Consider the following 72,089-nt stretch of genomic DNA (forward strand, 5'->3'; position numbering starts at 1 on the left):
AAAAAAGAACAAGATCATGTCTTTGGTGAGAACATGGATGCAGCTGGAGGCTATTATCCTGAGCAAACTAACACAGGAACAGAAAAACAAATGCTGCATGTTCTCACTTATAAGTGGGAGCTAAATGATGAGAACTTATGTAGAGAAAGAAGGAAAAAACATCCACTGGGGTCTACTTGAGGGTGGAAGGTGGGAGGAGGGAGAGGATCAGAAAAGACAACTATTGGGTACTGGGATTAATACCTGGGTGATGAAATAATCTGTACAACAAACTCCAATGACTTGTGTTTACCTATGTAACAAACCTTCACATGAACCCCCGAACCTAAAATAAAAGTTTAAAAAAAGGGAAGGAAACTCTGACACATGCTACAACATGGATGAGCCTTGATGACATTATGCTGAGTGAAATAAGCCAATCACAAAAAGACAAGTATTGTATGATTCCATTTTTATGGGGGACCTAGAGTAGTCAAATTCATAAAGACAAAAAGTAAAATGGTAGTTGCCAGGGGCTGGGGGGATGAGTCAACAGTGGAGTTGTTGTTTAATGGGTAGAGGGTTTCAGTTTTGCAAGATAAAAAAGTTCTGGATATGGGTGGTTGTGATGGTTGAACAATAATGTGAATGTACTTAATGACACTGAAATGTACAATTAAAAATGGTTAAGACAGTATGTTAAGTATATTTTACTACCATTAAAAATTTTTTAAATTAAAAATTACCTAAAAAAGTTACTTGGCTGAGAATAGAAAGAGGTGAGAAAATTGAAACTGCCTTTATAAATGAGAGCTCTAGCATTTTTGCCTGTGATCTGTCTATCTTATGATATGCATCTACAGCCAGATCAATGACAACAACATGTTTGTTTGTTTGTTTTACATTCAAAATAATGGTACAATTAAAGAGAAGACTTCTCCAGGTCTGTGGTGCCAGACCTACACATAGGGAAAATAGTTGACTGCTTCCATACACGATTGGAAGTACTCTAAAAACCTTTACCTCAACCCCAAAATATAACAGTTTGAAAAGCAACTCATTAACCAATGTAGAGAACAAATCTGGGATCAAATTCAAGACACTGGTTCATACTGGAAAAAGCAGGACAATTGCGAAAGCCAAGTAAGGAAGCCAGGGTGTGAGTCCATGGTACTAGACTGGGCAAGAGCATCTAGGCAGAAACTCAGTCTCAGAATACAGGTAAGATTTACATTAATACCAAGAACACAGGCATTCCTGTTCTGGAATACATTCCAGGGTGAGAAATCAGACTATCATCTTAAAAATCTGAGTGAGGTCTTAACAGCACAAGCAGGTCTAAATGGCGAATCAGAGGCAAAGATATTCAATCAGGAAATGCCTGCCTTTTGGAATTTTTCCCCTCTTTCATCACTCTTGGTAGGGCAGATAACATTGTGTAGATATGTGCTACTTCCTGTTGTGACACAATTCTCCATAGGTATCTGGTGTTTCTGCACATCTAGTGAGCAGAGGTACTGAATGGCTTTGTTCCAGACTAGCGTTCCAAGGATGTTTGCATAGTTAACAGCCTTAAAAGATTGAGACAGTGGCTCCCTCTGGAACAAAGAGAAGATATTACTGCTGATTATAAATTATTTGGGTTCCCTAAGCTCAAGATTCATCTCCTGTAACTGACCCACTGCGTGTGCAAATATCACTTGGCCCTCTTTATATTGCCCTGTGGGAATTGGGGTTGAGGAAACTGGTGCAAGGAAATGCTGTACTGTGACTACTGCTATTTGATGTGAGTAATAAAATCCTTTGTCTCTTATTCAGAAATCTGTGTTTTTTAACAGCATTTATGAAATTGTAACAGCTTGAAAATAGGGCGAGATCTCAGACATATCAGTTCTTGACAACTCCTGAGGGAAGTTTCTACAGGTGCCTATAGTAGGGACGCATTTCATCTTTCGAGGCAATAATAATAAGATTAACAGCAATATTAATAATAAAATACACTACTTGCACATGAACTTAAAAGTTTAAAGAAAAGAAAAATGATTTTTAAAAGATACTACCATATTTTACCATTTATTATATCACTGATTGGTGGTTGTGTTTTTGGCAGTGCTATTTGGATTTTCTTAGTTGGTAAGGTAATTTTTTTGACTGATTCCACAAGTGATTACACAAGTGAAAAACCATTTAATAAAAATTTGTTTACTGACTAGACAAATGTACAAACAGCCTTGACACATTGGTTGTATTGGCCAACTCAATTAATTGCTGCCAGATGAATGAATGAATGGACATTTGCTGAGTGTCTAGCATTCATGTAGGTACTCTTCTACTTTGTCCTATCAAGTTGTCCACTTACCCAAGCAACCCACTTTACAGGTAGATTATTTAAAATAAGGGGACCCAGGTCATTGCAAAGAGGGCTTGTGGTGCTGTGAAACCGGGGGCTTTTAACATACTGACCAAAGACAGATGTTCTCCATGAGAAGCTATAGTCACAATCATGACACAATTGATGATTGGTGGTATGGGAAGGTAAATAAGTGTTTCAAAGTTTAAAAAAAAAAAAGGAGACCTGATCCAGACTAACATCATGAATGATAACTCAAGTTGTTATCATTTATATCCTGGTATGATGTGAATAAGAAAGGGCATATTACCTCTGTGGCATTCTTCCCAAACATCCGTAACTCCAGTCTGATCATGAGAAATCATCAGCCAAACCCAGATTGACTGAAATTTTCCAAAATATTGTGTTCAGTGTTCTTCAAAGTGTCAAAGTCATGAAAAACAAGGAAAGACTGGTAAAAAAAAAAAAAAAAAAAAAAAAAAAAAAAAAAAAAAAAGCCACAGGTTGGAGGAAACTAAGCAGACGTGATGACAAAATAAAACATGAAATCCTGAATCATATCCTGAACAGAAAAAGGACATTTGTGGGGAGACTGGTGAAATCTGAATACAGTCTGCAGTTTGGTTAATAATAATGTATCAATGTTAATTTCTTAGTTTTGATAAATCTACCATGGTTATGTAAGATGTTAATGAGAGGAAAAGCTGGGTGAAGGTTACACAAGAACTTTCTCTACTATTTTTCCCACTCTTCTGTAAGCTTAAAAGTATTTCAAAATATAAAGTTAAAATATGGAAGGAAAAAGGTTAAAAGGGAAGAGAGAACAGCAGTTAGCAGGGCTATCATGTTTCTAGTCGACAAAGTTCTTCCAAAACAACCTTATATCGGCTTCTAGGCCTCCTAAAGTTTCTTTTCCCAGGTCTGTAACTGTCTTCATCATGCTTCCTTCTGCAGTTTTGGTCAGAAACAAAATCAATTGAAAAGCAGACAACAAAGTGCAATCCCAACAACCTCTCATCCCCTGAACCCACTCCTGATGATTATCAAGTTGCTGCACATTCTCCAGCCTTTGAGTACATACTGGCTTTCTGAGTTCTGAGAAGCATTAGATCTTCCTAAGAATTCTAAGGGCAGTTTTAAGAAAAAAAAAAAAAAAAAGGGCATATCATAGACTCTCCCCCAGTGAAGTGTATTTTGCTGTATTTAAGACACTTTGGAAAGTAAGGTTGTTGTAAGAGGTAATGTTCTAAAGAAAAATAAAAGGTTGGCCTGTAGCTGATATTTCACAGTAGCTGCATGGCCATCTGGTTTGGTTTTGAATCATCCAAACTGATTTGCAGGAAAATGAAATACTAAAATCACCATGTAGTTTTAAATTCCAAATCCATCTCAGCTTTACCAAGTGGTTCCCCATCTGCAGAAGGGAACAGCATGCAGGCAGCCTGGCTCCAGCCTGACTCAAGCTATAACATATTTGCTTGTACCTGTTACTGACAGGTCCCTTACCAAACTTGTTTTGTAATGTCGGCTTGCAACCTTTAATGTTGTCACCTATGTCTTTCATGGCACAAGTCCTTTGAACAAGAAATTCTTACACAAGTAACACCAAGACAGCACCAATTATTCTCATCTTGGGAACTGATTAACTCGTGACCAAAACTTCTAAAAAGCATTCCCAAAACCTCAGCTTGCATGTGGCTTTATGGATGAGTGGGATGCTTTCACACTGGCTTCCTTTGTACCTCAGATCTTCTTAGCATGAATTCTCACACTGGCTTCCTTTGTACCTCAGATCTTCTTAGCATGAATTCCAAGTATCAGTTTTTACTTTCCAAAGTGGTGAGACTTCAGCGTCCTCCATTTTTAAAAACTGGAGAGAGCAATCTAACTTTTAGGGGCTTTATGTTTTGCAATGAGAGGCACTGCTGTGCCTTCTTGATGAAAAGCACTTTGAATTGCCACATGAAATAGAAACCTTTAAGCTTTATTTATGCAAGACAGCAAGAAGCTTTGTGGCTTTTCATGAAGGCCTTTTCTCTATGGCAGTAATTTTAATAAACTTATGACAAATTCCTCTTGCTGCTCTGTCCACTTTAGACCCCCTTATTAATTTTTTCCACTTTTCACACCAAAATTTATTGAAAGAAAATCACCGTGACCCCACCTTCCCATCTCAATTCTACTCCCAGAAGTGACATTCTAGAGTGCAACCAGAAAACAGACCTGAAATGACCCAGATGTGTAAGCATTGAACTTAACACTGAGGATACTACTTTAAAGTAAGAGTGAAGCATACTTAAGGGTTAACAAAGAAAAGGGACTACCCACTAGACTCACAGTGCTTCTTTTTGGATTCCAACACAGGACCACTTTATAGGCTGAGGTGTCATTTCTCATTCCAGCAGTGCACAGGTTAAAGGCCATCACAGAAGACGATGCTGCATAAAGATACTTAAAGCCCAGATTTTTACCTATGATGAATGTAACTCAAAAATATTTCAGAAGAACATGAAGAGGTAACAGCAAAGAACTTGAGCTCTGTAAGCAGACAGACCTGAATTTCTGTCTTGACTTGGATACTCATCAGCTATTTCATGCTAAAAAGGTCAGGTAACCAGCCGGGCACGGTGGCTCATGCCTGTAATCCCAGCACTTTGGGAGGCCGAGGTGGGTGCATCACGAGGTCAGGAGATTGGGACCATCCTGGCTAACATGGTGAAACTCCGTCTCTACTAAAAATACAGAAAAATTAGCCGGGTGTGGTGGCGGGCACCTGTAGTCTCAGCTACTCAGGAGGCTGAGGTAGGAGAATGGCGTGAATCCGGGAGGTAGAGCTTGCAGGGAGCCGAGATCCCGCCACTGCACTCCAGCCTGGGCAATAGAGCGAGACTGTCTTAAAAAAAAAAAAGGTGGGGGGGGCAGGTAACCTTTCTGAGCTTGTTTATTCAGATAAGAATCATCACTGTCCCTAGATTACAATGTTTGTTGTAAAGAACCAAATGAAAGTATCCATGGAAAGTATGTGTTATGCTATCTGGCTTTAGTACAGATCACTAAATGACTTGTGTTACTATTAACATTATTATTATTACTGTTGTTAGAATCATCATTATAATTATTTTACTAGCCTCAAAAATAGACTGTAGCAACTGTGGCATAAAATGGATAAAATAAGTGACTTTCAAATGAGCTGTACTTTTAAGTTGACACTAGACCAATAGAGAAAAAGAACAAACAATGAAAAAATATGAAGGACCATTGTAGCATTATACTTCACAATCAACAGATCTGAATTCACAACTTGATTTGATCATTTACCAGCAGTGTGACCTTGAACAAATTTTTTAACCTCCCTAAGCCTCAGTTTTCTCACCTGTAAAATGAAGACAATACTATTCCTTCACAGTTATTTTAAGACCATATTGTATATGTAACTCATTTGTCATAGGCCCATTATAGAGTAGGCATACAATAGATGTTAGTCCCTATCCCTTCTCTAAATTATATCACCAGCCCAATCAAGTCTTTTCCACTCTCCTCTTCCCTTCTTACCTCCAGACATTACAGTGGCATAAGAATTTTACAGTTCAAGGATTCAGTTTATAATTTCAGTTGAGAAGCTTACATAAATAAGAGTTATATACACTTATATATTATGTGTTTGTATGTATTATATATATGAGTTTTATATATATGTGTATATTCTTCATTTCAAAAGGGTTGACTGTTTTTGGAAGGTTCAAATTGGTAAATTACATTTCAGGAAGATCATGCAAATCTAGTTCAAGCATCAAGAATGTTGGAGGTGAAAAGTAAGTTTCTATATATATGATTCTCCCAGGCAAACTTAGGTTGTGATTTTTACCTGGTCTCATTAACTAAAAAGGATTAGGATTAGTCAATGGTTGTATTGAGGATCATAGTAAACAATCAAGATTTATTGAGCTGGAAGGCAGCAACTTTCTTTTTGAGTCAGGGCTAAGCTAATATTCTAGCATAGTTCTGTGGGTTTTACTAAATTCTAAAGCTCACCCACAAGTCATAACCAACTTGACTCAATGAAGATTATGTAGATGACACTGAAAAGCTGCAGAATAAAAAATTCTAATTACAGTATTGTACTATGAGGTGGCTATTTCTCCCACTTATGCTTCTCTGCCTATTTCCTTCCTTGGTTCCTCATAGCTGAGTATAATGGTGCCCTAAATTGCAAACCTAAATTGTTCCCAGATCCTGATCCAATTCAAATTGAAGGAAATATCAGCAGATCCAGATGCACCATCCATTTTAGTTTGGATTTAGATCAGCCTCGCTAAGATCTGATGGCTCAGTTAACATCTCCAAGGCTTTTGCCTTTTCTCCCACATCCCCTTTGCTACCTACGGACCAACAATAAAAGTCAGTGGTGAACAGTAATTATTTGCATGTATTCTGAAGCTAGACTGCCTGAGTTAAAATTCTAGCCCTGTCAACTATTTGCTGTGTGGCTTTGGGCAAATCATTTTACATTGATATTCCTCAGTTTCATCATCTATAAAATGGGGCAATGATAGTATCTAGCTCATAAACTTCTTGAGAGGATTAAAGATGAGAAGGCTTGTAAAGTGCTTAATGCCTGGGACATAATAAGCACTTCATGTTCATGGTAATGAATTTTAAAGGTCTCAGATCCATTTTCTCAGGGAAATGTTTCTCCTCTCCCTTTCTAATTTGTAGCTCTTCTTTCCACCCTCTCCTTCAACACTCACTCCCATGTTGACATTGTTCACTAAGCTTCTGACTTGGTCACTATTCTGAATCCCTACTAGATTTCACAACCTAATACCTCAAGCCTCTTCTAGGTTTGGGCAGACTTGAAGAGAAATATGAGATGACGAGCTGAGTACCAACTGACTGACTTAACATCTGACGTTCCATATCTATGTTCCACCAGTCTAACCAGGTTTCCCAATACCTACAAGTTTTCCAAACTGTGACTAAGATAGAATATCTTAGTCTCTGGAATATCATGTCCAACCCACCTAACTGAAGCTCTGTGGTCCTCTACCTTTTCCTCTTCTAGTTGCTGGTCCTCTACCTTTTCCTCCTCTCATCGACCCAGGATGCCAGGAACAGACAAGGTGTAAAATCTAGCGATGCAAAGCAATGTCTAAATAAGATGTCCTGTCCTCCCTAGGGCAGTATTTCTAAAACAAACAGGCAAAAATTCTGTTTCACAAATGAGTAATCCCATCTTATTTGGGTAGAGTTCCTGGATGATTGAACAACAACAAAAGGCAAATGCTGATCTTATTCCAGACAGACTACAAGAATAGAGAACACCACTCAAAAACTAGAAAAGATATTACAAATACGAAAAAATACATTAAATGTTCTTATTTGATGAAGGGAAATTAAGAACAGGAAACAAAGGGCTTTCCCTGCTGAGTCTTAAGTCTGAATAAACCTATTACAATAAATTAAAATATATTATGTAAATCTTCCATTTGTATTTGTAGAATATTTTCCTTCCCAGGATCTCAAAGCACTTTGCAAACATTAATTACCTATCAGTATCTGCCTGTGGTATGACTATTATCATTGCCTACTAGATGATGAAACAAGAACAGAGAAAGGTTAAGAAACTTGCCCAAAGCCACGTGGGGCAAACTCTGAACAAGAACCATTTGTTGTTTCTGTGTTTGCAATAATGAGCAAATTAAAAGTGCAATAATTTTCTTTGTAATTCAGAAAACAACGCTTTTTTAACAGTCATCCCTAACCATAAAAAAGGAAGTCTTTTTAACTTCCCTTAATGTGGATACTTTTTTTCAGATAGTACCTAATTATGGTAAATTGCTTCATTCCCTAATTGTTACTGCAAGGCAACTAAACATTGTTATGTTGACTACTCAAGAGTGGATTGTTAATGGCCTTAATCATCAGATAATCTGGCAATATAATCAATGTAACTGGGAGATACCTTGTGGAAACAACAAGTAAATCAAGTATAAAACATAAATTTACAAGGGAGTGTTCAATTCTATTGTTTTATGTTTTGTATGATAAGTTGAAAAATCTAATTTCACAAAGAAGCAGAAGGAGATGTTAATACTATTTTATACCCCTCTGCCAGAACCCCACATGCCTTGATGTATAATGCTGGATTCTCATCACACCAACTTAGAACATCTTCTCACCTTTTTGGCAGATATGAAAACAGTTTGATAATATCCCGTTTGTATGGCTGTGGGGTTTATTAGGCTGTTCTTGCATTAGATAATACATGTTTTTCAAATAATGAAAAGCAAAAACATCTTCCTAACCCTAGCTCTTCCATCTCTAGTTCACATGCCCCTAAATGGTAACCACTATTAATAATTTTTATTGTCTTTCAAGAGTTTGTTATTTTTATTTTTTTTTGTTATTTTTGTTATTGCATTTATAGACCAATAGAAATATATTTTCTTCTCTGTCTCCTACCCCAATCATAGATTACCACTTTGAATTTTAAATATTTTACTTAGTAATATGTCTTAGAAATATTTTCTTATCAGTACCTAAAGAGTACCCTCATCCTCTAAAAAAAAATGTTACAGTTCCATGGTATTCTATTGCCTCAATGTACCACACTTTATTAGCCACTTCCCTACCAATATAAATTTAGAATTTGTCCAATCATATCCTACTACAAACACTGCCACAATCAGTAATATGGAACATATGTCATTTTATACATGAGAATATATTTGTAGAATATGTTCATAGAAAATATATTGCTAGGTTAAAAGGCAAATACACTATGATTTTGGTGGATTGTCTTCCATAGGGATTGTATCAATTACATTCCACCAATAATGAATAAATAAGAATGTCTATTTCTCCATGATATAGCTTGGATATTTGTCCTTGCCCAAATCTCATGTTGAATCATAATCCCCAATGCTGGAGGTGGGGGCTGGTGGGAGGTGTTTGGTCATGGGAGTAGATCCCTCATGGCTTGGTACTGTCTTCACAACAGTGAGCTCTCAAAAGATCTGGTCATTTAAAAGTGCATGGCACCTCCCACCCTCACTCTCTTGCTCCTGCTTTTGCCATGTGATGTGCCTGCTCTCCGTTTGCTTTCTGCCACGATTGGAAGCTTCCTGAGGCCTCCCCAGAAGTAGATGCTGCTGTTTCCTATACAGGCTGCAGAACTGTGAGCCAATTAAAAACTCTTCTTTTTTTTTTTTTTTTTTTTTTTTTGTGAATTGCCCAGTCTTGGGTATGTCTTTGTAGCAATGCAAAAACAGCTTCATATACCTCACAGCCATACCAACAGAATATTATCAAATTGTTTTCATGTCTGCCAAAAAGGTGAAAATGGTATCTCATTGCCATTCTCTAATTATGAGTGAGGTGAGCATCTTTTCATATGACTAAGAGCCTTTTCTTCGTATTATTTGCTCAGTTTTCAATTGATTTTTAGTATTTTCTTATTGATTTATAGGAAACATTTACATATTAGAGATAATAGCCCATCATGGATATAAACTGCAAATAAATTTTTGCCAGTTTGTCAATTATCTTTAAATTTTGGCTTGGTGGTTTGCCATAAAAGATTTTTTATTTTTAAGAAATAATATGATTAATATTTGATTATTTTCATTTTATGTCATAGTTAGAAATGCTTTTGCCACACCTAGATCAAAAAGCATCCCCTTTCTACAGTATAAAGATTTGGGGGGGCTTTATGTTGGTGTGTGGAGGGGAGCAAAATAGGAATTATAAAGATGACTTCAAAATAAAGATCTGGTCTTAAGAAACAAATATAAAATAAAAACAAAAGGACCACCCCTATTAAATAAAAGTGCAAATGAAATGTTTTAAAGCTGAACTCTCACTAGGATAACCAGAAGATACTTTATGTTTTTAGCATATATTATGAGCCAGGGAATGATCCTTTGAACCTAGAAGAGCTAACAGATGAATTGCACAGATCAAGAAGCAACAATTTTGGTTGCCTGTTGAATAACCAGGGCCTCCAGATAGTGTAGAAGTGCGGTATAGAGAGAAAAACATGACTCTAGAGAGCAACAATTCAGCAAATTCACTACGGGATCAGCTCAATGAACAACTAACACAATATGTGAAGCTGTTAATAATGATCAATTTAGACCTTAAAGAAATGAGGAGGCACATGAAAGCTAGCATGAGTTTGTCAAAAACAAACCACGTGAAACCACAATTTCATCCTTCCTTCAACAGGATAAGTTTAGTATATATATATAAAAAAATCTTGGTGGAAACTTGGGCTAGCAAATAATTTTTTAAAGAGGCAAATTAGGTGAAAGTTCCATAGATGGATATGTCAGATGTAAAACTAGTTCAAACAAATTGAGTAAAAGGAGTTGTTACTAACAGTCAATATTGGATTGGGTGGAGGTGTCAAGTAGGTCCCTTAGGGGTCCTCTCTGAGTTCAATACAATTCAATATTTTCATTTACTACTTTGAGAATAGAAGATAGAGGATACTAATAAAATTTGTAGGTGTTCCTGCGCAATGCAGGATAGGCATAAAATAGAATGTGAGCAAGATAAACTTTTTAAATGGACAGAAATCAATAAAATAAGATTCAATAAAGCATTCATAAATGTAATGTGATTCACAAAGAATAATCAAATGCACCAATGTAAAATGGAATTACAAGAGAGTCTAAGGGTTATAGTAGAAAGTAAAATGAACATGTATCAGCAACAAGACTGTCAAATCCCAAAGGCAAGTGCTGATCAAATTACAAAAATGAATTCGTTTCCTAATAGAAGAAAAAGGGGAAAGGTTATGCTAGTCTATAAACACTTCAGCATGTCTGTCCAGGGTGTCAACCTAAAAGATAATAGATAAGTGGGGTACAGAGAAGTGCAAAATCAGAAGAATTCACATAGGAAAAAATAAAACAAGTATGAAACAAATACAAATGTAGAAGCATAAGTGAAGGAAGTAAAAGTACATAGAGTTGATGAGAACAGAAGCCAGAGAAAGGCACAGGGAGAGGGTAAAGGAGTGGAAGGGAGGAAAGTGGAAAGCAGAGAAAGGCAATGGAGAAGGGAAGGGAAGGGAGAGAAGGAGGAAAGGAAAGGAAGCAAGACTTTTTTGTAGGGTTTTTTTTTTTTAATTATACTTTAAGTTCTGGGGTACATGTGCAGAACATGCAGGTTTGTTACATAGGTATACACATGCCATGATGTTTTGCTGCACCCATCAAGCCATCATCTACATTAGTTATTGCTCCTAATGCTATCCCTTCCCTAGCCCCCCACCCCTCTACAGGCCCCAGTGTGTGATGTTCCCCTCCCTGTGTCCATGTGTTCTCATTGTTCAACTCCCATTTATGAGTGAGAACATGCAGTGTTTGGTTTTCTGTTCTTGTGTTAGTTTGCTGAGAATGATGGTTTCCAGCTTCATCCATGTCCCTGCAAAGGGCATGAACTCGTCCCTTTTATGGCTGCATCGTATTCCACAGTGTATACATGCCACATTTTCTTTAACCAGTCTATCACTGATGGGCATTTGGGCTAGTTCCAAGTCTTTGCTATTGTGAACAGTGCCGCAATAAGCACATGCGTGCATGTGTCTTTAAAGTAGAATCATTTATAATCTTTGGGGTATATACCCAGTAATGGGACTGGTCAAATGGTATTTCTGGTTCCAGATCCTTGAGGAATCACCACACTGTCTTCCACAACGGTTGAACTAATTTACACTCCCAACAACAGTGAAAAAGTGTCCCTATTTCTCCACATCCTCTGCAGCAGCTATTGTTGTTTCCTGACTTTTTAATGGTCGCCATTCTAAGTGGTGTGAGATGACATCTCATTGTGGTTTTGATTTGCATTTCTCTAATGAACAGTAATGATGAGCTTTTATTCATATGTTTGTTGGCTACATAAATGTCTTCTTTTGTGAAGTGTCTGTTCATATCCTATGCCCACTTTTTGATGGGGTTGTTTTTTTCTTGTAAATTTAAGTTCTTTGTAGATTCTGGATATTAGTCCTTTGTCAGACCAATGGATTGCAAAAATTTTCTCCCATTCTGTAGGTTTCCTATTTACTCTGATGATAGTTTCTTTTGCTGTGCAGAAGCTCTTAAGTTTAATTAGATCCCATTTGTCAATTTTGGCTTTTTTTGCCATTGCTTTTGGTGTTTTACTCATCAAGTCTTTGCCCATGCCTATGTCCTGAATGGTGTTGCCTAGGTTTTCTTCTAGGGTTTTTATGGTTTTAGGTCTTATGTTTAAGTCTTTAATCAATCTTGAGTTAATTTTTGTATAAGGTATAAGGAAGGGGTCCAGTTTCTGTTTTCTACATATGGCTAGCCAGTTTTCCCAACACCATTTATTAAATAGGGAATCCTTTCCCCATTGCTTGTTTTTGTCAGATTTGTTGAAGATCAGATGGTTGTAGATGTGTGGCATTATTTTTGAGGCCTCTGTTCTGTTCTGTTGGTCTATATATCTGTTTTGGTACCAGTATCGTGCTATTTTGGTTACTGTAGCCTTGTAGTATAGTTTGAAGGCAGGTAGCATGATTTCTCCAGCTTTGTTCTTTTTGCTTAGGATTGTCTTGGCTATGTGGGGTCTTTTTTGGTTCCACATAAAATTTAATGTAGTTTTTTTCTAATTATGTGAAGAAAGTCAATGACAGCTTGATGGGGATAGCATTGAATCTATAAATTACTTTGGGCAGTATGGCCATTTTCACGATATTGATTCTTCCTATACATGAGCATGGAATGTTTTCCATTTGTTTGTGTCCTCTCTTATTTCCTTGAGCCATGGTTTGTAGTTCTCCTTGAAGGGGTCCTTCACATCCCTTGAAAGTTGTATTCCTAGGTATTTTATTCTCTTTGTAGTAATTTTTTTTTTTTTTTTGAGACGGAGTCTCACTCTGTTGCCCAGGCCCAGGCTGGAGTGGAGTGGCGTGATCTTGGCTCACTGCAAGCTCCACTCCCAGGTTCATGCCATTCTCCTGCCACAGCCTCCCAAGTAGCTGGGACTACAGGTGCCCGCCACCTCGTCTGGCTAATTTTTTTGTATTTTTAGTAGAGACAGGGTTTCACTATGTTAGCCAGGATGGTCTCGATCTCTTGACCTTGTGATCCACCTGCCTCGGCCTCCCAAAGTGCTGGGATTACAGGCATGAGCCACCGCACCCAGCCCTCTTTGTAGTAATTGTGAATGGGAGTTCACTCATGATTTGGCTGTTTTTCTATTATTGGTGTATAGGAATGCTTGTGATTTTTGCACAATAATTTTCTATCCTGAGACTGCTGAAGTTGCTTATCAGCTTAAGGAGATTTGGGGCTGAGACGATGGGGTTTTCTAAATATACAATCATTCATCTGCAAACAGAGATAATTTGACTTCCTCTCTTCCTATTTGAATACTCTTTATTTCTTTCTCTTGCCTGATTGCCTTGGCCAGAACTTCCAATAATATGTTGAATAGGAGTGGTGAGAGAGGGCACCCTTGTCTTGTGCTGGTTTTCAAAGGGAATGCTTCCAGTTTTTGCCCATTCAGTATAATATTGGCTGTGGGTTTGTCATAAATAGCTCTTACTATTTTGAGATACATTCCATCAATACCTAGTGTATTGAGAGTTTTTAGCATGAAGGGGTGTTGAATTTTATTGAAGGCCTTTTCTGCATCCATTGAGATAATTATGTGTTTTTTTGTCATTGGTTCTGTTTATGTGATGGATCACGTTTATTGATTTGCACATGTTGAACCAGCCTTGCATCCCAGGGATGAAACCAACTTAATCGTGGTGGATAAGCTTTTTGATGTGCTGCTGGATTTGGTTTGCCAGTATTTTATTGAGGATTTTCACATCGATGTTCATCAGGGATATTGGCCTGAAATTTTCTTTTTTTGTTGTGCCTCTGCCAGGTTTTGGTATCAGGATGATGCTGGTTTCATAAAATGAGTTAGGGAGGAGTCCCTCTTTTTCTATTGTTTGGAATAGTTCCAGAAGGAATGTTAGCAGCTTCTCTTTGTACCTCTGGTAGAATTCGGCTGTGAATCTGTCTGGTCCTAGACTTTATTTGGTTGGTAGGCTATTAATTATTGCCTCAATTTCAGAATTTGTTATTGGTCTATTCAGGGATTTGACTTCTTCCTGGTTTAGACTTGGGAGGGTGTATGTGTCCAGGAATTTATCCATTGGAAGCTGGACTTTTTAAAGGGGTGAAGAAGGACAAGGGGAGAATCCCTTCAAAAGAAGTTTTATTTATGTGAAAGCACAAACGTGTTGCCCCAAGAATTGGTGGTGGGCTTCCCAATTAATATTTTAATTGGAATGTTTCCAAAGAATACACTTGCAGTAATTTAGATCCTTCATTGAATATGATCTTCAGATCAGCAATTATAAAAAATGGCCAGAGGCTTATAAGAAAATTGGGGGCAAAATCACACTTAAAGGAGTAGAAGAAAGTACTTTTAATTTTTTTTTTAATTTAAAAGCTTCATGAGTTTCAAAGCCATGCAAATTAACCATAAGCATGTCAACAAAAAGAAAGTAAACAGAGCCATACATTTCCCTTATAAAGTAACATTTGTTATTTATTTAATTTCAGAAGTAAAATGTGGCCATAAGAAATTTTGAAAATTATTGGTAAATATTTTTGTAGTTAAAATTATCTATGGTCTCAACATCATTAACACTAATGTATTTACTTGACTCACTCAATATATATTTTTAATTTGTATCATTTTGTATATGCGATTGTATATCTGCATTTTTATTGTTTATAATTATATTATTAATATCGTCCCAAGAAGTGAATATTTTTTGAAAACATGACTATTAATAGCTGCATTGTATTCCATTTATAAATGTTAAAATCATCTTTCTATGGTTGGATATTTAATTGTTAACTTTACATCGTTATAAATAATGCTACATAGTTTAATATTTTCTTAGCATGCATTCTAAGAACGCAAACATAAAATGTGAAAATTTTATAGTTTCATATCTATTGTGTGTTATATGTGCATATGTGTATATAAACATACATTTGGAAAGAGAGAGAGAGAAAAAAAATTGTTTTCCAGAAAGGTTGCTTGCACTCTTCCCAGCAATATACGAAAATATTCATTTCACTTTATGCATTCCAGTATTACATGAGCAATAGTTTTGTTTAAGTTGTATTTTTTAAGTCACTATATTTGATTTTTAAAATTTCTGTGAACTCTCTTATTTATGTATTTTGTCTAGTCAACGTCATTTTAGTTAAAGTCTTGTTAGTTATTTACATATTAAGAGCATTAGTCTTTGACCATATCCATCAGAAACATTTTCCTAACTTGCTCTCTGATTATAATATATTTTTATGCTTTTTAGTGCATAGAGAATGTAATAGTTACATACATAAACACATTGAATTTTTGCTTCATGATTTCCTCTTTGCTTTTATGCTTTGAAAGTTCTTTTCCAACCTATTATCAGTTATTCACTTATACTTTATTCTAGTATTTATGGTTTCGTTTTTTATATTTAGCTCATGAATTAATTTGGAATTTATTTTAGTGCATGATGTGAGGCTTTCTTTTTCAAATAGTTAACCAGTTTTCTCAACATTGCAAAATAATCTAATTCTTACCTCACTGATTTGCTATGATCCTTTATCTTATACCAAGTGTGTTAATTAATTGGGTGTGTTTTAAGGGTTTCATGAAAGATAAACTGACACAGAATATCCAGACAATGCAGGATAAAGAAGAGTACTTCTGCAAAAAGTAGAGAGGAGTAAAGACAACAGAGGAAGCAAGGGAAAGAAGACACAGTAATCAGAGATGAGCAAGCAGGACAGTTGAGGGAATGTGATGAGTTTCCATTGCTTATAAGAGACTGTATAAAGTTACACAGACGAGAAAACAGACAAAAGTACTTGAGTAAATGTATGTGTGGTGAGGGTGGGGAGGGGCACAAAGAAAGACCAAAGTGAAAGAGAATAATAGACCTTACTCCATACGGAAGCTGACTATCTGTAAAAAAAATAGGCGGGAGGAGGAAGAGCTCTCAGAAGGAGGGAAGTAACACAGAATTTGAAGCATGTCAAAAGACACAGAAAGAAAAGCATAAAGACAAAAAAGATGTGGTAAAGAAAATGACAGAAGCTAAAGGTCAAGATCCAAAAAAAAAAGAAAGAAAGAAAGTAGTATCAGGAAAGTTTTACACAAAGAATCATCAAAGAGGAACCAGGCTCATAAAGTAAAAATTTATGGACTCCTGAAGACATTAAAAAATGTCTAAGAAGCAGAAAGAAATAGAACATGACCAGGGTGAGGATGAGTCTTGTAGAACATTCTAATAACAAACAGGAAGTTAAAATGTGAGGGCAGCAGGAAAGATCTCTACCCAAAAGAATAGCATGTGGAGGAGGAAACAAAGCAATACCTGATCTTTAAATATGCTAAATTGTCATGATGTAACATTTGTAGTCTATTGGCTAAGGCTTATATGTAAGTAGTTACTTTTTATATATAAGCCTTAGCCAATAGACTCTAAAAATGTTACATCATGACAATTTAGCATATTTAGAGAACACTTGGACACAGGGCAGGGAACATCACACACTGGGGCCTGTGGGGTGGGGGGATGGGGGAGGGATAGCATTAGGAGAAATACCTAATGTAAATGACGAATTAATGGGTGCAGCAAACCAACATGGCGCATATATAAATATGTAACAAACCTGCAGGTGGTGCACATGTACCCTAGAACTTAAAGTATAATAAATAAATAAATAAAAAGAAAGAAAGTCTAATTTAATACACTTTGAATAATTATAAGGTAGTATTAAATCAAAGTTATATGAGGTCATTTCTTTTTAAATGAAGCCTTACTCTGTCACCCAGGCTGGAGTGCAGTGGCATGATCTTGGTTCACTGCAAATTCTGCCACCCGGGTTCAAGTGATTCTCCTGCTTCAGTCTCCCGAGTAGCTGGGATTATAGGGATGCACCACCACACCTGGCTAATTTTTGTATTTTTAGTAGAGACGGGGTTTCATTATGTTGGTCAAGCTGGTCTCGAACTCCTGATCTCAAGTGATCCACCTGCCTCGACCTCCCAAAGTACTGGGATTACAGGAATTAGCCATCACACCCGGCAGGAAGTAATTGTTTTTGACTAAGCTCTGCACTAGGCCCCAACAGGACAGACTAAAAATCAATCAAAATGAAGTCACCAAACCAAAAAAATAAAAATTGAGTCACCAAACCCAAACTCATTGTTATCTGACCTTCGCAAACAGACCAGCTAAATCTTCAATCGGCATGATAATGAAATTCCCTTTGCTTCAATCTTTATGCAAAAGAAGCAGCCTGAAGTAACCTGATGTTAACTAATCAGCTGTTTTCTCTGATCTGTCTCCCTGTCCCTGTCTCATAGGAAAAGTAGCTTTGAAACAACGAATACACTATTTGTTCTTTGCTTCTGCTTTCTGCAGCTCTTCTCTGCCTACAAAGCCAACCTCTTCTGCTCAACTCATCAGAACATTTATTCTATTTTATGGAATGAAGTGTTTCCTGATTCTAGAATTGCAATAAACCCAATACAATTAAATTAATTAATTAATTAATTAAATTAAAAAGTAGTCAAACTATAGCTTTAAAATGTTTCATAGAGTCTTTTTTTAAAGCAAAGGGAATGAAAAAGGTAAAATAATTATGATCTTGGATATTAAGACCCTCTGGAGAGAAAAAAACAAAGGAAATTCCAATGCCTATGAACTAGAGAGCCAGAAGAAAAAGCAGCTGAAAGGATAAAGCATATAACTTGTTCATTCCTCATCAATTAAACAAATATGTATGGGGGCCACCACATTAAGCAGTGTGGGGGTATGAAAGATGAATGCTAGCCTCTGCTCTCAAAGATGTCCTATCTAGTGTAGAAAACAAAATAATAAATACAACATTCCAATGCTGTGGGATACATGCTATAATCAATTATGTACACTCTGTTATAGAAATAAGAGGAATGATAGACTACCTAACTTTGTGGGGGATGAGGTAAGGAAAGAAAGTGAACGTTGAGCTGAATCTTAAAGGTTTCTTAGAAGTTGGCCAACTAGTCCAGGAAAGAAACAAGGTATGAAGGTATGAGGATGTATGGTATACTTGGAGTACAGAAAGCAATTAAATGTGACTGGATCATAGAATATGTAGGAGACTTTAGTAGAAAATGATGCCAGAAAGAGACAGAAAATAGGTCTTTCAACTATGCCAAAGACAATGGGAAGCCTTCAAAGATCTTTAAGCAAGAGAGTGAAACGATTAGATTTGCCCATTAGAAAAGCCAAGCTAGTTTTAATTGGAAGAAGGAAGGACTGGAGGTAAGGAATTAGAAGCTTTCACAATAGTACAAATACACCATGGAATACTATACACCCATAAAAAAGAATGAGATCATGTCCTTTGCAGGAATATGGATGGAGCTGGAGGCCACTATCATTAGCAAACCAACGCAGGAACAGAAAACCAAACACCACATGTTCTCACTTATAAGTGGGAACTAAATGATGAGAACACATGGACACATAGAGGGGAAGGTGGAGGGTGAGAGGAGGGAGAAGATCAGGGCAAAAAACTAATGGGTGCTAGGCTTAATAATTGGGTGATGAAATAATCTGTACAACGAACCCCCACGACACACGTTTACCTATGTAACAAACCTGCACTTATACCCCTGAACTTAAAAAAAAAAGTTTAAAAGAAAAACAGAAAAAAAGATTATGAAGGCGTAGATTAGAAAAATGACAGCAGGAATAGATAGAAATGATTAGATTTGAGACATATCAAAAAGGAAAATTAGCAAAGCTCGGTAATAGACTGGCTATAGAATGTGAGAGATCATTCGGAAGATGCAGAGATGCTGCTAAGGTGTCTAGATTGCACTAGATGGATGATATTAGAAACACTGGAAAAGGTTCATGCTTGTAGAAGATTGTGAGCTTGGTTTGGGATTGAGTTTAAAGAGCCTCTGAAACATTCAGCGGACATGAAGAAAGTGTTGGATATATATGCTCGGAGCTCAGTAGAAGGGCCTGAGCTAGAGAAAGAAATTTAGGTCTACAAGTACAAAAAAAGAAATTGAGTGGATTCAAGCATTTTAAGTGATAAAGGAAACAAAATCTGTGATTTATGGGAAAGAGGACAGTAAAAGAAATGTGTCAAGAAAACAATAAAAATTTAGTATATAGAATTTATGGAACATGAATAGACTATGTTGTTAGAAATTCTAGTGTTCTGTAAGATGTGAAAAGAAGAGTAAATATGTATACTATATGAGTAATTATTATTTTTAGAAAGCTTTGACAATAAAATTAATAAAAAATGCAGAGAATTTTTGCAATGTTAAATACCAAGTACTAAGATTTTTCTAATGAACTGCTCTTAAATCTACTTATCCCCTGTCCAGACACAGTTATTTTCACCATCTGGCAGCAGCAGTCCCTCTCTTTAAAAAAAAAAAAAAAACTCTTTGTTAGTTTATTTTTCTTATGCTCAAAAATTGCAGAACAAATGAGAGAAGGCAGAGCATAGCTGCTAAGAGCTATCAGAATGAGTGACAGCCCAAAAATGGAAATGAATTTTGACAAACTCCCTCAGCAACTACGTACTCCTAAAGATGGCAAGGGCCTATCCAGTATGTTTCAGCTAGGATTTTTTCTTTTCTTCCCTCTCTCTCGCTTTTTTTTTTTTTTTTTTTTTGGAAATTGTCCAAGTTCTGATACAAACATGAAAGCACTGGAAATGCAATTAAAAAAAATTGCAAAGACAGGGTCTCTTTTCAAGATTTGCCCGAAAGAGAAATAGACTTGAGAATCGTCTTGCATGATGATTCCCTTTACACAATAAGTCAGATTCAAGGTCACAGGCTTAGGGCATTAAAGATTGGCTATAGGGCAACTGTAGTTTTTCACATGATGTGGAAGATGCCATGGTTTTAACACCCCTTCTTCCTGCAATTCAGCTTTATTGTTCACCAAATCAAGGCCCCACGAAATTAACATTATTATGGCACTAAAAGGACTGATTAAAATTAAAAAGATTTTAAATTTAATAAAATCATCCATGTTGCCCCAGATTTGAATTATATTTTCTCTCTGATTTCCAAACTAGAATCTTGTGTTCTTTTCCTTTCAGGATATTCTTTTTGGTGTTGAATGCAGCAGTCTATACACTAAAATACAAAAGCTACAATGAAGAGTCACCCTGAACAAAGCGAATATAAAATCATGTGTGTTTCATGTTTTATTCTTTTCTGTTTAAGAAAGTACCTCAAAAACAAGAATACAACCTGTGAACGTATGACAGGGAAATAGTTCCTACATTATATAATTACTCAACATTTTAATTAGAAAAATTACAAGCCCCTGGCCACAAATGGTGGCTCACTCCTATAATCCCAGTACTTTGGGAAGCCAAAGTGGGCAGATCGCTGGAGCCCATGAGTTCCAGACCAGCCTGGGCAATATGGTAAAATACTATCTCCACAAAAAAATGCAAAAATTAGCCGGGTGTAGTGGTGCAAGCCTGTGGTCCCAGCTATTTGGAAAGCTGAGTTGGGAGGATCTCTTGAGCTCAGTAGGTCAAGGCTGCAGTGAGCCATGATTGAGCCACTGCACTCCAGCCTGGGTGACAAAGTGATACTTTGTCTCCAAAACAAACAAACAAAAAATAAAGAAAAATTACAAGCCCCCAGTAGATAAATGGCCAATAAAAAAACTGATAAGGCAGTTCTCACAAGAGAAAATACAACTAACAAACAAAGACATAAGAATATGTTCAATCTTGGAAGCAGTCAGAAGAGTTTAACTTAAAACTGTAATGAGGTAATATTTTTAGTGACTTAATTTAATTTTTTTTCTAGTTTTCTGACAAGGTTGAGGTGAAATTAGTCAATTATTCCAGTGTTTTTGGAAATCAATTTGGCAGTATTTTTCAAGAAAAATCCAAATATTTATACCCTTTCACCCAGCGATTAAACTGCTAAAAGTTTATGCTGAGGAAATAATTCAAGGGGTTACAAAAGTTTTATGCAGCAAGATGTTCATCACATTGTTTATAATAGCAAAAAATAAGAAACAACCAGAATGACCCACGACAGACTAGCTAAATCATGCTGAATTGCCCTAAGGGAATATTGTCCAGCCACTAGAAATTATTATGAGGAATATGTACTACATGAGAAACCCTTTATGGTATAATACCACATAAAAAAGAATACACAAAAGCATCTCCATTATGTTTACAACTTCATACAATTGTGTATATGTAAAGGGCACATGGAAAAAAAAACAGTTAATATGTAGCGATATTGTGCTTTTTATTCCTGTATTCTTATTGTTTTTATAATATTGTGCATTGATAAAATCAGTAAAAATAAACAAGAACCTACCTCCTGACTCTTCCACTTCCCCTTCCTTTCCTCAGTTTGACAGGCACCTGGTTTCTGATGACCCCTGGGACTTCCATATAAACCCCAGACAATTCTCTGGACTACAAAGGTCACCCCTGGAAAATCTGGCTGCCTAGAAAGGTCAGGCCTTGCTTCTGGCTTGAAGAACTTTCATTTTCTTCCCCAGTTTCCCTGCCAATGGCCTAACCTCCTGTTTGTTTGCCTTTAAAGCTGCTATAGTCATTTGGGAAAACACACTTGAAATGGATTTACTTTCTGGGGTTGAAAATTTAATATGCTTGGTGTGATAAATATGTCTTCTCTATTACCATTAAAGCAAGAGAGGAACAAGAGAATAATACAAGTGGAAATGAGATTCTGAAATATCTGGGGTGAAACATTTTTAAGCAAACCATGGTAGATCCTGAGCCTTTCAAAAGTTGATTCCTCAGACAATTTATTTCAGAAGATTTAGCTTGCTAGATAATTGGTCTTTTTTATCCTTATTGTGCGGCACTGCTGTAGTTCTCCTGAGACTGCCAACTTCCGCCATCTGGAGTCACAGCATGGACAGTTGTTTTCTGTCTGGACCAAATTACTTTAAGTGTTACATTCATGACCTAAATGGTTCAACATCTATTTAAATTCAACAGATTTTTGTTCCTTGACCTTTAGTAGATCTAATTCCAATTCTGATAGAGATTGGAATAACACAGTGGAGAAAGTGCTTGGCCTCTTTTGAATGATATGTATATGAGGGGGCACTATTCTAATAAATTAGATACTTTTATACAAGTTGTTGACAACCTGTACTTATTTGTTTAATCCTCCTCTTGGGCCTTTTTCATGTGCCAAGCGACTCAAAACATAAAAATGGCTTTGGCCTCTCTCAATACTGCTTCTAATGACCCCTGTTTGATTGTCTTCCCACTACCTCCATCCCTGAAGACAACATAAATGTTCATTTCAATCTAATTTTGTCTACATACAAATGATGAAGGGGGAAGACGCACATTGTGATTTTACTCCAAGCCCCATATCCATCTAAGGGTGACCCTGGGCTCAAAAGCCCCAAAATATAGATACACAAAACTTGCCATCTACTCTTAGCTCCATTATCTTGTGCTTTCTTTACCTAACTGCCTCAGCACAGCCAATCACCGGCAACATGGTGTTCACTGGCATTCATAATGCTGATTTCGTGGCTCTGTGCCAGTTTGAAAATGCCTTCTAAATCTTCACAGAAAGGAATTTTCTTCAGCCTAATTTTCTTGTTGTATTTTATCATATTCTAATACACTGAAGAATGAAGTATGGAATTTCATAAGCTCACTGATAACCTTCTATTTCCTCAGCCATGCTGGATCCAGGAGAATTTACTTCTATCTCTAAATACATGAATATGTGGCTGCCTGGCAAGTCAGCCCACTGGCTAAAGACCCTGCTGCCAGCCTTTCCCTAGAGCTGCAGAGTTAAGTCAGAAATACACAGGCAGGCTTCAGTAGGGAAAAACATACATTTGTAGAATCAGCCTGCCTGAATTCCACTCCCAGCTGCAGCATGTCTTTGCTGTGACTTTCTCTTCCCAATGACAGTGTGATCCCTCAATATAGCATTTAGAGAGCATCAGATAAAAGGGGGTTATTTAAGGAGAAATTGTTATTTCTATTAGAACTGTTATTATGTCTTTCCCAGCATGAATGTCTGGGGAGAGAGATACTTTAGCCACCAAAAGGAGAGAAAAGATTGTATGCAGCCCCTTTGAAGTTGCTTGAAGAGAGTGAGATAGAGACAGATAGACAAAGACAAGACTGTTGCTCATATTTGTAACTGTTACAGCCCTGACTATCAAGTGAAAAGAAAGTATGTATGCATCTAATGGCAGCCCAGGGACTGAGGTGTGTGTGTGTGTGTGTGTGTGTGTGTGTGTGTGTGTATGTTTTGAGATGGAGTCTCCCTCTGTCGCCCAGGCTGGAGTGCAGTGGCATGATCTCGGCTCACTGCAACCTCCACCTCCAGGGTTCAAGTGATTCTCCTGCCTCAGCCTCCAGAGTAGCTGGGATTACAGGTGCATGCCACCACGCCAGGCTAATTTTTGTATTTTTAGTAGATATGGGGCTTCACCATGTTGGCCAGGGTGGTCTTGAACTCCTGAATTCAGGTGATCTGCCCACCTCGGCCTCCCAAAGTGCTGGGATTACAGGCATGAGCCACCTCACCCAGCCAGGACTGAGTTATTTTAAGCAGGAGTATACCTAGATGGAAAAGAAAAACCATTGAGAAGGATAAGCTGGTAAAACGGAGGCAGTCCTTTATGTATCCTCCCAAATACATGGCTATTTGTTCATGTCTACTCTGATTCAAGTCCAGACTTTGACTTTTAAAATCACTTGACCACACTCAAAGTAGATTATCATCCACAGTTCAAGAAAAATGAGCCCTGTGATGGGCATGCCCTAGGGTAAACTACAATGTGCAATCCCTTGTGTAATCTCCTCCCCTGGAGGGGAGGTAAAACCGGTAAACTTCTAACCAATAAAATATGGCAAATGTGATGGGATGTAGCTCCCCTGTTTCTGTTATTTAATAAAGCAAAAGTGAAAGGGTTTTTCAGATGCAATTAAGGTACCTAGTTTACTTTTAATTAATCAAAGAGAGATTACTTTAGTTGGACCTGACCTAATCAGGTAAGCCCTTTAAAAGAGGGATGAGGGCTGCCTTCAAAGGAGAGAGTCCAAGCATCAGAGGCTCTCCATTGCAGCCTTTCAAGAAGCAAGCAGCTATGGATTGTAAATTCACAAGGTACTAGATTGTGCCAATAGCTTGATTGAGCTTGGAAGCAGATCCTTCCCTAGTCGAGCCTCCAAATGAGAAGGCAGCCTGGCTGAAAACTTGACTGTAGCCTTATGAGACCATGAGCAAGCATCCAGCTAAGCTGTGCCCAGACTTTTGATGCATGGAAACTGTAAGATTATAAATGTGCAATGTTTTAAGCCACTAAATTGAGAAATTTTAATGCAGCAGTAGAAAACAAATACAAACAAGCACATTTATTTTCCTGAGTTTTCTAAGGACATCCTAAGAAATGTGGACGCAATGACAAGTGTGAGTAAGTGGGAAGAATGTTAGCTGAGGCATGAAGGCATGGTTCAAGTCCTGATTTTGCATGACCTGGAGCAAGATACTTTACCCCTTTAAGCCTATAACCTTATCTCTTAATGGGGTTAATTTAATCTGCCTAGACTTTCTCACAGGGTTCTGAGGGAAGACTTTGAAAACTGTAAAATGCTGAACTCATGACACTTACCATGCTCCAGGTAGTATTCTAGTTTTCCTATATGTATTAACTCATTTAATTTTCAAACAACACTTTAAAGTAGATACTTTTTCACAATCATTATCTTCATTTTACAGATGAGAGAAATGAAAATCAGGGAGGTAAAAAATCTTGTCTGAGATGGCACAATTATTAATAAGTAAGAACATTTAAACCCAGGCAGTCTCATTCTACATTCTGTACTCTTAAACATTACACTGTGTTGCCTCTTAAATCTTTAATAAGTCTAGGAAATCCACTCCCTCTGGAGCAAGCTGAACTGGGATACCAAGGTGTTCTGAAAAAGATTCACGATCTTCTGATGAGCGTGATCCTTATAAGCCCTTACTTTGATGTATTCTTCCAGATTTATCTCAGTTTTTCTGATATACACAACCACACACTATTCAAAAGAAATTTGCCAGGAGGCAATAATCCTCTTTTTTTTTCTATAAAGTGTATTGGCATCATCCACAGGGCTCAGTCCCACTGCCTCATACCCAGCACCACCTCCTTCTACTGTTACCCATTATTACTTAGCTGAGAGCACATGAACATCTGCTTACAACAAACACACTTAATTTCTCCTCAAATACAGATTCACATAAAAACCAAGCATAAAGAGAATAGGAGCATTTTCATTGAATTGCTTTTAGGTACACTGCATGATTTCCATTATGTCTACTGTTTGATTTTGCAAATCACTGGGCATGCAGAATCAGCTCTCAATTTATCAGGAAAAAAAAAAAAAAAAAACACCAGAGCTAGAAGAAGATGCCTCGCTTAAAGGATTATATGGCACATTCCCCCCTGGCTTTGGAAAGTTTATCTTTTACCTTTAAATCTTCCTGAGGTTAAAAAAATTCTTACCTTTTTTAATGGGCCATTATAATGCTTAAGCTAGTATTTAAAAGTTCCTCCTGAAGTCCAACTGAAACCTCCCCTGCTTCAATTTAAGCAGGCAAGATTCTATTCAACCTTCAGAATCAGCTTTTAAAAAACCACTTTCTCTGACACCCCTAGATTAAGTTAACTCCTTAACCCTTCAGCATTCTAGGCACACATACTTTTATTACCCTATTTATATAATAATTTTTTAAATATATTTGCCATCACACCAACAGAGGTAGGACACAATTTATCTTTGTGTCCATTACACCTGGCAGAGTGACTGACACATACTAGAAAATTGAAGGAAACATTTTTTTTCTTTTTCTTTTTTTTTTTTTTTTTGAGATGGAGTTTCGCTCTGTCACCAGGCTGGAGTGTAATGGAATGATCTCGGCTCACTGCAACCTCCGCCTCCCGGGTTCAAGCGATTCTCCTGCCTCAGCCTCCTGAGTAGCTAGCATTACAGGCACCCACCACCGTGCCTGGCTAATTTTTGGATTTTTAGTAGAGATGGGGTTTTGCCATGATGGCCAGGCTGGTCTCAAACTCCTGACCTCAGGTGATCCACCCGCCTCAGCCTCCCAAAGCGCTGGGATTACAGGTGTGAGCCACCACGCCCAGCCTAGTTGAAGGAAATATTTTAATGAATTAGTGAATGAAGCAAATTGTATACTGTTTCATATATAAGCAGAGCAGCTTTCTACTCATAAAACCTTTCTTGCAAATACCAACTTTAGTTCTCTCATTTTGTCCCTTACTAATTAAACAGCTCCCAATTTTTTTTTCCTGTCCATAAGACCTATTTTTCTAATCTGTAGGCCACAGTTTCCTTGACTAGTGATATCTTCCTATCTATTTCAGTGAGACAATCAAGATCCGAGTCATTGTGCCATATATATTGATAACTATGTTTAAATGTACTTACACAATTAGCTTCCTTACAAAAAGTTGGTTGTGAAATGAAATAATACAAATCCATTTCTATATTAAATTCTCCAGGACAGTTTATTATTTGGAGAATAGCCAAATAATTTCAAAATTTTAAAAAGTGTTTTTAACATGAGTAATATTTCTCTAATTTTTTATTAAGAGGCAATATGATGTAGTAGGAACCACATCAGATTTGAAGGCAGAAGACTTGAATTTAAACCCAAAATTTCCTGTAGGCCCTCAGGCATTTCACTTGGCTTTTCTGAGTTTTTCTCTTCTGTTAAACGGGGATATACTAATGAATAACTCACAGGATTGTTGTCAGGACCAAATAAACTAATAATGCATGTAAGAAGACTTTGCTCAATGTAAAACAAATACTAGTGATTATTCTAAGTAATAATAATAATGTAACAGGATGTTTTCTTAAAATTGGATTCCTCAACCTACCAGGAGAATCACTTCATGCATTTAGCACAAGTTGTTTTTTTCTCCATGGTACTGCATTGCCTGTTCATATTTAGCTTGAGATCAGCTGTGACTCTCAGATCTTTGTCTGTGATGCTTGGGATGAACCAGTCTTTTTCAACTCTGTTGTTGTGAATTTGGGTTTTCATCTCCTGTGATAGCCCATCCTTTCATCTTTTTTCCAGTAAGATACTTTTTTCCTAATTTATCAAGGTCACTTTGAGTTTTTCTCTCTAACATCTGTCAAAATACTTAGTGACAGACACCCTAGAAATGTATAGATCAGCCAACAGTCTGCATGTTCTTCCTGCATACAGGATGAATGTGACTATGGGGTTGTCTCTATAGTGGGACCAAAGATACAAGAAGCAAGTGTATTTGAAACAGTATTTGAGAATATCTATTGCAGATGGAAGAGGAAAACATCTCTCTCTGCTAGCAAACATAGCACAACCTTCCCACATACATACAGAGAGGCCAAAACAGCACTCAGACATCTTTCTATAAGTGAGCCTTTTGATAAATGAGATTTTATTTGGCTTCATAGGCAGATATTGAAAGGGCTTACAAGTGGAGGGCACACCAAAGCCTGGAATATTTTAAGACAGAAGCAAAATAAACTACTTATTGGATGGTAATGATCCGAACTGCTGCCATTTGCATATTTTATAGAATGAGCAGTACTTTGCAAGAAGGCTAAAAACAATAGTTTTGAGGATTATGGTCAGGCGCAATATAATAATAGTCCAGGATTTTAGCAGTGGGATTAAAGTGAAATGACTGGGTAGGCCTAGTTTTAAATAAATGTCTAGATTTAGTAAGCACTACTACTTGGATTAGAGAGGAAGGAAAAAAGGACGCATTTTAAAGAGTCCAAATATCTTGAGATAAAGCTACAGATCATGGCGAGGAAAAAGGAAAAAAAAAAAAGTCAAGTCCCACTTAATACATAATGGGTTCAGTTTTGTCAGGATGTTGCCTCTGCTTCTCCCTGGAAGAGTCTGCATAGAATTAAAACTTGTTAAATGTATGACATGACATTGGAAGACAAAAGTACTCTGGAAAAATCGTAGCTGCCAGAGTCCAAAAGGGCACTCAGACTTAAAAATAAGAATTAGCCAAAGAACACTTACAGGAGCTTGAATTCCAAAGATCCTAAGGTGCAGAGGGAGATTTGAATATTTATAACATGAATACACAAACATAAATTTGGTAATCATTAAAGACAATCTAAAAATTGAACCAAAATTAATTGTGCAAGACACTAAATTGGCCAAAATAGTGGTGGGTGGGAGTAATAAATAGATTAATAAAGCACAGCCTTTGTCCTTAAATAGCTAACCATCTCTTTGGGATATGTATATAAAAACATTTGATTTTGGGGGGAGAAAAGAATAATGATGTATACTAAAACACAAATAATGATGGAAGATTAACTCTACTGTATACTAAAACACTCCAAAGCTACACTAATTAAATAATTAAAAAGCTACATTAATTAAAATAATTCAGAACTGGTGCAAAAGCAAACAGATATATCAATGGAAGAAAAGTGCAAACAGACTCTAGAGTTAAGACACCATATGAATCAAATAAATAAATAAAGTGCCATCATAAATGAGTAAAAGCAAGGTCTATTCTATAAAGACAGAATGTAAGTTATGTCAGGAAATAACCCATTTGAAGCTTTGCATCCTACATCAACATAATGGACTAAAGAGTTAAGTGTTTTAACAATTTTTAAAGAAGAAAATATGTCAATATTAACCTGCTCTTGGAGTGAGAAAGAACTTACTGAGCTTAATAGCAATAGAAGAAAATACAATGGAAAAGATTGATAGATACAACATTTAAAATGTTTAAACTTCTCCAGTGAGAAGGATTACATAAAAAAATATTTAAACAAATTGAAAATTTTTGAAATATGTTCAAGAATTTAGAATAATATATAAAGAGCTCATTTGAATAAATAACAACAATCACAAAACCCCTAATAGATTCATGAATCTATTATTCATGAATAGATTATTCATGAAGTATCCAAATTCATAAAAATATACAAAGAAGGAGTATGAAAAAAGGTAATATGGCCAGAGAAAAGTTCCCAAAATATCTAGGATTTAGCCAATTCTGATAAGCTTAAATAATGGTTAAAAGCATCCTAGGAAGGAAAAACAGAGGTGAGAATTCAAATGGCATATCAGCCTAGCTAGAGTTTACACAGGGAAGAAGGCATAAACCGGCAACCCTCAACCATGTGTTCTTTTAACCATACAGCTTTTTAAAGGGGTTAGTACCATCTAAAAATGATAAGATTTTATATAAAAATATGGATTTCTAATTTCTCTTTTAAAAATGAAAAACTCTGGCAACACTGGGCTTGCAATCCCCACATGGCAACAATCAGCTTAAGTTTAGCCACAAGCTATATACTTCAAATGGAAAATTTGCTTCCCAGGTTGCCACAGTCCTCACCAAACCAGACTCACCAATTTGCGTTACCTGCCTGATGTTTATGGGCACTTGAGTTTCCAAACTCTCACAAAAGAAATCAGTGAGAGGACAGGGAGTTCAAGAGAGTGCTTGGGGGTCAGACTATAGGTGGCTCTAAATGTGAGAATATGAAATTTGGACCTTATTTAACAGGTAGCTTACTGCTATTAAAGGTATTTGAGTGGATGAGGAACAACAATATTGAGAGCTGGACATAAGAAACCTTAAGCAGTGTACATCTTACAGAATGAATTTGAGGTAGAAAAAAAATTTGTAACAGCCCCAGTATGAAGAGATAAGACCCTGAAGAGTGGTATTAAAAGGTAAAAAAGAGAAAGGGTTATATACAAGAGTAAAGAATTTGCACAGTGTGGTGACTGAACTCTTATGTGGAGCAAGAAGGAAAAGAACAAAGGAAGAAGACAGCTCAGGGAAAAGAAATGCCCAGATAACCAGATGAACCTTGGTGAGGAAGAAAATGATGGTGTTATTAACGATGTAGGAAACTTTGGAGTCAGAGATAGTCTAAGCGAATACAATAAGTTCATGTCAACTGTTATGCAGGTTTTTATATCTGTTTGTCCTATTAAAATGCAGAACCATGTCTTACTCTTCTCTGAATCTTAAGTACCTAGCATAGGGTTTGGAATAAAAAACATACCCACTAAATGCTACTTGACTCCAGTATAATTTAAGGTGCTATAGCAAAATATTCAAGTAAAAACATTGAAGGTGGTAAACTGGAGCTCAGGAAAGAGGATAGAGACAGAAATACAGATCTAGGAGTCATCCACGTGAATAAGGAAATAAAAAATATAACAAAGGCATAAGACCACTGAGTGGAAATTGAGATGAACAAAAAGCAGAGGACTAAAGCTCAGAGAACAAGCACACTGAAGATATGGGAAGAAATCAGGAAGGAAAACAAAAGAAGAAGGATAAGCAAGGTAAAAAGAGATCCAGGATGATAGAAAACCAACAGAGAAAATAATTCTAAAATGGAGGACTTGTGTGAAAATGTTTTTTTAAAAAGCAAGAGGATTATTAATACAAATTTCAAATTAGTTATTACTTGGAGTATGGGCAGGGAGGAGGATGTAGGGGAAAGAAATAGAAGGTAGGCAAATATTCTATTTCATAATCTGATGGAGATTACATGGGTATTTGCTATATTATTAAACTGTCTATGTTTAAAAAGAGAGAGAGAACTTAATAGCATTTCCAAATCTAGAAACTTATACTATGGATATATTCACACAAGCAATCAAATCCAAATGCATTTGCTTGTATAAGCATGTTTACTGCAACACTGTGATAGCAATAATTTGGATACAACCTGAATATCCATTGATGGGAAATCAGTTCAATGAGCTATGATTCATCCTTAGAAGAGATCACCCCTCAGTCATTTTTTAAAGAGATAAATCTGTATATCAATATGGAATACTCTACAGGACTTATTTTTAAGTGGAAAAAGAAATCTATGGAACATATTATACATAATGTGACCCTGTTTGTATAAACAGATGTTTGATTATGCACAGAACATTTCAGGAAGGATATACAATAAATTGTTTCAGTTATTGCTTCTTGGGATAGAAATGAGGGATCCAGCACAAGGTTGGGTAACTTTCACTTTTTATTTTACACCTCTATAAATCATTCCCCAAGGAAGGTTGATTTGCCCACGGCAAAGTTGGAGAAGGAGTGAGGAAGAAGAGAAAGACTTGGACAGGCCACTATATGTGATGATTTTAAAGTCACTAGGAGCCTTGAATAGAATACTTTATTTAGAGTGGTGGGGACAAAAGATAGACTGTGGGTAAAGGAAATCATAGTAACAAGAATAACTTATTCTTTTGAAAAATCTGGTGGTAAAAGAAGGAAAAAACTAGACAGTTGCTAGTAAGAAAAACATAAGATAAATTAAGGGTTCTTTTAGGTCAGAGTTTTTATGATTACAGTTTTAAAGGGCTTGTAGAACTGAGCTTGTTTATAGGAAAAAGGGAAGAACTCAGTGAAAGAGAGAGAGATGTTAATGATATTAAAGGAGAGAGCCTTAAAACGTTCAGAATAAAGCCAAGGCGAGGGAGGGATGACCTGAAGCATTTCAAGGGAGCAGCTGAAAGAAGAAGACACTGATAGACAGGCTCTCCCTTGAGAGAGCATGAACTCAGAGAACCCAGAGGAGGGACAGTTGATGTCTGGGGCAGCAGACTATCAAATAGGATTAGCACAGAAAAGCACTCTCTTAACATGGACAAAAGAAAGACTTTTTTTTAAGCCTATGGAAGAAGTTTCATGAGGAAGGAAAGTCAAAAGTGAACTCGAAGGGATCAAGGAGAGAACCAGAGAAAAGGACATCCAGGTCCAGAAACTCAAAAGTATGTCACTGATATTGCAGGTAAAGGAGAAGGGAGAGAAATGCATGTGTATATATAAATTATATTGCATTCAGAGGACACAAGACAGGGAGAAGAGAAACAGTGGCACATCAAGTTGAATTCCAAAATATATTTATTATTATTATTGTTTATACATGTCAGGGGGAAACATGCACATAAGAAATAACTTTCCACAAAGGTTTCTTCAGGCCTTTGGACATTATCACACTGTGCTGCTTTTACTTTCCTCAGGGCACTTTGAAGTCAGCTCCTATGCAGGACCCTGAAATCTGGCCCACTAAGGGGCTTTGGCTTCAGGTGCCAGGAACTCTTACACTCAGAAGGGAGCAAGCTCTGTTTAAATGAAGCAGTCCAAGTTTTCCCTTCCATGTGCGAAAGGATAAAAGAAGATCAGCTCAAATGTATCTTTTTTATAGAAATAATCTCCCCCTTGGCCTCTCTGGACGAGTCTGCTCAAAACCAGCTGAAAACAATATCAAGGCTGCCCTCCCTGGCCTTTGCTTCTTGGATTCAGAATTTATCTTCCAATAATGGTTTTTACTTTTTTGACCTGCTTTTTTTTAAAAAAACAAGGTGCACCTTTTATTCCCCCATTTCCACATGCAAGGGCTTTATTTTCATGATGGACTGAGTCTCTTCACAGTGTCATGCATGACATAATCCTTGAAAAAATCTAATGTGACATGACAGACAGATAACACAGCCACAAAAAGCCAAAAAGAAAATGTTAAAGTGATATTCTTAAAACACAGACTGTAAACACACAACTATTTTCCTAAACCTAAAGCACTCACGAGATGAGGGTCTAGCAGCCTTTGTAGGGTAAAATTAACTAGTTAATTGAAAAAAATAGTAGCCTGATGAGTGCATACACTTCCTAATAGAACATACAAACAAAATCACTTTATTTATACACTAAAAATGGTTGATTACAGACAATAAAATGTATAATTGGGTCAAAAGGATGTGAAGTATATTTAGGTACCATGTGGGATATTTCTTCAGTCAAAAACAAACAGACTTGGGGAGGGTGGGTCCACCAAGTCAATACCAAAAGCAGCTGCCTGTGTTACAAAATGGATAGGGTACCATGAAATTCTAAAGTAAGAGCCCCCAAGCCCTATTTCATTAGGATGGACTCTGATCATTTCAGTTTTCTATGGTGAATATAGTTCTTGAGTTTAGTTAGGCCTTGTAAAGAAGGCCCTGGGGTTGGGAGTGTGCCAACCTTCAGAAAGCATGGTCCTTAAGTTTTACTAAGTGAGAATAGATAAGTGGAAAGAAACAAGTCACACATCAGTACCATTGACAGTCATTATTCATGGATTCCATATTTGTGAATTTGCCTACTTGCTAACATTTATTTGTAACCCCAAAATCAATATTCATGGAGATTTTGCAGTTATTCAGACACATGCATGCACAAAACACTGAAAAATTTGCATCACACACAGGCATGTTCCCTATGGTGTTTAAACAAAATGGCACCTGCCTTCTTGTTTTGGTGCTCATACTATAAACAAGTATCCAGTTCATGGTATATTTAATGTCACAATTTTCTTTTTTTTTTCTTTTTGCTTTTTCTTGGTGATTTTACTGTTTTAAATGACCCCCAAGTGTAGTACTAAAGTGCTGCCTAGTGTTTCTAACCTCAAGAAGGCTGTGATGTGCCTTATGGAGGAAATACATATATCAGATAAGCTTTATTCAGGCATGCATTATAGTACTATTGGCCATGAGTTCAATGTTGGTGAATCAACAATATATATTAAATAAAGTGTCTCTAAACACAAATACATATAACCAGGTTACATTTTGATCCACTGACAAAAATTTTGTGGTCAAAGGCTATAAGGAACTAACCCTGTATTCCTCCTAGAGTCAATGACTCAGTATTCACTAACTCTGTATTTGCAGTAACATTAGAAAACATAGCTATCATAAATGAAAATTGACTGTATTTTCCCATGTTCTGATCCTATCCAAGAAATGCCATAGGGAGGGGAGTGGCTGTAAAAGTCAGGAATTCACCGTCACTCATCATCATTCATTTTTATTGGTCAACCAAGTGAGAATGCTACTTATAGGGACACATTGTGAGAATACTAATGATAAGGAAAATATGTAATAGCTAATTGATGAATGCTATCTAGCACATAACATTTGAATAGGAATACAAGAAGCTACATCCCAATTCGCTACCAAGAACCACTGGAAATCAACAGACTAAAAAATTGTTGGAGTTCATACAGAAAAGATAATAATTCACATTTCTACCAGTAAGAATAGAGAGATCTTGTAATATATAGATTACAGGTTAAAGTCTTTAGAAAGCTATTGCCTTAGTATTGTAAATTAGCCCATTAAGCACACTACTAAAGCTTAAAAGCAAATCTCAGAAGTAACATGAATGTATGGCAGAACAAATTCCAAAACACTTTTTAAAAAAAAAAAAAACTAAGTGTAGCACTCAGCAATATAAAGTTCACAAGGTCTGGCATACAATAAAAAATTGCCAAGCTTACAAAAAAGCAGGGAAATATGAGCCATGACCAAGAGAAAAATATCAATTGATAGAATAATATCCAGAATTGACAGACATTGTGAAATTAGCACACAAGATTTTTTAAATGATAATATAAATATTTTTCATATTTTCAAAAAGGTCAAGGAAATTGTGAATATAAGAAGGAGAAAAATAGAAAGTATTAAAAAGCCAAATGGAAATTAAAAAGACAATAGACTTGATTGTACAGAAAATAAGATATAGCAGAAGAAATCATCAGTAAACTTGAAGACATGGCAATAGAAACTATAGAAAATAAAGAACAAAGAGAAAAAAGTCTAAAAAGATACACAGATCATCAGAGTCTTCTGTGACAATATCAAGCAGTCTAACATAAGTGTAACTGGAGTCCCAGGAAAATGAGAGAAGGGACAAAAAAAAAATTGAGAAAGTAGTGGCAAAAATATTTTCAAATTTGATGAAAATTATAAGTGTAATAAACCAAGAAACTCAAAAAATCCCAAGCAGAATAAACATAAAGAAAACCCCAAGGCACAACATAATCAAAAAGCTGAAAACCACTGATAATTTTAAAAATCCAAAATGAAGGCAGAGGAAAGGAACACAGTACATATAGCATAGCAGAGATAACAATTACATCACACTTCTATTCAGAAACAATGGAAGCCATAAAATAATAGAGACACAGTCCCAAAACACTGAAAGAAAACAACAAAAAAAAGTGTCAACCTAGAATTCTAACCTCAGAAATGATAGGTTTCAAAAAAAAAGCCAAATGATTTTTTTTTCAAAATAGCAAAAGTTGAAAAAAAACTTGCAGTAAAAGACATATTAAAGGAAATTCTTTAGCCAGAGGAAAATTATATTAAATAGTAATATGTATCCACTCAAACACTGAAGAGTGCCAGAAATGGTAATATGGATAAACATAAAATATATTTTTATCATTTAAATCTCTTTATTAATTAACTGTAAAAGCAAAAAAGTAATGATAATAATATTGTGAAGGTTGTAACATATATAAAAGTAAAATGTATAAAACAAGAGCATAAAATATTGGAGGAAAATAGAAGTATACCCTTGTAGGTTATTATGCTATACATATAATAATATAAGATTATTTGAAAAGGTATACTGTGAGATCATAAAATGCATACTTTAAAGACTCTGGAAATTACTGAAAAATATATCAAAGACATTAGCTAATAACAGAAGAAGAGTGCATGGAATAAAATGTTTTAAAAATGCACAATCCAAAAAAAAGTCAAGAGAAGGTAAAAGGAAATAAAGAAGAAAAGGACAAATAGAAGAGTCAATTAAGCCAAAATATACAAACTAAAGAAATAATAAAGAGAGGAAATTAATGAAAGAGGACACAGAAAAAAGTAGAGAAAAATCAATTATGCCAAAATCTGTTTCTTTGAAAGAAGCAATAAAATTTATATACTTCTGCTAGCTTCAGCAAGAAAAAAGAGTGGGAAGGCACAAATTACCAATATCAGGAATCGAGAAGGGAACATCACAACATATTCCACAGATATTTAAAGGGATAATAAGTAACTCATTCCAAGTAACATTAAATAAATACATGCCACTCTTTCTGTCCAACTGATTACAAATATAAACCCAGACAGAATTCATGGACCAGCCATTTGAAGAGAGAAAATTAAATTACAACAGATTGGAGGATACCAGAATTCTAAGTAAAACAAAATCAGTGGTGATTTTACCAATTGTTTTGTTCTAGTATTTCAATCCTCAACTCAATGAAGTCTGAAACACAATAGTGAGTACTATGGTGCAAACAGAGAGACATCCAGGAGAAACCAGACTCAAGGAATAGGAAAGAGAACTGGTAAACCTCAAAGAAAGTGGAGAAAACCACTAGGATTTTTTCTCTCTTCATTTTCTCTGTTCTCTCTATCTCTATCTCTCTCTCTCTCTCTCTCCTGTCCTCCCACACCTTATTGCCAGAAGCAGCACAATATTGGTGGTTTCTGATTGGAAGAATTTATAAAGAAGCACCAGGGAACCAGCAATTACCGAAAAATAGAGCATGAGGAGCTTAGGAAAGAGAACCCATAAAGTTGTTAAGAACACCTGGGCACAGCCCTGACCTGCACACGGATGGGTATTATCCTAGTTAGCATAAGAAGACTTTGAGAACTCAGCTAATAAATAGACTTCTGCCCATGTTTCAGACTGACCATTGGGTGTCACACATGGAAAAGTTTCAAATAGCATCAAAAATTGAACTGACATTGGAATCTCAGCCCTTAGAAAGCAAGTTGGACCTTGCAATCTGAACCTAAGGAAGTCAGCTGTCTGCTAAAACAAAAAATATCAATATCCTCTATAATACTGAAACAACACATAGAGTCTCAAACTAATATCTAAAATGTCCAGAATATAATCCAAAATATTATAAAGCAACACAAATTTATTATCTCACTGCTGTGTAGGTCAGAAGTCACGTACACTGTGGTTCAGCTGTTTTATCTGCTGAGTCTCACAGGCCAAAATGAATGTGTCAGCCATCCCGGTCTCTTATCTAGAGGCTGTGGGTTAGTATCCACTTCCTAGCTCTAGTAAAATAAAGTTTCATGTAGAACTACTGAGGTCACCACTTTCTTGCTGGTTGCCAGCCATGGCTTGTCCTCAGTTGGCTGCATTCCCTGGGTCATGGCTCTTGTCAAAGCCAGCAATGCAAATCTAGTTTCTCTCACGCTTCAAATCTCTCTGACTCCTGTCCTTCTGCCTCATCTCAATAACACATCTTCTGCCATATCTCTATGACTTTTCTCTCTTCCACTTCTACTTTTAAGGATTCAGGTAACTGTACTGAACTTATCTGGCCTATCTTAAATAAGCTGATTGGTAATCTTAGTTACATATGCCAGATAACTATGTATATATATATATGTATATATGTATTTTTCACAGGTTCTGGAGATAAGAGTATAGGCATCTTTGGAGAAAAATTATTCTGCCTTCCACATAAACCTGCATATTTAAGAAGCTGAGCACATCACGAACATAAGAAACCACCAAAAATCTACACTCCTCAGGTACATCATAATCAAACTGCTAAAAACTAAATACAAAAAATATTGAAAGTAGACAGAGAAATGATACCTCGTATAAACAAGAATAACAATTCATATAGATAATGATTGCTCATTAAAAACCAAGGGACAAGAGACAAAAGGTAAGTTTCACCATAATATTCAAATGCTAAAAGCAAAGAATTATCAACCCAGAATTTTGTGTCCATCAAAATTACTCTTCAGGAATAAAGGGGAAGTCAAGATATTTTTAGATGAAAGAAAAATATGATAATTCATTACTAGCAGGTATGCTCTAAAGACTTATTAAAGTAAGTTATTAAAGCAAAGGGAAATAATACCAGAAAGAAAATTGGAACATAAGGAATGAAGGAGAGCAATAGAAATGGTAAATAACTATTTTCACCATTAAGATACGATTTTTTTACCAGCGAGATACAAGATACAAGTTTTACGAGTAAAATACTACTTTTCTCCTTTTCACCCCTTTAAAACATGTTTGATATTTCAAACAAAAATATATAGCATTCTCTGAAGAGATCTGAAGATGTATATAGATGTTATGTAGAAAAGATGCCTACAGTGTAGAGGAGGAAGGGAAAATGTACTTATATGGTGGTTTCTACATTCCAATAAAAGTAGTAAAATATTGATATTAAATAGACTTAAAAGTTAAGTGTGTATTTTGTAATCCCTAGATAAACCACTAAAATTATTATACAAAGACATAGTCAGAATTTTAATAGATAAATTAAAATGGAATACTAAAAATTATATAAATAATTCAAAAGAGGGATGAAAATGAGAAACAGGGGACTACAAGACAGAAGGAACAGAGAAAACAAATAATAAAATGGTAGACATATCAAAAATTATATCAAGTGTAAATGATCTAAACACACCAAATAAAAGGTAGAAATTGCCTGAAAGGATGAAAAAGACATGATTCAATTATATGCTGTCTGAAGAAATTTACTTCAAATGTAATATAAATATATTAAAAGGAAAATAACAAGATGCCATACAAGCACAAAGCACAAAGCTGAAGTGATGCGTTAATATAAAAGTAGACTTCAGAGAAAACAAAATCAGAGGATTAAAAACAGACATTACATATTGACAAATGAGTCAATTAACCAAGAAGACATAAAAATTCTAAGTACACATTCACCTAATTACAAACATTCAAAGAACATGAAGCAAAAACAGACAGAACCAAAAAGAGAAATAGACAAATACAAAATTATAGCTGAAGTAGTCGCTCCTTTTTTCAGTGACAGAAGTGGTAGACATAAAATCAGCAATAACAGAAAAGAACTGAATAACACAATCAAACAACTGAATCTAATTAACATTTATACAACAGTCAACCTACAACAACAGAATACACATTTATTCAAAAGGCACATGGGACATTAACCAAATGATATGGTTTGGCTCCACCCAAATCTCATCTTTAATTGTAATTCCCATAATCCCCACATGCCATGAGAGGGACCCAGTGGGAGGTAATTGAATCATGGGGGCAATTACCTCCATGCTGTTCTCATGATAGCCAGTGAGTTCTCATGAGATCTGATGGTTTTATAAGTGGCTTTCCCACTTCGCTTGACACTTCTCCTTGCTACCACCACGTAAAGAAAGACGTGTTTGCTTCCTCTTCTGCCATGATGGTAAGTTTCCTGAGGCCTCCCCAGCCCTGCAGAACTGTGAGTCAATTAAATCTCTTTCCTTTATAAATTACCCAGTCTTGAGTATGTCTTTATTAGCAGCATGAGAACAGAATAATATAGTAAATTGGTACTGCAGAGAGTGGGGCACTGCTGTAAAGATACCCGAAAATGTGGAAGCAACGTTGGAAATGTGTAACAGGCAGAGGTTGGAACCATTTGGAGGACTCAGAATTAAAAAAGGAAAATGTGGGAAAGTTTGGAACTTCCTAGAGACTTGTTGAATGACTTTGACCAAAATGCTTCATAGTGATATGGACAATGAAGTCCAGGCTGAGGTGGTCTCAGATGGAGATGGGGAACTTGCCTGGAACTAGAGTAAAGGTCACTCTTGCTATTCAAAGAGACTGGTGGCATTTTGCACATGCCCTAGAGATCTGTGGAACTTTAAAATTGAGAGAGATTGTTTAGGGAATCTGGCAGAAGAAGTATCTGAGCAGCAAAGCATTCAAGAGAAAGCAGAGCATAAAAGTTTGGAAAATTTGCAGACTGATGATGTGATAGAAAAGAAAACTCCTTTTTCAGGGGGGAAATTCAAGCCAGCAGCAGAAATTTGCATAAGTCACAACAAGCCAAATGTTAATCACCAAGACAATGAAAAAAATTGTCCCCAAGGCATGTCAGAAACCCTCAAAGCAGCCCCTCCAATCACAGGCCCAGGGGCCTAGGAGGAAAAAATTATTCCTGGGCTGGGTCCAGGGTCCCCTTGCTGTGTGCAGCCTTGGGACTTGGTGCCCTGAGTCCCAGCTACTCCAGCTGTAGCTAAAAAAGGGCCAACTATAGCTCAGGATATTGCTTCAGAGGATGCAATCCCCAAGCCTTGGCAGCTTCCATGTGGTGTTGGGCCTGTGGGTGCACAGAAGTAAAGAATTGAGGTTTGGGGACATATGCCTAGATTTCAGAAGATGTATGCAAAGCAGCCCCCTACAGCGTCTTCACTGGGGCACTGCCTAGTGGAGCAGTAGGAAGAGGGCCACCATCCTCCAGACCCCAGAATGATAGACCCACCGAGAGCTTGCACCATGCACCTGGAAATGCCACAGACATTCAATGCCAGCCTATGAAAGGAGTCAGGAGAGGGACTGTACCCAGCAAAGCCACAGGGGTGGAGCTTCCAAAGTGTGTGGGGGCCCACCTCTTGCATCAGCGTGACCTGGATGTGAGACATGGAGTCAAAGGACATCATTTTGGAGCTTTAAGCTTTAATTACTGCCCTATTGGATTTCTGACTTGCATGGGGCCTGTAGCTCCTTTGTATAGGGCCAGTTTCTCCCATTTGGAATGGCTGTATTTACCCAATGCCTGTACCCCCATTGCATGTAGGAAGTAACTAACTTGCTTTTGATTTTACAGGCTCATAGGTGAAAGGGACTTGTCTTGTCTTAGATGAGATTTTGGACTTGGACTTTTGAGTTAATTCTGGAATTAATTAAAACTTTAAAGGGCTGTTGGGAAAGCATAATTGTGTTTTGAAATATGAGGACATGAGATTTGGGAGGGACTAGCAGTGGAATAATATGGTTTGGCTGTGTCCCCACCCAAATCTCATCTTGAACTATAGTTCCCATAATCCCCCTGTGTCATGGGAGGGACCCGGTAGGAAGTTTTTGAATCATGGGGGCATGATTCACTTCCATACAGTTCTTGTGATAGTGAGTGAGTTCTCATGAGATCTGATGATTTTACAAGGGGCTTTTCCCCTCCCTCACTCAGCACTTCTCCTTGCTGCTACCATGTGAAGAAGGACATGTTTGTTTCCCCTTCCGCCATGATTGTAAGTTTCCTGAGGCCTCCCCAGCCCTGTGGAACTGTGAGTCAATCAAACCACTTTCCTTTATAAATTACCCAGTCTTGGGTATTTCTTCACAGCAGTGTGAGAATGTACTAATACACCAAAATAGACCCTGTCATAAAACAAAATAGACCCTGTCATAAAACAAACGTTAACAAATTTAAAATAACTGGAATCATATAAAGTATACTATTTTACCACAATGTAATTAATCTAGATATCAATAACATAGATTAAAATCTCTAATCAATTCAAAATTAATACACTGCTAAATAATACATAGGTTGAGGAGGAAATCTCAAGATAAATTTTAAAATATTTGAACTTAATATAAATGAAGCATAACATATCAAAATTTGTGAGATGCAGCTAAAGAAGTTCTTAAAAGAAAATTTATACCATTAAGTGCTTATATTAGACAAGAAGGAAGGTCACAAGCAAATCATCCAAGTTTCCACCTAAGAAAACTAAAAAAGGAAAACAAAAAATAAACCCTAAGCAAGAACAAAGAAGGGAGTAATGAAGATAAAAGCTAAAATCAATGAAATCCAAAAATTGTATAAACAATATAACAAAATTAACTCATAAGCTGCTTCTTTGAAAAGATTGATACAATTTATAAATTCATAGCAAGACTTATAAAGAAAAAAAGAAGGGGGCCACAAATTACCAATATGAGGAATAGAAAATGAGATATCACCACAGAATGCGCAGATATTAGGACAGTAAGAAAATATTACAAACAACTCAACATACAAAAATTTAACAACTTTGATCAGAAAGACCATCTCTTAGAAAACTGAAAATGACCAAAACTCACCCATGATAAATAGATAGCTTGAACAGCACTACAACTATTAAAGAAATGGAATTTGTAGTAAAGAAAACAAAAAGGAAGAAATCTCTAGGTCTAGCTATCCATTTCTGGTGAATTCTAATTAGCATTTAAAGGAGAACTAATACCAGTACAGTACAGTATCTTCCACAAAATATGGTTACAGGAAACACGTCCCAACTCATTTTACAAGGCCTGCATTATCTTGATACCAAAACTAGACAGAGACACACACAAAAAATAAAACTACAGAACAATATCCCTCCTGAACACAGACACAAAAATTTTCAACAAAATATTAGCAGACTGAATTCAGCACTATATAAAAAGTAAATACATCACAACAATGTGGATTTTATCCAAGTAATACAAGGCTGGCTCAATATTTGAAAAATTAACCAATGTAATCAAACATATTAACAGTCCAAAAAAGAAAAATCACATGATAATGTTAACTGATGCCAAAAAGAACCTATTTAATAAAATATCCATTGATAATAGAAACTCTTAGCAAATAAGAAACAAAGGAGACTTTCCTCAACTTGATAAAGGGCATTTATAAACTCCTACAGCTAATATCATATTAGATAGCAGAAAACTAAATGTTTCCCCGTAAGTTTGGAAACACTGAAAACTACAAAATCCCGCTGATATAAAGAAAACCTCAATAAATGGAGATACTATAAATACTGAGTCAATGAGAGGATGGCACAATTTTGTTAAGACATAAGTCCTACTGAAATAAATCTGTAGATTCAATGTAATCACAATGAAAATCCCAGCAATTTTTTTTTAAATTAGAAAGTGACAAGCTGATTATACAATGTTTATAGAAATTCAAAGGAATTAAGATAGTCAAAGAAATTTTGAAAAAGAACAAAACTAAAGGTTTAAACTATTTGATTATTGCATCTTTATAGTAAGTTTTGAAGAAAATTTAGTATTAAAGATTAAAAAAAGATCAATGTAACAGAATGTAGAGTGCACACATAGTCCCACACATATATAGTATTAATTTTCAACAAAGTGCCAAGTTAATTCATTGAGGAAAAAATTTTCTTTTAAAGAAATTATACTGAAAAAATGGATATCTATATTTAAAAAATACTCTTGATCCTTACCTTACACCATATAAAAATTTACTTGAAATGTGTCATGTATCTATTTTTTTAATTTTTTAACTACTTTTTAAAAAAATGTGGGTGTGTAGTAGACAGATATATATATTTATGGTGTATATGAGCTGCTTTGATCCAAGCATGTCATGTGAAATAAGCACATCATGGAGAATGGGTATCCATCCCCTCAAGCATTTATTCTTTGAGTTACAATTTAATTACATTATTTAAGTTATTTAAAAATATACAATTATTATTGACTATATTCACCCTATTGTGCTATCAAATAGTAGGTCTTATTCATTCTTTCTATTGTTTTTGTACCCATTAGCCATCCCATCTCCCCCCTCCAATGCCTACCCAAACTCTGTTAATTATCTTTGTACTCTCTGTGTTCATGAGTTCAATTGATTTAAGTTTTAGATCCTACAAATAAGTGAGAACATGCAGTGTTTTGCCTTTCTGTGCCTGGCTTATTTCACTTAACATGACGAACTCCAGTTCCATCCATGTTGTTGCAAATGACTGGATCTAATTCTTTTTATGGCTGAATATTAACCCATTGTGTATATGTACCACATTTTCTTTATCCATTAATCTGTTGATGGACACTTAGGTTACTTACAAATCTTGGGTATTGTAAACAGTGATGCAACAAATATGGGAGTGCAGATCTCTCTTCAAAATAGTGATTTCCTTTCTTTGGGGTATAAACCCAGCAGTAGGATTGCTGGATTTATAGTAGCTCAATTTTTAGTTTCTTGAAGAGGCTCCAAACTGTTCTCCATAGTGGTTATACTGACTTTCATTCCCACTAACAGTGTACAAGGGTTCCTTTTTCTCCACATCCTCGCCAGCATTTGTCATTGCTTGTCTTTTGGATATAAGCCGTTTGAACTGGGGTGAGATGATATCTCATTGTAGTTTTGATTTGCGTTTCTCTTATGATCAATTATGTTGAGCACCTTTTCATATGTCTGTTTGCCATTTGTGTGTCTTCTTTTAAGAAATGTCTATTCAAATCTTCTGTGGTTTTTTTTATCAGATTATTAGATTTTTTTCCTATAGGGTTGTCTGAGCTCCCTATATATTCTAATTATTAATCCCTTGTCAGAGGGATAGTTTGCAAATATCTTCTTTCATTCTGTGGTTTTTCTTTTCACATTGTTGATTGTTTCCTTTACTGTACTGTAGCTTTTTAACTTCATGTGATCCCATTTGTCCATTTTGCACGTTGGTTGCCTGTGCTTGTGGAGTATTGCTCAAGAAATCTTTGCCCAGACCAATGTCCTGGAGATTTTCCCCAGTGTTTTCTTGTAGTAATTTCATAGTTTGAGGTCTCAGATTTAAGTGTTTAATCGATTTTGATTTGATTTTTGTATATGGCAAGAGATAGGAGTCAAGTTTCATTCTTCTGCATATAAATATTATTTTCTCAGCACCATTTATTGAAGGCACTGTCTTTTCGCCAGTGTATATTCTTGTCACCTTTGTCAAAAATGAGTTCACTATGTGTGTGGATTTGTTTCTGAGTTCTATATTCTGTTCCATTGGACTTTGTGTCTGTTTTTATGCCAGTACCATGCTGTTTTGGTTACTATAGCTCTGTAGCATAAATTGAAGTCAGGTAATGTGATTCCTCCAGTTTTGTTCTTTCTGCTCAGGATAGCTTTGGCTATTCTGGGTCTTTTGCAGTTCCATATAAATTTTAGGATTTTTTTTTTCTGTTTCTATGAAGAATGTCATTGGTATTTTGATAAGAATTGCATTGAATCTGTAGATTGATTGCTTTGGGTAATATGGACATTTTAACAATATTGATTCTTCCAACCCATGAACATGAAACATTTTTCCATTTTGGGGGGTCCTTTTCAAATTACTTCATCAGTGTTTTATATTTTTCATTATAGAAATCTTTCACTTCTGTGGTTAATTCCTAAGTATTTAATTTTACATGCGGCTATTATAAATGGAGTTACTTTTTTATTTCTTTATCCCATTGTTCACTGTTGGCATATAGAAATGCTACTGATTTTTTTTTATTTCCAACTTTAAGTTCAGGGGTACATGTACAGGATGTACAGGTTTGTTAAATAGGTAAATGTGTGCCATGATGATTTGCTGCACACATCATCCCATCACCAAGGTATTAAGCCCAGCATCAATTAGCTATTCTTCCTGATGGTCTCCCTCCTTCCATTGCCTGCCTCCCCCAATAGGCCCCAGTGTGTGTTGTTCCCCTGCATGTATCCGTGTGTTCTCATCATTTAGCTCCCACTTGTGAGAACATGCAGTATTCGGTTTTCTGTTCCTGAGTTAATTTGCTACGGATAATGGCCTTCAGCTCCATCCATGTCTCTGTAAAGGACATAATCTCATTTATTTTTATCACTGCACAGTATTCCATGGTGGATATGTTCCCCTTTTTCTTTATTCAGTCTCTCACTGGTGGGCATTTAGGTTGATTCCATGTCTTTGCTATCGTGAATAGTGCTGCAATGAACACCCAAGTGCATGGGTCTTTATAATAGAACAATTTATACTCTTTTGGGTATATACCCAGTAATGGGATTGCTGAGTTGAATGGTATTTCTGCATCTAGATCTTTAAGGAATCACCACACTGTCTTCCACAATGGTTGAACTAATTTAAACTCACACCAACAGTGTAAAAGCATTCCTGTGAATGGGATTGCATTCCTGATTTGGCTCTCAGCTTGACTGTCATTGGTGTATAGGAGTGCTAGTGATTTTCGTACATTGATTTTGTATCCTGAGGCTTTTCTGAAGTTGTTTGTCAGCTTAAATAGTTTTGCACCAAGACTATGGGGTTTTCTAGATATAGGACCATGCTTTCTGTAAACAGGGATAGTTTGACTTCCTTTCTTCCTATTTGAATGCCCTTTCTTGCTCTTGCCTGATTGCCTGGCCAGAACCTCCAATATTATGTTGAATATAAGTGGTGAGAGAGGGCAACCTTGTCTTGTGCCAATTTTCAAGGGAAATGCTTCCAGCTTTTGCCCCTTCAGTATGATATTGGCTGTGGGTTTGTCATATATAGCTCTTATTATTTAGAGGTATGTTCCTTCAATACCTAGTTTATTGTGAGTTTTTAACATAAAGAGATGTCGAGTTTTATCAAACGCCTGTTCTGTGTCTATTGACATAATCATGTAGTTTTTGTCTTCAGTTCTGTTTATGTAACAAATCACATTTATTGATTTGTGTATGCTGAACCAGCCTTGCATCCTCATCCTGGGGATGAAGGTTACTTGATCATGGTGGATAAACTTTCTGATGTGCTGCTGGATTCAGTTTGCCAGTATTTGGTTGAGGATTTCTGTATCAATGTTCATCAAAAATATTGGCCTGAAGGTTTTTTGTTGTGGTTGTTGTATCTCTGCCAGGTTTTGGTAGTAGGATGATGCTGGCCTCATAGAATAAGTTAGCAAGGAGTCCCTCCTTTTCAATGTTTTGGAATAGAAATTTTCAGTAGGAATGGTAACAGCTCTTCTTCGAACCTGTGGTAGAAGTCAACTGTGAATCCGTCTGGTCCTGGTCTTTTTTTGGTTCATAGGCTATTTTTTACCGTGTCAATTTCAGAACTCACTATTGGTCTATTCAGGGATTTAGTTTCATCTTGGTTCAGTCTTGGGAGGGTGATATGGTTTGACTCTGTGTCCCACCCAAATCTCATCTTGAATTGTAATCCCCATGTGTCAGAGGAGGGACCTGGTGGGAGGAAATTGGAACATGGAAACAGATTTTCCTCATGCTATCCTTGTGATAGTGAGTGAATTCTCATGAAATCCAATGGTTTTATAAGGGGCTCTTCCCCCTTCTCTCTCTCTCTCCTGCCTCCATGTAAGACATGCCTTGCTTCTCCTTTGCCTTCTGCCATGATTGTAAGTTTCCTGGGGCCTCCTCAGCCATGCAGAACTGTGAGTCAATTAAACCATTTTTCTATGTAAATTACCCAGTCTCAGGTAGTTCTTCATAGCAGTATGAAAACTGACTTCTACAGAAAATTGGTACCAAGAGAAGTGGGGTATTGCTATAAAGATTCCTGAAAATGTGGACTTGACTTTGGAAGTGGGTAACAGGCAGAGGTTGGAACAATTTGGGGGGCTCAGAAGAAGACAGGAATATGTGGGAAAGTTTGGAACTTCCTAGAGACTTGTTGATTGGTTGTGACCAAAATGCTGATAGTGATACGGACAGTGAAGCCAAGGCTGAGGTGGTCTCGGATGGAGATGAGAAACTTGTTGGGAACTGGAGTAAAGGTCTCTCTTGCTATGCTTTAGCAAAGAGACTGGTCACATTTTGCCCCAGTCCTAGAGATCTGTGGAGCTTTTAACTTGAGAGAGATACTTTAGGGTATCTGGCAGAAGAAATTTCTAAGTAGCAAAGTGTTCAAGATGTGGTTTGGCTGTGCTTAACAGCATATAGTAATATGTGTTCACAAACTGATGATCTGAAACTGGAAGTTAGGTTTAAAAGGGAATCAGAGCATAAAAGTTCAGACAATTTGCAGCCTGACTATGCTATAGAAAAGAAAAACCAAAATCAATTTTCTGGGGAAAAATTCAAGCCAGAAGCAGAAATCTGCATAACCAACAAGGAGCTGAATGTTAATAGCCAAGACAATGGTGAAAGTGTCTCCAGGGCATTCCTGAGATTTTTGCAGCAACCCCTCCCAACACAGGCCCAGAGGCCTAGGAGAAAAAGATGGTTTCCTGGGCCAAGCCTGGGTTCTGGCTGCTTTCTGTAGCCTCAGGACTTGGTGCCCTGCATCCCAACCACTTCAGCTCAGGCCATTGCTTCAGAGGGTGCAAGGCTGTATTAGTTCATTTTCATACTGCTGATAAAGACACATCCAAGACTGAGCAATTTACAAAAGAAAGAGGTTTATTGGACGTACACGTGACTGGGGAGGCCTCTCAATCATGGCGGAAGATGAAAGGCATGCTTCACACGGCGGCAGACAAGAGAACAGAGTTTGTGCAGGGAAGCTCCCCTTTTTAAAACCATCAGACCTCATAAGACTTATTCATTATCATGAGAACACATAGGAAAGACCTGCCCCCATGATTCAATTACCTCCCACTGGGTCCCTCCCACAATCCATGAGAATTCAAGATGAAATTTGGGTGGGGACACAACCAAACCATATTGTTCCACCCCTGGCCCCTCCCAAATTTCATGCCCTCACATTTCAAAACCAATCATGCCTTCCCAACAGTCCCCCAAAGTCTTAAATCATTTCAGTATTTACTCAAAAGTCCACAGTCTAATGTCTCATCTGAGACAAGGCCAGTCCCTTCCACCTATGAGCCTATAAAATCAAAAGCAAGTTAGTTACTTCCTAGATACAACGGGGGTATAGGCATTGGGTAAATACAGCCATTCCAAATGGGAGAAATTGGCCCTATACAAACGGGCTACAGGCTCCATGCATGGTCCAAAATCCAGCAAGTCAGTCAAATCTTAAAGCTTCAAAATGATCTCTTTTGACTCCATGTCTCCCATCCAGGTCACATGGATTCAAGAGGTGGGTTCCCATGGTCTTGGGCAGCTCCACTCCTGTGGCTTTGCAGGGTACAGCCTCCCTCATGGCTGCCTTCGCAGGCTGGTGTTGAGTGTCTGTGGCTTTTCCATGTGAAAAGTGCAATCTTTTGGTGGATCTATCAATCTGGGATCTGAAGGATGGTGGCCCTCTTCTCACAGCTTCACTAGACAGTGCACCAGGAGGGACTTTGTGTGCGGGTTCTGATCCCATGTTTCCCTTCTGCACTGCCCTAGCAGAGGTTCTCCATGAGAGCCCCACCCCTGCAGCAAACTTCTGCCTGGACATCCAGGCATTTCCATACATACTCTGAAATCTAGGCAGAAGTTCTCAAACCTCAATTCTTGACTTCTGTACTATCATCAGAGTGAACAGGCAACCTACAGAATGGGAGAAAATTTTTGCAATCTATGCATCTGACAAAGGTCTAATATCCAGATTCTACAAGGAACTTAAACAAACTTTCAAAAAGAAAACAAACAACCCCGTCAAAAAGTGGGTGAAGGATATGAACAGACACTTCTCAAAATAAGACATTTATGCTGCCAAAAAACATATGAAAAAAAGCTCATCATCACTGGTCATTAGAAATGCAAATCAAAACCACAATGAGATACCATCTCACACCAGTTAGAATGGCGATTATTAAACAGTCAGGAAACAACAGATGCTGGTGAGGATGTGGAGAAATAGAAATGCTTTTACACTGTTGGTGGGAGTATAAATTAGCTCAACCATTGCGAAAGACAGTGTGGCGATTCCTCAGGGATCTAAAATCAGAAATACCATTTGACCCAGCAATCCCATTACTGGGTATATACCCAAAGAATTATAAATCATTCTACTATAAAGACACATGCACATGTATGTTTATTGCTGCACTATTTACAATATCAAAGACTTGGAACCAACCCAAATGCCCATCAATGATAGACTGGATAAGGAAAATGTGGTACATATACATCATGGAATATTATGCAGCCATAAGAAAAAAATGAGTCATGTCCTTTGCAGGGACATAGATGAAGCCGGAAGCCACCATCCTCAGCAAACTAACAAAGGAACAGAAAACCAAACACTGCATGTTCTTGCTCATAAGTGGGAGTTGAACAATGAGAACACATGGACACAGGGAGGGGAAAATCACACACTGGGACCTGTCAGGGGGTAAGGGGCAAGGGAAGGGAGAATATTAGGACAAATACCTAATGCATGCACAGCTTAAAACCTAGATGACAGGTTAAAAGGTGCAGCAAACCACCATGGCACATGTATACCTACATAACAAACCTGTGCTTTCTGCACATGTACCCCAGCACTTAAAGTAATATAAAAAAAATTTTTTTTAACTCAAAACTGACTATTTCCAGAAAACTATAAAATACCTCAACTAAAAAGAATGCATAATGAAATTCTAATCTAATACAGGTCAAAAATGTAAAAAGTTTATGAGCCTTAACAGGAAAAATAAAACAACTTTTGATGGCCATTCCTGTTGAAATGAGAACCATAAAGTAACAGAAAAGTGGCTACAAACCCACCAAGAACACCAAACAGGGAGAAAATAAAAGTCCATTTTCATCTCTGTTATTATCATAAAATCCTGTGTGACTACAGGCCAAACTTCTGGTGGCAGAAACAGAGTTCTTTATAAACTTCAGATGTCCTGTTCATAAAAAAAAATTTCACGGGAGTTGCACTAGTTCTAAAGACTCGTCTGTTTTAGCTTACCTATTGTATGTATTCAATCTAAGATAGATAAAGCCTTTTTCTGTAACCTTTGATTATTATTAGGCATCAAAGGTAAGAAAAGCAAGAGGGGGTACAAAAAAGCAAAATTTCAACCGTAATGACAATCTTTTTGTCATAGTCCAAAAGGGTCCTGCAATCTCTCCCCTTTCAGTGATTTGACAAGTCTTTGTACTTAATCTTGGGTCAGCAAATCATGCAAGTGAAATCTGTCTCTGATATGTGGTCGAATATCTTCACTCAGTTCTACAAGCTTCTCCAGGAATGAAATAAATTTTAGGAGTTCACTGTCATTTTTATCCATAAACCAACTTTCTATAGGGGTTCCATTAGAAAGGTGATATGCAAAGGTTTGTGGTGAGTTGTCAATTATTACAGTTTTTGAAAGATCTCTTCCAAGAATATTCAAGTTGTTTATATGATTTCCTTGTACACAAACACAATGTTCACAGAAAAAACGGTGCCTGACCAGTTGCTTTTTAGGGTCTACTATGTTCAGTAATGTGCCTGCATACACCTTCTTAGAAGCAGTAAAAAGAATAATCTCATACATCTGAGAAGTTCATCCCAGGAATTCCCTGATAAAATGGTCTTAATATCACCCAAACCTGATAAATGACATCTTGGAAAAGGACTGGAAAAGTAAGTGCTGCCTCTTCTACCTCATTTAGACTACAGAGCACTACTGTTTCATCCAAGTCTAAATCTAGGGAGAATTTCGGTGTGCTTCTTGTTTTCAATGGAAGAACAGATTTCCTATTTAGTTGTTCTTCTATCAGTGGTGGGACATGTTTGATGAAATAATAGGGGTCAAATACTTCCAAGCCTTCTTCATAGGTGGCCTCTGCATGGGCTGATGAATAACCACTATCTGGAATGACTGGTCCTGTAAGGGGTGGGATATCACAATTAACTGTTTCTTCTGCTTCTTCTAAACCATTGTGGTTTGTTGTTGTTGTTGTTGTTGTTGTTGTTGTTGTTTTGTATTTTTAAATGATACTTTAAGTTCTGGAATACATGTGCAGAATGTGCAGGTTTGTTACATAGGTATACATGTGCCATGGTGGTTTGCTGCACCCATCAACCTGTCACCTACATTGGGTATTCCTCCTAATGCTAGCCCTTCCCTAGCCCCCCATCCCATGACAGGCCCTGGTGTGCGATGTTTCCCTTCCTGTGTCCTTGTGTTCTCATTGTTCAACTTCCACTTATGAGTGAGAACATGCGGCGTTTGCTAAACCATTATTTATTGATGGTCTCACCCGAACTGCTTGATTTGAGTAAGCTGCTCCATTAGTTGATGTAGTAGAACAGGTAGTGATCTCATCCACCCGTTCCATATTAAGTTGTTTTACTATTTCTTCAGCTCCAACAAAGTAGTCCTTAGAGGACTGCCAGAGGAAGGATTATTTTCTAATTTTCCATTTTATTTTACATGTTGATTTGTCATTTCATAACTACCAGTTTCTCCATTTACTTGACTTTTCTGTCTTATTCAAGATATCTATTTGTTAGGTTTCTCTCCTGCTCTTGGTGTTGATGTGATCAAATTATTATCTATATCATGCTCAATTATACTCCATTTTGAAGGATTTTCTCTCTCTTCCTTAGGTGTGCTTCCTTTAATGAATTTTTTAATTGAAGACCAGCCAGTTTCATTCTTTGGTGGTTTTTCTCCTCCTGAAGGCAGGCTATCATCAACCTATGAATATTTCCTCTTTGCTCTGGCAATGAGTTGTATTTACTGCTGAGAAGCTTTCCATGTTCTCAGCCTCATCTTTTATGGGTGCCACATATAAAACTGACTGTGATGACAGAGAAGTGTCCTCAGGCTCCTGTAATGGTCTCGACTGGACAATACATGGTGTCTTTCCCACTTACCCCGCAGCAGCAACAGAACCAGCTCCTCCAGCCAGTTGCCATTTCCTGCCTACCTGAAAATGATCTTATTTTTCCTTTGCTTATGAAGCTTAGTTTGGGTGGATATGAAATTCTGGGTTGGAAATTCTTTTAAGAATGTTGAATATTGGCCCCCAATCTCTTCTGGCCTGTAAGATTTCTGCTGAGAGGTCTGCTGTTAGTCTGATGGGCTTCCCTTTGTAGGTGACATGGCCTTTATCTCTGGCTGCCCTTAACATTTTTCTTTCATTTTGACCTCACAGAATCTGATGACTATGCCTTTTGGGAATAATATTCTTATGGGGTATCTTACTGGGGTTCTCTTCATTTTCTGAGTTTTGACGTTGGCCTGTCTAGGTTGGGGAAGTTCTCCTGGATGATATTTTAAAATGTGTTTTCCAATGGTTAGACTCTCCCTGTTTCTTTCAGGTACCCCAGTGAGTCACAGATTTGGTCTCTTTAAATAATTCCATATTTCTTGGATTTTTTTTCATTCCTTTTTATTCTTTTTTTCTCTATTCTTGTCTGTCTTATTTTAGAAAGACAGCTTTCAAGCTCTTGAGATTCTTTCCTCCGCTTGGTCTATTCTGTTATTAATACTTGTGATTGCATTGTGAAGTTCTTGTAATGTGCTTTTCAGCTCTATCAGGCCAGTTACATTCCTCTCTATACTGGCAATTTGGGCTGTCAGCTCCTGCACTGTTTTATCATGATTCTCAGGTTCTTTGCATTGGGTTAAAATGTGCTCCTTTAGCTCAGTGAACATCATTTTTATCCACATTCTGAAGACTAATTCTGTGACTTCAGTCATCTCAGCCTCAGCCCATTTCTGAACCCTTGCTAGAGAGGTGTTGTGGTCATTTGGAGCAAAGAGGGCACTCTGGCTTTTTGAGTTTTCAGCATTTCTGTGCTGACTCTTTCTCATCTTTGTGGGTTTATCTACCTTAGATCTTTGAGATTGCTGACCTTTGGATGGGGTTTTTGTATTTTTTACTGTTGTTATTGTTGTTGTTTGTTTGTTTTTCTTTTAACAGTTAAGCCACACTTCCGTAGAGCTGCTGCAGTTTGCTGGGGGTCCATTCCAGACCCTAGTCACCTTGGTTTTTCCAGTACCTGAAGGCATCACCAGTGAAGGCTGCAGAACAGCAAAGATTACAGCCAGTCCCTTTTTCTGGAAGCTCTGTCCCAGGGGGGTACTTACTTGTTTCCAGCCTGAACATGCCTGTAGGAGGTAGCTGAAGACTCCAGTTGGGAGGTCTCACCCAGTCCAGGAGGAATGAGATCAGGGACCCACTTAAAGGAGCAATCTGGCTGCATATTGGTAGAGCAGCTGTGCCATGTTGAGGATCCCTTCAGCTCCCAATCAGTTTGGACTCTCCAAGGCCCTCATGCTGAACTAGTTGAGAAGCCCATCAGCAAAGGTGGCAGGCTGCCCCACCCCCAGGCACCCTGTCCCAGGGAAAAATCAGAACTCCGTCAGCCACAGAACACAGGTGGGGGTGGACAGAGGCCCAGACTGGGAGGACTCACCCCACGAGGAGTGGATTGGGGTCCCATTTGAAGAAACAGTCTGGCCACACCTCATCAAAACATCCATGCCATGCTGGGAAGCCACATCTGCCCCATCAGCTTGGACTCTCAAAACCCCACAGGATTGAACAGTTGAGTCATCTAAACAACCAAGATGGCAGCCTGCCACTCCCTCTGGGCACTACTTCTCAGGGAGAAATCAGAGCTCTGTTCATAGAATATGGGTGGGCAGGGGTGGCTGGAAGCCCCAGCTGGTAGGTCCTGCCCAATGAGGAGGAATGGATTGAGGTCCCACCTAAAGAAGCAGTCTGGCCATGCCTCAACAAAAGAGCCATGCCATGCTAGGGAACCACCTCTTCCCTGGTCAGCTTGGACTCTTCAAAGCCTACAGGCTGGGACTGCTGAGTCATCCAAACAACCAAGGTGGTGGCTCACCCCTCCCCCTGGGAACTCCATTCCAGGGAGAGATCAGAGCTCGTCCACAGAATATGGGTGGGTGGGGATGGCTGGAGGCCCCAGCTGGGAGGTCCTAGTTAGTGAGGAGGAATGGATCATGGTCCCACTTAAAGAAGCAATCTGGCCACATTCTGGAAAAGCAGGTGTTCTGCACTGGGAGCAGGGAACCTTCCTTGTCCAAACCATTTGGACTGTCCAAAGCCCACAGGCAGGAACAGCTGAGTTGACCAAACAGCAAAGATGGTGGCCTGCCCATCCCCACAGGGGCTTCATCTTGTCTCAGGCAGACTCCACCCTGTTGCTGGTGACTGGATATAATTCCAAGCCAGTGGGCCTTATCTTGTGAAGTGCCATGGAAGTGGGGCCCATAGACCAATGCTGCTCAGCCCCTGGATTCAGCCTTCTTCCTAGGGGTATGTAAGAACATCTCACCTTCCTGGGGATCCTGGGTCTGCAGTATGTAAAGCTCCTGGGTCTCTGTGCATGTCTGAGCAGATGCTCTGCTGAGACTCCACACAGCTCTTTGTGTTGAACCCAAGGCTCTGGTTGTGTGGGCTCACAAGGGGATCTCCTGGTCCAAGGGTTGCAAAGATCTGTAGGAGAAGCTTGGCTTCCCAGGGTCATACATTCACTCACTGCTTCCCTTGGCTCCATGTCACTCCCAGGTGGGCCATCACCACACCCTGCTTTTCTTTATTCTCCTTGGGTCAAGTTGTTTTCCTGATCAGTCCCAATGGGAATAACTGGATATTTCAGTTGAAGGTGCTATATTCACTCTCCCTTTTAGTTCTCCGTGAATGCCATGCACCGCAGATGCTTCTACTTGGCCATCTTAACCAACCAGCGCTAGTAATTTTTGTATGTTGATTTTGTATCCTGCAACTTTACTGAATTTGCTTATCAGTTCTGAGTTTTCTTGTGGAGTCTTTAGGTTTTTCCAAGTATAAAATCATATGATCTACAAACAAGAATAATTTGACTTCTTTCTTTCCAATGTGAATGCCCTTTATATCTTTCTCTTGTCTGATTGCTCTATCTAGGGCTTCTAGTACTATGTTGAAGAACAGTGGTGACAGTGGGCATCCTTGTCCTGTTCTCAATCTTAGAGGAAAGTTTTTCAGTTTTTCCCTATTCAGTTTGCTACTAGCTGTGGGTCTGTCATATATGGCTTTTATTATGTTGAGGTAGGTTCCTTCTAGCCCCAGTTTTTTTTAGTGTTTTTGTCATTAAGGGATGTTGAATTTTATCAATGCTTTTCCAGCATCAATTGAAATGATCACATGGTTTCTATCCTTCATTCGGTTGATATGATGTATTACATTGATTGGAGTATGTTGAACCAAACTTGCAACCCTAGGATAAATCCAACTTTGTCATGATGAATGATCTTTCATTGTTGAATTGGTATTGTTGAATTTGGTTCACTAGTATTTTGTTAAGGATTTTTGCATGAATTTTCATTAGGGATATTGGCCTATAGTTTTCTTTTTATCATGTGTCTGTGTCTGGTTTTGGTATAAGGGTAATACTGACCTCATAGAGGGAGTTTGGAAGTGTCCCCCTCCTTTTCTGTTTTTGGTATAGTTTGAGTATGATTGATATTAGTTTTTTAAATGTTTGGTAGAATACAGCAGCTAAGCCATTAGGTCCCAGTATTTCCTTGGATGGAAGACTTTTTATTATGGCTTTGAACTCATTACTCGTTACTGGCCTGTTCAGGTCTTGGATTTCTTCCTGTTTCAATCTCAGTAGGTTGTGTGTATCCAGCAATTTGTCAATTTCCTCCAGATTTTCCCATTTATTGGCATATACAGTTCCTCATAGTAGCCAGTAATGATCCTTAGAATTTCTGCAGTATCAGTTTAATATCACCTTTTTCATTTCTGAATTTATTTACTTGGATCTTCTCTCTTTATTCCTTAGTCTGGTTAAAGGTCTGTCAGTTTTATTTTTCAAGAAAGCAACTTTTTGTTTTGTTAATCTTTTGTATTGTTTTCTTCATTTCAGTTTTATTTATTTCTGCTCTGATCTTTTTTTATTATTATTATACTTTAAGTTCTGGAATACATGCACAGAATGTGCTGGTTTGTTACATAGGTATACATGTGCCATGGCGGTTTGCTGCATCCATCAATCCGTCATCTAGGTTTTAAGCCCCGTATGCATTAGATATTTCTCCTAATGCTCTCCTTCCCCTTGCCCCCCACCCCCCGACAGGCCCCGGTGTGTGATGTTCCCTTCCCTGTGTCCATGTGTTCTAATTGTTTAGCTCCCACTTATGAGTAAGAACATTGAGAACATGAGGTGTTTGGTTTTCTTTCTTTCTTTTTTTTTTTTTTTAGAAGCTGATGTTTATTTTCCATCAACCATTTTTCCATGTTGCTTAAGAGCCCATGCAAGAACAGCTTAAGACCATTCAGTGGTTGCTCCTACCCATTCAGTGGCCTGAGCAGTGGGAGCTGCAGACCAGTCTTCCTTGGCAGGCTGAGCGCTCCAGTCTTCAACAGGGAACTGCTGAATAGGCACAGAGGGCACCCGCACACCTTCAGACCAGTCTGCAACCTCAAGCTGAGTAGCAGTGAACTCAGGAGCTGGAGCAGTCCATTCACCCTGAAATTCCTCCTTGGTCATTGCCTTTTCAGCAGCAGCCTGCTCTTCTTTTTCAATCGCTTCAGAAGTAGAGATCAGGCATGACCTCCCACGGGTGTTCACAGGAAATGGTGCCATGCATGCACAGAACTTCCTGAGCCAGCATCCACCACATCAAACCCACTGAGTGAGCTCCCTTGTTGTTGCATGGGATGGCAATGTCCACATAGTGCAGAGGAGAAACTGTGTTACACAGAGCAATGGTAGGTAGGTTAACATAAGATGTCTCCGTGAGAGGCTGGTGGTCAGCCCTGGGGTCAGTAACCACAGGAAGCCATGGGTCCCGGAAGGATGCCGCATCTGGTTAGTGAGGGTTCCAGGACAGAAGCGGCCAGCAATTGGAGTGGCTCCAGTGGCAGCAGCAAACTTCAGCACGGCCCTCTGGCCAGTATTCCTGGTAGATATAACACTGACAGCAGCAGGATTTTCAATGGCAACAACGGCACGAGCTGCCAGCAGAAGCTTCTCCCAGGTCCGCTTCAGATTTATGATGTAGATGCCATCACTTTTCCTTTTATAGATGTACTATTCCATCTGGAAGTCAAGATTTGTGCCACCTAAATGGGTTCCTGCTGCAAGGAACTTAAGGACATCCTCCTCCTTCATTTGCAGGACATCAAGGGCTCCGGACATTGTGAAAGTTTCCCTTTAAGTTACGACGGGAATCCAGAACAACACCATATGGACCACTCTGTAGATAGCGCAGAAAGCGGTGTTTGGTTTTCTGTTCCTGTGTTAGTTTGTTGAGAATGAGGGTTTCCAGCTTCATCCATGTCCCTGTAAAGGACACGAACTCATTCTTTTTTATGGCTGCATAGGATTCCATGGTGTATATATGCCACATTTTCTTCATCCAGTCTATCATTGATGGGCATTTGGGTTGGTTCCAAGTCTTTGCTATTGCGAATAGCACTGCAATAAGCATATGTGTGCATGTGTCTTTATAGAAAAATGATTTATAATTCTTTGGGTATATACCCAGTAATGGGATAGCTGGGTCAAATGATATTTCTGGTTCTAGATCCTTGAGGAATCACCACACTGTCTTCCACAATAGTTGAACTAATTTACACTCCCACCAACAGTGTAAAAGCATTTTTATTTCTCCACATCCTCTCCAGCATCGGTTGTTTCCTGACTTTTTAATGATCGCCATTCTAACTTGCGTGAGATGGTATCTCGTTGTGGTTTTGATTTGCATTTTTCTAATGACCAGTGATGATGAGCTTTTTTATATGTTTGTTGGCTGCATAAATGTCTTATTTTGAGAAGTGTCTGTTCATGTCCTTTACCCACATTTTGATGGTCTTTTTTCTAGTATATTTGTTTAAGTTCCTTGTAGATTCTGGATATTAGACCTTTGTCAGATGGGTAGATTGAAAAAATTTTCTCCTATTCTGTAGGTTGCCTGTTCACTCTGATGATACTTTCTTTTGCTGTGCAGAAGCTCTTTAATTAAATCCCTGTTGTAAATTTTCCTTTTGTTGTAGTTGCTTTTGGTGTTTTAGTCATGAAGTATTTGACCATGCCTATGTACTGAATGGTATTGCATAGGTTTTCTTCTAGGGTTTTTGTGATTTTAGGTTATACATTTAAGTCTTTAATCCATCTTGAGTTAATTTTTGTATAAGGTGTAAGGAAGGGGTCCAGTTTCTGTTTTCTACATATGGCTAGCCAGTTTTCCCAGCACCATTTATTAAATAGAAAATCCTTTCCCAATTGCTTGTTTTTGTCAGATTTCTTGAAGATCAGATGGTTGTAGATGTGTGGCATTATTTCTGAGGCCTCTGTTATGTACCATTGGTCTATATATCTGTTTCAGTACCAGTACCATGCTGTTTTGGTTACTGCAGCCTTGTAGTATAGTTTGAAATCAGGTAGCATGATGCCTCCAGCTTTGTTCTTTTTGCTTAGGATTGTCTTGGCTGTACGGGTTATTTTTTGCTTCCATTTGAAATTTAGAGTAGCTTTTTCTAGTTCTGTTGAGAAACTCAATGGTAGCTTGATGGGAATAGCATTGAATCTACAAATTACTTTGGGCAGTATGGCCATTTTCATAATGTTGATTCTTCCTATCCATGAGCATGGAATGTTTTTCCATTTGTTTGTATCCTCTCTTATTTCCTTGAGCAGTGGTTTGTAGTTCTCCTTGAAGAGGTTCTTCACCTCCCTTTTAAGTTGTATTCCTAGGTATTTTATTCTCTTTGTAGTAATTGTGAATGGGAGTTCACTCATGATTTGGCTCTCTGTTTGTCTGTTATTGGTGCATAGGAATGCTTGTGATTTTTGCACATTGATTTTGTATCCTGAGACTGCTGAAGTTGCTTATCAGCTTAAGGAGATTTTGGGCTGAGACAATGGGGTTTTCTAAATATACAATCATGTCATCTGCAAACAGAGACAATTTGACTTCCTCTCTTCCTATTTGAATACACTTTATTTCTTTCTCTTGCCTTATTGCGCTGGCCAGAACTTCCAATACTGTGTTGAATAGGAGTGGTGAGAGAGAGGACATCCTTGTCTTGTGCTGGTTTTCAAAGGGAATGCTTTCAGCTTTTGCCCATTCAGCATGATATTGACTATGGGTTTGTCATAAATAGCTTTTACTATTTTGAGATATGTTCCATCAATACCTAGTGTATTGAGAGTTTTTAGCATGAAGCAATGTTGAATTTTATCAAAGGCGTTTTCTGCATCTATTGAGATAATTAGGTGGTTTTGGTCATTGCTTCTGTTTATGTTGTGGTTTATGTTTATTAATTTCTATATGTTGAACCAGCTTTGCATCCCAGGGATTATGCTGACTTGATTGTGGTGGATAAGCTTTTTGATGTGCTGCTGGATTCAGTTTGCCAGTATTTTATTGAGGTTTTCCACATTGATGTTCATCAGGCATATTGTTCTGAAATTTTGTTGTTGTTGTTGTGCCTCTACCAGGTTTTGGTATCAGGATGATGCTGGCCTCATAAAATGAGTTAGGGAGAAGTCCCTCTTTTTCTATTGTTTTGAATAGTTTCAGAATGAATGTACCTCTGGTAGAATTCAGCTGTGAATCTGTCTGGTCCTGGACTTTTTTTTGGTTGGTAGGCTATTAATTACTGCCTGAATTTCAGAACTTGTTCTTGGTCTATTCAGGGATTCAATTTCTTCCTGATTTAGTCTTGAAAGGGTGTATGTGTCCAGGAATTGATCCATTTCTTCTAGATTTTCTAGTTTATTTGTATAGAGTTGTTTATAGTATTCTCTGATGGTAGTTTGTATTTCTGTGTGATCAGTGGTGATATCTTCTTTATCATTTTTTATTGTGTATACTTGATTCTTCTCTCTTTTCTTCTTTATTAGTCTGGCTAGTGGTCTATCTATTTTGTTAATCTTTTCAAAAAACCAGCTCCTGGATTTGTGAATTTTTTGAAGGGATTTTCTTGTCTCTATCACCTTCAGGTCTGCCCTGATCTTAGTTATTTCTTGTCTTCTGCTAGCTTTTGAATTTGTTTGCTCTTGCTTCGCTAGATCTTTTAACTGGGATGTTAGGGTGTCGATTTTAGATCTTTCCTGCTTCTTGATGTGGGCATTTAGTGCTATAAACTTCCCTCTTAACACTCCTTTAGCTGTTTCCCACACATTCTGGTACATTTTCTCTTTGTTCTCATTGGTTTCAAAGAACTTGTTTATTTCGGCCTTATTTTCGTTATTTACCCAGTAGTCATTAAGGAGTAGGGTGTTCAGTTTCTATATAGTTGTGCAGTTTTGAGTGAGCTTCTTAATCCTTAGATCTAATTTGATTGCACTGTGGTCTGAGAGACTGTTTGTTATGATTTCCGTTCTTTTGCATTTGCTGAGGAGTGTTTTACTTCCAACTATGTGGTTGATTGTAAAATAAGTGCTATGTGGCACTGAAAAGAATGTGCATTCTCTTGATTTGGGTTAGAGAGTTCTGTAGATGTCTATTAGGGCTGCTTGTTCCAGAGCTGAGTTCAATTCTTGAATATCCTTGTTAATTTTCTGTCTTATTGATCTGTCTAATACTGACAGTGGGGTGTTAACGTCTCCCACTATTATTATGTATGAGTTAAAGTCTCTTTGTAGGTCTCTGAGAACTTGCTTTTTGAACCTGGGTGCTCCTGAATTGGGCACATATATATTTAGGATAGTTACTTCTTGTTGCATTGATTCCTTTACCATTATGTAATTCCCTGCTTTGTCTTTTCTGATTTTTGTTGGTTTAAAGTCCATTTTATCAGAGACTAGAATTGCAACCCCTGCCCTTTTCTGCTTTCCCGTTGCTTGGAAAATAGTCCTCCATTCCTTTATTTTGAGCCTATGTGTGTCTTTGCATGTGAAATGGGTCTCCTGAACACCGCAAACTGATGGGTCTTGACTCTTTATCCAATTTGCCAGTCTGTGTCTTCTAATTGGGGCATTTAGCCCATTTACATTTAAGGTTAATATTGTTATGTGTGAATTTGATTCTGTCCTCATGATGCTAGCTGGTTATTTTGCACATTAGTTGATGTAGTTTCTTCATAGTGTCATAGGTCTTTATATTTTGGTGTGTTTTTGCAGTGGCTGATATCAGTTTTTCCTTTCCATGTTTAGTGCTTCCTTCAGGAGCTCTTGTAAGGCAGTCCTGGTGGTGACAAACTCCATCAACATTTGCTAGTCTGGAAAGGATTTTATTTCTCCTTTGCTTATGAAGCTTAGTTTGGCTGGATATGAAATTGTGCATTGAAAATTCTTTTCTTTAAGCATACTGAATATTGGCTTCCACTCTCTTTTGGCTTTTAGAGTTTCTTCAGAGAGATCCCCTGTTAGTCTGATAAGCTTCCCTTTGTAGGTAACCTGACCTTTCTTTCTGGCTGCCCTTAACATTTTTTCCTTTGTTTCGACCTTGGAGAATCTGACAATTATGTGTCTTGGGGTTGCACTTCTCGAAGAGTATCTTAGTGGTGTTCTCTGTATTTCCTGAATTTGAATGTTGGCCTGTCTTGCTAGGTTGGGGAAGTTCTCCTGGATAATATCCTGAAGTGTGTTTTCCAACTTGGTTCCATTCTCCCTGTCACTTTCAGATACATCATCAATCATAGGTTTGGTCTTTTCACATAGTCCCATAGTTCTTGGAGGCTTACTTCATTCCTTTTCATTCTTTTTTTCCCTAATCTTGTTTTCATGCTTTATTTCAGTAAGTTGATCTTCAACCTCTGATATTCTTTCTTCCACTTGATCGATTTGGCTATTGATACTTGTGTATGCTTCACGAAGTTCTCATGCTGTGTTTTTTCAGTTCCATCAGGTCATTTATGTTCTTCTCTAAACTGGTTATTCTAGTTATCAGTTCCTGTAACCTTTTATCAAGGTTCTTAGCTTCCTTGCATTGGGTTGGAGCACGCTCCTTTAGCTCAGAAGACTTTGTTATTACCTATCTTCTGAAGCCTACATCTGTCAATTCATCAAACTCATTCTGCATCCAGTTTTGTGCCCCTGTTGGAGAGAAGTTGCAGTCATTTGGAGGACAAGAGGCATTCTGGGTTTTTTTTTTTTTTTTGGAATTTTCAGCATTTTTGCACTGGTTTTTCCTCATCTTCGTGGATTTACCTACCTTTGATCTTTGATACTGATGGCCTTTGGATGGGGTTTGTGAGAGGACATCCTTTTTGTTGCTGTTGATGTCATTGCTTTGTTTGTTAGTTTTCCTTCTAACAATCAGGCCCCTCTTCTGCAGGTCTGCTGGATTTTGCTGGAAGTCCACTCCAGACCCTGTTTGTCTGGGTATCACCAGCAGAGGCTATAGAACAGCAAAGATTGCTGCCTGCTCCTTCCTCTGGAAGCTTCATCCCAGAGGGGTACCTGTCTGATTCCAGATGGAGCTCTCCTGTGTGAGGTGTCTGTTGACCTCTCCTGAGAGGTGTCTCCCAGTCAGGAGGCACAGGGGTCAGGGACCCACTTAAGGAGGTAGTCTGTCCCTTAGCAGAGCTTGAGCACTGGGCTGGGAGATCTGATGGTCTCTTCAGAACCAGCAGGTAGGAATGTTTAAGTCTGCTGAAGCTGCACCCACAGTCTCCCCTTCCCCCAGGTGCTCTGTCCCAGGGAAATGGGAATTTTCTCTATAGGTCCTTGACTGGGGCTGCTGCCTTTCTTTCAGAGATATTATGCCCAGTGAGGAGGAATCTAGAGAGGCAGTCTGGCCACAGCCTCTTTGCCATGCTGTGGTACGTTCAGCTTCCTTAACACTGTGAGGGGAAAACCACCTACTCAAGCCTCAGTAATGTCAGAACCCCCTCCCCCTACCAAACTTGATCATCCCAGGCCAACTTCAGACGCCATACTGGCAGAGATAATTTAAAGCCAGTGGTTCTTAGCTAGCTGGGCTCCATGGGAGTGGAACCTGCTGAGTTAGACCACTTGGCTCCCTGACTTCAGCCCCCTTTCCAGGGGAGTAAATGGTTCTGTCTCGCTGGGGTTCCAGGTGCCACTGGGGTATGAAAAAGAAACTCCTCCAGCTATCTCAGTGTCTACCTGAACAGCTGCCTAGTTCTGTGCTTGAAACCCAGGGCCCTAACGGTGTAGGCACACAAAAGAATCTCCTGGTCTATGGGTTGCAAAAACCATGGGAACAGCGTAGTACCTGGGCCAGACAGCACAGTCCATCATGGCTCCCCTTGGCTAGGGGAGGGAGTTCCCTGGCCCTTTGCACTTCTAGGATGAGGTGATGCCCCACCCTGCTTCTGCTTGCCCTCTGTGGGCTGCACCCACTGTCTAACCAGTCCCAATGAGATGAGCTGGGTACCTCAGTTGGAAATGCAGAAATTACCCACCTTCTGCGTTAGTCTCGCTGGGAGCTGCAGATCGGAGCTGTTCCTATTTGGCCATCTTGCTAGACTCTCCTGCTCTGATCTTTATTATTTCTTTTCTACTAATTTTGTGTTTGGTTTGCTCTTGCTTTTCTAGTTCTTTAACATGTATCATTTTTGTTTATTTGAAGTTTCTTCTCATTTTAGATGTAGGCATTTATAGCTATAAACTTCCTTCTTCCTACTGCTTTTGCTGTATCCCACCGGTTTTGGTATGTTGTGTTTCCATTATCATTTGTTTCAAAAAATTTTTCTGTTTTTCTTAATTTCTTCATTGACCCACTGATCATTCAGGAGCATATTGTTTAATTTCCATGTATTTTTATAGTTTTCAAAATTCCTCTTGTTATTAATTTCTGGTTTTATTCTATTGTGGTCAGAGGACATGTTTGCTATTATTTCAATTTTTTGAATGTTTCAGAACTTGTTTTGTGACATAGTGTATGGTCTATCCTTAAGAATAATCCATGTGTTGAGGAAAAGAATGTATGTTCTGTAGCTCTTGGATGAAATGTTCTGTAAATATCCATTAGATCCATGTGGTAAATAGTGCAGATTAAGTCTGATGTTTCTTTGTTGATTTTCTCTCTAGATGTTCTGCCCAATGTTGAAAGTAGGGTGTTGAAGTCTCCAGTTATTATTGTCTTGGGGCCTATCTCTTTCTTTAGCTCTGATAGTATTTCCTTAATACACCTTTGTGCTCCAGTGTTTGGTGCATATATATTTAAAATTGTTATATCATCTTGCTGAATTGACCCCTTTATCATTATATAGTGACCTTGTTTGTTTTTTCTTATAGTTTTGGTCTTGAAACCTATTTTGTCTGATACAAGTATAGTGACTCTTGCTCTTTTTTGGTTTGCATGGGCATGGAATATCTTTGTCCATCCCTATATTTTCAATCTATATGTTTCTTCATAGGTGAAGTGTGTTTCTTATAGGTAACAGATCAATGGATCTTGGTTTTTCATCTAGTCAGCCAGTCTATGTCTTTTGATTGAAGTGTTTAGTCCATTTACATTCAACGTTATCACTGATAAGTAAGGACTTACTACTGCCATTTTGCTATTTTTGTTGTTGTTTTGTGGTCTTCTCTTTCTTCTTTCTTTCATTTTTGTCTTGCTCTAGTAAAGATAATTTTCTCTGGTGATATGATTTAAGTTATTGCTTTTCATTTTTGTGTATGCATTGTATGCTTTTTGCTTTGAGGTTACCATGAGGCTTGAAAATACTATATTATGACCCAGTATTTTAACTTGATAGCAACATAACAATGTTTGTATGCACAAGCAAGCAAAAAGAAAATTAATAAAACTCTACACCTTAACTTTGTCCCTCCACTTTTTAACTTTTTGTTGTTTCTATTTATATTTTGTTGTACTACCTATGTCTTGAAAAGTTGTTGTAGCTATTATTCTTGATTGGTTCATCATTTAGTCTTTGTACTTATGATAACAGTAGTTTATACACCACAATTACAGTGTTATAATATTTTGTGTTTTTCTGTGTACTTACTATTACCAGTAAGTTTTGTACCTTCAGGTAATTATTTATTGCTTATTAATGTCCTATTCTTTCTGATTAAGGTAGTCCCTTTAGCATTTCCTATAGGACAGGTCTAGTATTGATTAAATCCCAATCTCTTCGCTTTTGTTTGTCTGGGAAAGTCTTTATTTCTCCTTGATGTTTGAATTATATTTTAACTGGATATACTAGTCTAGGGTAAAAGTTTTTTTTTTCCTTCAGCACTTTAAATATGTCATGCCACTCTCTCCTGGCCTATAAGGTTTCCACTAAAAAGTATGCAGCCAGATGTATTAGAGCTCCATTTTATGTTATTCATTTCTTCTCTCTGGCTGCTTTTAGGATCCTCTCTTTACCCTCGACCTTTGGGAGTTTATTAAATTCCTTGAGGTAGTCTTCTTTGGGTTAAATATTGATAGCTTTCTCTAGGCTTGGGAAGTTCTCTGTTATTATCACTTTGTAAACTTTCTATTGCTTTTTCTACCTCCTCTTTAAGGCCAATAACTCTTAGATTTGCCCTTTTGAAGCTATTTTCTAGATCCTTTAGGTGTGCTTCATTGCCGTTTATTCTTTTTTCTTTTGTCTCCTCTGACTATTTTCAAATAGCCTGTCTTCAAGCTAATTCTTTCTTCTGCTTGATCAATTCTGCTATTAAAGGACTCTGACTCATTCTTCAGTATGCCAATTGCATTTCCAGCTCCAGAATGCCTGCTTGATTTTTTAAAATTATTTCAATCTCTTTGTTAAATTTCTCCAATATAATTCTGAATTCCTTCTCAGTGTTATCTTGAATTTTCTCAGGTTTCCTCAACACAGCTATTTTGAATTCTCTATCTGAAAGGTCACGTATCTCTGTTTTTCCACAATTGGTCCTTGGTGCCTTATTTAGTTTATTTGGTGAAGTTGTTTTCTTGGATAGTGTTGATGCTAATAGATAGTCTTCAGTGTCTGGGCACTGAAGAGTTAGGTATTTATTTTAGTCTTCACTCTCTGGGCTTATTTGTACTCATCCTTCTTGAGAAGGCTTGCCAGACATTTGAAAGGACTTGAGTGTTGTGATCTAAGCTGTTTCTGCTTTAGAGGGTACCCTAAGCCTAGTGATGCTGTGGTTCTTGCAGACTCATAGAGGTACCATCTTGATGTTCTTGGACAAGATCTGGGAGAATTCTCTGTATTACCAGGCAGAAACTCTTGTCCTCTTTCTTTACTTTCTCCCAAACATACAGAGTCTCTATCTCTGTTCTGAGCCACCTAACACTGGATGTGGAGTAACATAAACACCCTTGTGGCCACCAACACCACTATAATTGTGCTGGGTCAGACTTGAAGCCAGCACAATGCTGGGTCTTGCCCAAGGCCTGCTATAACCACTCCCTGGCTACCGCCTATGTTTTCTCAAGGCCCTGAAGCTCTCAAGCCAGCAGATGGCAAAGCCAGATAGTCCTGTTTCCTTCCCTTCAGGGCAGCAAGTTCTCCAGGGCCTTGGGTAGGCCCAGAAGTGACATCTGCGAGTCAGGGACTAGAGTCAAAAACCTTAGAAGTCTACTTGCTATTCTATTATATTGCAGCTTAGCTGGCACTCAGTTCACAAGATGCAGTCCTTCCTGCTCTTTCCTTCCCTTTCCAAAGGCAGAAGAGCCTAATTCTGTAGCCGCCACCACCACAAGCCGTGAGGAGTACTGCCAAACTAACAGTGATGTTTCCTTAAGGCCCAAGATCTCTTAAGTCAGCTTCTGGTGAATGCTTTCTGGCCTGGGATTCATCCTTCAGGGCAGTTGGCTCCCCTCTGGTCTAGGGCAGGTCAAGAAATGCCATCCAAGAGTCAAGTCCTGGAATCAAGGACTCCAAGTGCCCATTTGGTGCTCTACCCTTCTCTGGGCATGCTAGTACCTGAAGTGCAGGACAAAGTCCCCTTTACTTTACCTTCTGCTTTTCTCAAGCAGGAGTTTCGTTTTGTCCCACAGCCCCCACAGCTGGTAATGTGCTGAGTCTCACTTGAAGCCAGCAAGTCTCAGAGGCTCTCAATATAGTACCTGGGTATCACTGCTGGTTATTCAGGGCCCAAGGGCCTCCTTAGCTAGCAGGTGATGAATGCTGCCAGGACTGAGCTCTTTCCTTCAAGGCAGCAGGTTCCCTTCTCTTCTAGAGTGTATCTAGAAACATCATCTGGGAGCTATGGCCTGGAATGGGGGCCTTTTGACTCTGACTGGTGCCCTATCCTGCTGTGGCTAAGCTGGTATCCAGGATTCATGACGAAGACTTCCCCACTGATATGGTTTGGCTGTGTCCCCACCCAAATATCAACTTGAATTGTATCTGCCAGAATTCCCACATGTTGTGGGAGGGACCCAGAAGGAGGTAATTGAATCATGGGGGCCGGTCTTTCCCATGCTATTCTCATGACAGTGAATAAGTCTCACGAGAGCTGATGGGTTTATCAGGGGTTTTTGCTTTTGCTTATTCCTCATTTTTCTCTTGCCACTGCCATGTAAGAAGTGCCTTTCACCTCCTGCCATAATTCTGAGGCCTCCCCAGACATGTGGAACTGTAAATCCAATTAAACCTCTTTTTCTTCCCAGGCACAGGTATGTCTTTATCAGCAGCATGAAAACAGACTAATACACCCACTCTTCCTTCTCTTCCTTCTCCTCTCCTCACATGGAGGAAAGGGGTCTCTTCTGGAGCTGTGAGCTGAGTATCCTGTGGTTAGGAGAGGGATGATTCCAGCACCCCCTTGGCTACCCCGCCTGGTGTCTCAGTATTTCACATGCCACCCGTGCCCCCTAGTCCACTATCTCTGGGCCTAGTTCAGCCCTAGGACTGGCCTACAAGTTGCAGTCCTTACGGCCTAGGCTGCCTTTCAAGTTTGCTTAGAAACTGGGAGCACTTTGGCCCTTGGTGGCAAGGTTTGCAGGCACTTATGTTTGGACTGCTGGGATCACCGACTGCCCTCTTGGTAGGGCTGGATTAAATGCTCCCTCTGTGGGTGGGTGTTTGCAGAGTTCAGTCTTGTTTTCCTTTCTGGTCTAACAGGACAACACTGAATTTAATGCCTCAGAGTTGCTGTGTTCTCCCTCTCTCAGTGCCCAGAGAGGCTCCCTGGACCACGCAGCTGTTGCTGCGGTGAAGGTGGGGTGGCATCAGTGATTCAGGACTCTGTTTTCTGTCTCTTCAGTGCATCTTTCAGTGATAAGGAGTTAAAACCAGGTACTGTGAGTGCTCAACTAATTTTTGGTTCTTATAAAGGTGTTTTTTCTGTGTAGATAGTTGTTAACTTGGTGTTCTTTTGGGGCAGTAGACACCATCAGTGGAGCTTTCTATTCTGCCATCTTGCTTCACCTCCCTCTTGCATCATTTATTTATATGTAAAACCTAAGAGTATACAACTTCCTAAAGAAACCATAGGAGAGAATTTTTGAGACTTTAAATTTGGCAAAGATTTCTTGAGTGTAATATAAAAATCACAAATCATTGGACTTCACCTATATTAAAAGTACTCTTCAACAGTCACTATCAAGAAAATTAAAAGGCATGACACAGACTGTAGGAAAATATTTGCAAAACATATATCTTTTAAAGGACATGTATGCAAAGTTTATATGTAACTTACAATTTGATAAGAAAAAGACAACGCAATAAGAAAATGGACAAAAGATTTGAAATAAACATGTCACAAAAAAATTAAAATGGTAAAAGAAGCACATGAAATTTTGCTCAACATCATTAGTTATTAAAGATGTACAAATTAAAATCACTGTGACATACCACTATACACCCACTAAAATAGCTAATATTAAAAATACTGATTATACCAAGTGTTGGTTTGGATGTAGAGCAACTGGAAGTCTCAAATTGCTGTGTTGTAAAATCATACAACTTTAGGAAATAAATTGATGATTTCTTGTAATGTTAAATATACACCTATCCTTTGATCCACCCATTCTAATCCCAGTTGCATAACCAAATGAAATGCATAACCAAATGAAAGGAAAATGTACAAACACACCAAAAATTGTGGACAAATGTTTCTAGCAGCATTAGTCACAGTAGCCAAAAAGTGCAAAGTACCCAAGTGCCCATCAACTGGTGAATAGATAAATCGTTATATTCCTACAGTGGATTACTATTCAGCAATAAAAGGAATGAACTACTGATACATGTAAAAACAGATATGAATGAATGGTTCATATCTGATATGAGTCTATTTATGTGCAATTCTAGAAAAGTATTGTCGTAAATTTATAGTGACAGAAAGCAGTGGCCCATGGTGAGAGTAAGGAATTCATTGTAAAGTGGATTGATGGAAATTTTTGAGTTGATAGGATTGTCTACATTTTGATCATGATGGTAGTTACACAACTGTATACATTTATCAAAATTCACCATATTATACACTTAATGTCGGTAAATTTTACTACTGAAAATTATTACTCAATAAAGTTAATTAATTAAAATTGATGCAATTTAACTTAACTAATTCTTTATTCTTTCTAGCCACAGAAGGGGCACCACCTGTTATGAAGTTATGATATTTTAAGGACATAGCTAGGTAAAAAGTGGGTATGATTATTTCAGCTTATTGGAGCCTCTACCAGGGATTTGAAGTACGTGTCATATTACCTAATTTGTTTTTCTTAACTATATATTTCAGTATCTACATCATCCCTGAATATTTAGAGGTAAATTCAATCAACTGGTCACCACTTCTTAATTTGAAATTAAACTATGTGCCTTCCATGTCACAATTTCTTAAAATATACACACACACTCACACACACACACACAAATTTGACATTTAAAATAACATTTAAAGTTAACGTTGCTGTACAAATTTCATAACAACGTTCATACTGAGAAGACTAGTCACATTAGTAATTGCAGAGGGAAAATTTTGGTTTTATGGTCTTTAGCTTTTTTCTGTAACTTATTCTGAAGGACTAATGGTATTTTACTTTTTGAATAGAGAGGTAGGGACCCACAGTCTATATTTTGGGGCAAGTTAGGAGATTCTTCTTACAGTAAGGATCCTGAGAGAGCTGAACCATAAATCTTCACCACCTTGTAGTTACGCTTGTTCCATGGAATCTCAGGAGTATCTTTGTAGTAAGGGATCCAAATTTGATATTAAATTTTGATTCCAGAAGATGACAAATCTTAGGAAATTATCCAAAAATACAGAATTCCTGGAATAATCCCATATTCCTGTAACTATTTCCAGTTTCCCTGAAGCCAACCGTATAAGGCATATGGGGAAAGGACACTGATAACTGAAGGACAAAGTGAGCTTTTGAATCCTCTCACTCAATCACGTGAAAGTTGGTCATGTATAGTAAAAAAAATCATAGGCTTGGAAAGCAACAATTCAACCACTTACTAACTATATAACATTGGCCTAGTAACTTAACCTTGTTAAGCCTCAGTCTCCTCATCTGTAAAAGGGAGATTATATATACATAATTTACATATATATATGTCTTGCAGAGCTACTGTGACTATTAAAACTAGAATATGTATATATTTGTATGTATATCTAATGTCTATCATATTGCAGATGCCTAAAATATATTAGTTATTATTATTGTTATGGCTGCCATACTTGAGAATGTCATTTGCAAGGCACTGTGGGGATAAAGGACTCACCCTTCTTTTTTTCAAAGATGAAACTCGTGTTGTTAATAAAAACTAATTTGGACTCAAAAGCCTAATCAAAATTCAATTATTTATTCCTTTGCTAGTTTCAATCTTCAGGCCTTCCTACCTTGTTTGATGTTCAAAATTAAATGTCATGAAAGAGGCCCTGATGTACCTTTTGGTCATCACCTCAAAAACAAATGTATAGCCATGAGATGTGGAATTCATCTTTGCAAGATGAAATAAAATTCAAACAAACTACATTCTTCTCAGAGCTGAATATTTGGAAATTAGTCTGCTTAGCTATCCCTAGTACTTCTCTGATGTCTCTCATAAATGCCTGCCAACAAGTTCCCACTCAAAAGTATAAATGGAAGACCAGAGTTCTAGAAAACAAAAATAAGTTGAATATAGGAATGGTAGCAGCAACAGAACTCTTCTTCATTTAAAAGAATTCCCAGCAAAGACTCAGGGAAGAAGTGAGGGACAAGGCAGCGATAGAGGGAGTGGTTGTAGTCATCAATAGGATTTTGAAAATATAACTTTTTCTTTAAAATATAATCCTTCAAACCTGCTGCTATATTCTCAGAAGCAGATAATAAAACAGAATGAAAAGCAGACTCTTATCTTAATACTGAATCCACATGCAAAGCAGCTATTGGATGCACTGCAGCGGAATGAATTCTTCATTTTATCATTATTGCAGGCTCATTCTGTGATTTCTCTCTCAATGGGTGACTGTAATAAGCCTGAAGGTACAGTTCACTCTTCTCAAAGAGCTATTAGAGTCACTCCTAAATGCCTGCCTCAAAGCTACCATTTTTTAAAACTTGGTTTTCCTTCATCTCCCAAGCAGCTGCAACCCATGCTTTTTACTGCTTAGAGAAAGAAAAAGAAAGAAAAAGACCAATAACTCA

General features: G+C 37.8%; 2 pseudogenes; both read right to left on the reverse strand.

Annotated features, from left to right (window-relative positions):
* Nucleotides 1-50,810: 50,810 nt before the first annotated feature.
* On the reverse strand, nt 50,811-52,412 carry LOC129025271 (CTD small phosphatase-like protein 2; annotated as a pseudogene).
* Nucleotides 52,413-56,885: 4,473 nt separating this feature from the next.
* On the reverse strand, nt 56,886-57,857 carry LOC129024698 (small ribosomal subunit protein uS2-like; annotated as a pseudogene).
* Nucleotides 57,858-72,089: the final 14,232 nt, after the last annotated feature.

Source organism: Pongo pygmaeus, chromosome X (assembly GCF_028885625.2).
Source record: "Pongo pygmaeus isolate AG05252 chromosome X, NHGRI_mPonPyg2-v2.0_pri, whole genome shotgun sequence".
Taxonomy (NCBI): domain Eukaryota; kingdom Metazoa; phylum Chordata; class Mammalia; order Primates; family Hominidae; genus Pongo; species Pongo pygmaeus.